We start from the raw sequence: 72089 nt of genomic DNA on the forward strand, positions 1-72089 counted from the left end.
CACCTGAATGACTCTCAGACCATGAGAAACAAGATTCTCTGGTCTGATGAAACCAAGATTGATCTCTTTGGCCTGAATGCCAAGCGTCACGTCTGGAGGAAACCTGGCACCATCCCTACGTTGAAGCATGGTGGTGTCAGCATCATGCTGTGGAGATGTTTTTCAGCGGCAGGGAATGGGAGACTAGTCAGGATCGAGGCAAAGATGAACAGAGCAAAGCACAGAGAGATCCTTGATGAAAACCTGCTCCAGAGCGCTCAGGACCTCAGACTGGGACGAAGGTTCACCTTCCAACAGTACAACAACCCTAAGCACACAGCCAAGACAACGGAGGAGTGGCTTCAGGACAAGTCTGTGAATGTCCTTGAGTGGCCCAGCCTGAGTCCGGACTTGAATCCGATCGAACATCTCTGGAGAGACCTGAAAATAGCTGTGCAGCAACGCTCCCCATCCAACCTGACAAAGCTTGAGAGGATCTGCAGAGAAGAATGGGATAAACTCCCCAGATACAGGTGAGCCAAGCTTGTAGCGTCAAACCCAAGAAGACTCGAGGCTGTAATCACTGCCAAAGGTGCTTCAACAAAGTACTGAGTAAAGGGTCTGAATACTTATGTAAATGTTTTATTTACGTTTTTATTATTTTATAAATTAGCAAAAGTATTATTATGGGGTATTGTGTGTAGATTGATGAAGGAAAAAACCAATGTAATCAATTTTAGAATAAGGCTGTAACCTAACAAAATGTGGAAAAAGTCAAGGGGTCTGAATACTTTCCGAATGCACTGTATATATTTTTTTGTATTATTATTCAAATGAAATATCTGCATAACCCATGTTCTCTGATATTATGAGTGAGATATCTCACATCTGGGATTCACCCACCGAGGTATAATAAGAACTAGAGACTGTGTCCAAGATGTCCAGCCTTTGACGTAATCTGCTCACATTCGCATACGCCGATTCATGCCCAACTTCACACAGGGACTAGCACTCAGTGCAAACAGGGAGTAGCGCGAGCAGTGATGACATCATCACTTCATCCAAAAACATGGCAGACATTGGATGAATAAGAATGTTAATATATTCGGCTGTGAATTATGGAGAACAAAATTGCCCTCAATGACAATTATTTGAATAAGCACAAAGGTGATGACTAAAGAGTCTTATTAGGCATTTTGAAATCTGACTTCTCTATGTGGCTTTCAATTATTCGTTTTGATATCTGTTGGCTGGCCCTCACTACATATTCATCGCCAAACCCACTGGCTCCAGGTCATCTATAAATCACTGCTAGGCAAATCCCCGTCTTATCTTAGCTCAATGGTCACCATAGCAACACCCACCCGTAGTCTGCGCTCCAGCAGGTATATCTCACTGGTCATCCCCAAAGCCAACACCTCCTTTGGCCGCCATTCCTTCCAGTTCTCTGCTGCCAATGACTGGAACGAACTGCAAAAATATCTGAAGCTGGAGACTCTTATCTCCCTCACTAACTTTAAGCGTCATTTGTCAGAGCAGCTTACCGATCACTGCACCTGTACACAGCCATTCTGAAATTAGTCCACCAAACTACCTCATCCCCATATTGTTATTTATTTTGCTAATTTGCACCCCAATACCTCTATTTGCACATCATCTTTTGCACATCTATCATTCCAGTGTTAATACGAAATTGTAACTATTTTGCACTATGGCCTATTTATTGCCTTACCTCCATAACTTACTACATTCGCACACACTGTATATATATTTTCTGTTGTATTTTTGACTTTATGTTTTGTTTACCCCATATGTAACTCTGTGTTGTTGTTTTTATCGTACTGCTTTGCTTTATCTTGGCCAGGTCACAGTTGTAAATGAGAACTTGTTCTCAACTGGCTTACCTGGTTAAATAAAGGTAAAATAAAATAAAATACATCTCAAATGTGCAGTGGCAATTTTAGCATGCAAATCTTGGTGGGGCAAACTCCCCAAAAATGTTTTAGATGCATGCCAGCAAAGCCACAACACAACACTAAACAATACATTAATTGCACTATAATGGTGACAAACGGTGCCCACAAACTGTTAGGGCCTACATAAAGCTGTCCCAACAGCAGAGCTTTATTTTCAGCACCATGGAGTGAATCCTTACCACTGCTACACCTGGCTATCAGCGGAGCCTTGTCTGGCAGCGAAACAGTTCATTCAGCCTCATTTACTGCCTTTAAAAAAAACATAGCTGATATGGCTGACTTGCTTAAACAAATGTGGTTTCTACTGGCGATTGAGATGTACAAATTATGGCATAAGGGGCGACGAGCGGATAAGAGGCAATCCGTAATTTTGATTAAGACATTAATGAGCGAGCTAGGACGGACGTAGTCAGTATAACTATTTGTTCAGCACTTATGAAATGTACAGCGACAGAATTCAGAACATGGCCCATTCCTACAGTATTCTCCCTTACACCAAGTCAGAACCGTAGGATAAATAAAGGGGGCATATGAGCAGACAATTAAAGCTCTTACAATGTTCGATGATTACATTTCTCTAAAACAGGCTATAGGCTACATGTGCACCACCAAGTCAGAACAGTAGGCTAAGTTATGAGGGGGAAAGGGCCAAATTATTAGCGTGAGGCACATGGGCTACTAACAGCTTACTACCCAAACTACACTTAGTATTACTTTCTTAGCTACAGTATACATATCTCCCTCACCTTGTTGTGCTGTGCTCACTTGAACAGGAAGGTGGCACGACGGTCCTTGTGGGCAAATTTTCTCATCAAACTTTGTAATCAAAGTCTGGCATTCCCTGGACTTAAGGTGCTTTCAAGACAACTGGGAACTCTGAAAAAATGAAGGTCGAATTATGACATTTTACATTTTTGTCATTTTCGCAGACGCTCTTATCCAGAGCGACTTACAGTTAGTGAGTGCATACATTTCCATACTGGCCCCCCGTGGGAATCGAACCCACAACCCTGGCATTGCAAACGCCATGCTCTACCAACTGAGCTACACAGGATTTTCAGTTTGGAGCTGAAAATGATTTTCAGTTTGGAGCTCTAGAAAGAGGCCCAAGTTCCCAACTTGGAATTCCGAGTTGGATGACCGTCCAAACATATTTTCCCAGTCGGAGCTCGTTTTTTCAGAGTTCCCAGTTGTCTTGAACTCACTGAAGTCTGAGATTTCCCAGTTCCGAGTTTCCAGTTGTTTTGAATGCGGCAGAAGTCATGCTGGATTGACAGCGTGGCCAATGTAGTCAACCTTTTCTGGCCCATGGTGTTGAATGTTTATCCTTTAAAGCTTGGAAAAGAGACCCTTAAACCCAGACTTGGACCACACACCCACTCCACTGAATAGCAGGCTAGTGATTGCTTTGCAACGCTTTCAGTTAGCCACTGACTCTTTCCAAACCACTCATTGTTAAATTTGCGATTTCCAACTTGTTGTGTAATGTTTATGTCCAATGGCCGATGAGCACCGATAAGTTTTATCTATCATTTCTCTTCATATGACAAGGTTTGAAAAGGATTTGCCAGTAGATTATCGACGTGATTCATGATGATGACTGCTTGTCTAGCTTGCTAGCTAAGATTTTGAAAGTATGATGTTGACATGATCAGTCCAATCAAAGCTATGGTAGATATAACGTTATTTGACGTACTTTTATCTGCGGCCAATGACCTTGAGCCTTCTTGGGCCAAGGGGCTTGAATTTTCGAGCTCTCCCCGTAGATTTTGTGGTGACGTAGTGTCCAGTAGACAGAACACTGAGCCAATCATGGCGCAACTGGAGAACATTGCCAACCACTACGCTCCGTATTTTCCGCTGGCTGCCCCACCACCACCACAGAAAGCACTGATCTAGGCTGAAAGACCTGCATTTTGGAGCTGCCTTACTCAAGAAAGCAAAAAAGAGACAACGTTTGTATGTGGCTTTATTAACGCAATTATTTTATTTTTTACATTGTTTGCAAACTGATATGTGACATGTATTAATGCCAAAATAACATGCAAAACAGGCAACAAAAATAAATATGTATAAAAAAATAAAAATACATGTTTTAGTTCCCTGGCTCTGCCCCACCTGCCCTGAATGACAGGTTGCCACGGCACATGTGGGATATGGAAAGGGGGATACCTAGTCAGTTGTACAACTCAATGCATTCAACTGAAATCTGTCTTCAGATTTTAGAATCAGAGAGGTGCAGAGGCCTGCCTTAATCGACATCCACAGCATCTAGGGAACAGTGGGTTAACTTCCTTGCTCAGGGGAAGAACAACAGATTTTTACCTTGTCAGCTTGTAGATTCGATCCAGCAACATTTTTTTTTTTTACATTTCAGTTACAGCCCAGCTCACCTACCCACAAGGCTACGCCAACTCCTGTGTTGCAAACATGCTCTCCGAAGCCAGGTAGTCTAAATTTTTTCACAAGTAAAAACTGCAAATGCGATTTTTACGTGATTGTTTTTCATGTGTGAAAGTTTTTCTTTCTGCATTCACATGTTATTCTCCTCACATGTGAAAACGTGGTGTTAACATGTGAACTCAAAATGTAAGACGTGAACATATAGTTTCACACGTGAACAACTGAACTCGTGTCTCTTTTGTTGTGAAAACAGCTAATTCACATGTGAAAATGCGATGTGAAACTGCACATTTCACATGTCTTTTTTTTGTAAGTGAAGTAATGGAATGGTTTGGGGGTTTAAGGATTTTAAGGTAAGTGGTACGCTGTTCAGCTAAAAAAGTGTAAACATCTTTAATCAATATGATTACATTTGACATGATCACTTAGTGGTGACTTTTCAAGATGACCCCACCTGGAATTTGCACTCACAATCTCTGGATTTGGAGTACACAGATATTTCTGCTGCGCCACAAAGTCTGTAGCATTCTCAGAAGTCCCCTCATTACCTATAATACATCTCTGCACTTAGTAAAAGAGTGCCATCTGCACTGCTATTGTAGTTATCAGTTAATCAGACTATTCTCTTATCATTGATTTAATTAACTTATTTCAGCAATTTTGGGGTTTTCTGTATAGTTGTCTAATGTTGGTGGGTCATATTATTCTGTTTTAAAGTTACTCCTGAATCACTATGATAAATATAATAGTTTTTCTTGAGTGTATTTTTAACAAAGCTGAGATTTACTTTGTATTCCAAAGTGTAGGAATACAGGTGAAATCTGTTATTGACACAGACATGGTGGCGTAGCAGGAAGATCGAAATGCCGTGAACCAAGAGGTTGTGAATTTAAATCCCAGGTGAGGACATGTTGAATAATAATTACTGTATAAATAAACATACACAATATAATCATGTATCTCAAAGTGTGTCAAGTATGTACACTGAACAAAAATATAAATGCAACAATTTCTAAGATTTTACTGAGTTACAGTTCATATAAGGAAATCAGTGAATTGAAATAAATTCATTAGGCCCTAATCATTGGATTTCACATGACTGGAGATACAGATATGCATCTGTTGGTAACAGATACCGTAAAAAAAAGGTGAGGGCGTGGATCAGAAAACCAGTCAGTATCTGGTGTGACCACCATTTGCCTCATGCAGCGTTACACATATCCTTTGCATAGAGTTGATCAGGCTGTTGATTGTGGCCCGTGAAATGTTGTCCCACTCCTCTTCAATGGCTGTGAGAAGTTTCTGGATATTAGCGGGAACTGGAAAACGCTGTCACACACGTCAATCCAGATCATCCCAAACATGCTCAATGGGTGACATGTCTGATGAGTATGCAGGCCATGGAAGAACTGGGACATTTTCAGCTTCCAGGAATTGTGTACAGTCGTGGTCAAAAGTTTTGAGAATGACACAAATACTAATTTAGACAAAGTCTGCTGCCTCAGTGTTGATGATGGCAGTTTGCATATCCTCCAGAATGTCATGAAGAGTTATCAGATGAATTGCAATTTATTGCAAAGTCCCTCTTTGCCATGAAAATTAACATAATCCCCAAAAAACTTTTCACTGCATTTCAGCCCTGCCACAAAAGGACCAGCTGCCATCATGTTAGTGAGTCTCTCGTTAATACAGCTGAGAGTGTTGAAGGCTGGAGATCACTCTGTCATGCTGATTGAGTTAGAATAACAGACTGGAAGCATTAAAAGGAGGGTGCTGCTTGAAATCATTGTTCTTCCTCTGTTAACCATGGTTACCTGCAAGGAAACACGTGCAGTCATCATTGCTTTGCACAAAAAGGCCTTCACAGGCAAGGATATTTCTGCTAGTAAGATTGCACCTAAATCAACCATTTATCGGATCATCAAGAACTTCAAGGAGAGAGGTTCAATTGTTGTGAAGAAGGCGTCAGGGCGCCCAAGGAAGTCCAGCAAGCGCCAGGACCATCTCCTAAAGTTGATTCAGCTGCGGGATCGGGGCACCACCAGTGCAGAGGTTGCTCAGGAATGGCAGCAGGCAGGTGTGAGTGCATCTGCAAGCACAGTGAGGCGAAGACTTTTGGAGGATGGCCTGGTGTCAAGAAGGGCAGCAAAGAAGCCACTTCTCTCCAGGAAAAACATCAGGGACAGACTGATATGCAAAAGGTACAGGGATTGGACTGCTGAGGACTGGGCTAAAGTCATTTTCTCTGATGAATCCCCTTTCCGATTGTTTGGGGCATCCGGAAAACACCTTGTCCGGAGAAGACAAGGTGAGCACTGATGGATTTGGATACTGCTTTAAAACATATTTCTGCAGCATTAGTAAAGATGATCAATACATGTTGATGATTGCATTCCTTTACTGTTTGTAACTACCCTGGTAGGTTGATTGATAACCTGAACCAGGTTGCAGGCACTAGTTACAGTTTGAAGCTTTCTCTTGAGTGGGCAGCCTGATGAAAGCCAGTCAATATTTAAATCACCCAGAAAGTATATCTCTCTATTGATATCACATATATTATCAAGAATTTTACACGTTATCCAGATACTGACTGTTAGCACTTGGTGGTCTATAGCAGCGTCCCACCAGAATTGGCTTTAGGTGAGGCAGGTGAACCTGTAGCCATATTATTTCAACAGTATTTAACATGAGATCCTCTCTAAGCTTTACAGGAATGTGGTTCTGAATATAGACCGCAACACCGCCCCCATTGGCATTTCTGTCTTTCTGTAAATGTTATAACCTTGTATTGCTACCACTGTATCATCAAAGGTATTATCTAACTGAGTTTCAGAGATAGTCAGAATATGAATGTCATCTGTTACTAGCAAATTATTGATTTCATGAACCTTATTTCTTAAGCTACATATGTTAACGTGGGCTATTTTTAACACTTTTCTGGGATGCTTGATTATTTTTCTTGTTTTACTGGGAAGCTTAGTAGAGGTAAACATACTCTGGTTATTTTTATTAGTGCAGGGTGAGCTGCACATAGTGGACTTCCTACTACCACCTCAGTGCTAACAGTATTACTCTGGTTCATAGGCATATGATTACTGCATACAATAGCTGTAGAATCAGCAGAGGCATTCCGGGCAGTAAGAGGGACATAAATTAGGTTATTTACATTGAGTCTTTCAACGCCCCTAGGATAATGTACATTTGCTGAATCATTATGACAACTCAGCGACACAATGGTAGGGATTAAATGAGCTGGACTTGGGTCATTGATAAGTCATTGTCTCAACGCAGCCTTGTAATGCTGTGAAAGGATCCAGGAACCCAAATAATTTGGGTGGATCCCATCCTCCTTATAATACTGTCACACCCTGATCTGTTTCACCTGTCTTTGTGATTGTCTCCACCCCCCTCCAGGTGTTGCCCATCTTCCCCATTAATACATTTACATTTTAGTCATTTAGCAGACGCTCTTATCCAGAGCGACTTACAGGAGCAATTAGGGTTAAGTGCCTTGCTCAAGGGCACATTTACGTCATTTAGCAGACGCTCTTATCCAGAGCGACTTACAAATTGGTGCATTCATCCTATAGCCAGTGGGAAAACCACTTTACACTTTTTTTTTTTTTTTTTTGGGGGGTAGAAGGATTACTTTATCCTATCCCAGGTATTCCTTAAAGAGGTGGGGTTTCAAATGTCTCCGGAAGGTGGTGAGTGACTCCGCTGTCCTGGCGTCGTGAGGGAGCTTGTTCCACCATTGGGGTGCCAGAGCAGCGAACAGTTTTGACTGGGCTGAGCGGGAACTATGCTTCCGCAGAGGAAGGGGAGCCAGCAGGCCAGAGGTGGATGAACGCAATGCCCTCGTTTGGGTGTAGGGACTGATCAGAGCCCGAAGGTACGGAGGTGCCGTTCCCCTCACTGCTCCATAGGCAAGCACCATGGTCTTGTAACGGATGCGAGCTTCAACTGGAAGCCAGTGGAGTGTGCGGAGGAGGGGGGTGACGTGAGAGAACTTGGGAAGGTTGAACACCAGACGGGCTGCGGCATTCTGGATGAGTTGTAGGGGTTTAATGGCACAGGCAGGGAGGCCAGCCAACAGCGAGTTGCAGTAATCCAGACGGGAGATGACAAGTGCCTGGATTAGGACCTGTGCCGCTTCCTGTGTAAGGCAGGGTCGTACTCTCCGAATGTTGTAGAGCATGAACCTGCAGGATCGGGTCACCGCCTTGATGTTAGCGGAGAACGACAGGGTGTTGTCCAGGGTCACGCCAAGGCTCTTCGCACTCTGGGAGGAGGACACAACGGAGTTGTCAACCGTGATGGCGAGATCATGGAACGGGCAGTCCTTCCCCGGGAGGAAGAGCAGCTCCGTCTTGCCAGGGTTCAGCTTGAGGTGGTGATCCGTCATCCATACTGATATGTCTGCCAGACATGCAGAGATGCGATTCGCCACCTGGTTATCAGAAGGGGGAAAGAAAAAGATTAGTTGTGTATCGTCAGCGTAGCAATGATAGGAGAGGCCATGTGAGGATATGACAGAGCCAAGTGACTTGGTGTATAGGGAGAATAGGAGAGGGCCTAGAACTGAGCCCTGGGGGACACCAGTGGTGAGAGCACGTGGTGCGGAGACAGCTTCTCGCCACGCCACTTGGTAGGAGCGACCGGTCAGGTAGGACGCAATCCATGAGTGAGCCGCGTTGGAGATGCCCAGCTCGGAGAGGGTGGAGAGGAGGATCTGTGTTCTCTGTTTGTCTGTTGCCAGTTCTTTTTGTTTTGTCAAGCATACCAGCGGTTTTCCCCTTGCTCCTGTCTTTCTCAAGTTCCTGTTTTCCCAGTTTTGACCATTCTGCCTGCCCTGACCCTGAGCCTGCCTGCTGTTCTGTATCTTTTGGACTGATCTGGATTACTGACCTCTGCCTGCCCTTAACCTTTCGTTTGCCTGCCCCCTGTTTTTGTAATAAACTTTTGTTACTTCGACACTGTCTGCATCTGGGTCTTCTCCTGAAACGTGATAAATACGAGCTTTGTTTCCAGAAGGTATCAAAATTGTCAATAAATGTTACACCCACAGAGCTGCAATAGTCTCGTAGCCAGTTATGGAGGGCTAAACGTCTGCTGAACCGTTCAATGCCACGATTTAGAGAGGACAGAGGGCCAGATATTATGGGGCGTTTGTTGGTGTCAAGTAGAGAACCAATGAGTTCTTTAAAATCCATCTTCAGCTGTTCTGAGCTGACACAATATGACTGACACAGCCTCGGGAAGCAACCTGGTGATATCCTGAACTTTTGCCCCAGCTAAACACAAAGTCTTTGCTCCAGGTACAGATATATGCCGCACTATCGAACTCCCTATCACAATCGCCGGAATGATCCGTCCTCTGCCGTGTCTCAAAGCAGATTGCGAGGTCAGAGCCACATAACTCACCTGAGAAGAGGGCTGCTGAGACGCCGGCTGCGTGCAGGCCACAACCACTAAAGGGACAGAGCTCTGATCCAGAGAGTACGGCCCAGCGGAGGGGGGCAGCGGTGGTCCAGGCTGTGCACAGGCAGTTGATTGACTAGGACAAGGAGAGGTAGCTGGAGGGTCATCCACAGCCATGGAGGGAACACCCAAGTCCCCAGCAGAAGACAGCTGGTACAGGGGCTCAAAAATATTTGAAAGTCTTAAGTCCGGACACGGTGGAAGAAGGCAGGTGCGCCGAGAACGATTATTCTCCTTCTTTCTGGTTCCAACACTGGCCAATAAAAAGAAAAGATTAAGATGGGCAGTCGGAGATATGGCTTTTTCTTTGCAACTCTGCCTAGAAGGTCAGCATCCTGGAGTTGCGTCTTCACTGTTGACGTTGAGACTGGTGTTTTGTGGGTACTATTTCATGAAGCTGCCAGTTGAGGACATGTGAGGCATCTGTTTCTCAAACTAGACACTCTAATGTATTTGTCCTCTTGCTCAGTTGTGCACCAGGGCCTCCCACTCCTCTTTCTATTCTGGTTAGATCCAGTTTGCGCTGTTCTGTGAAGGGAGTAGTACACAGAGTTGTACGAGATCTTCAGTTTCTTGGTAATTTCTCGCATAGAATAGCCTTCATTTCTCAGAACAAGAATAGACTGACGAGTTTCAGAAGAAAGTTATTTGTTTCTGGCCATTTTGAGCCTGTAATCAAACCCACAATTGCTGATGCTCCAAATACTCAACTAGTCTCAAGAAGGCCAGTTGTATTTATTCTTTAATCAGCACAACAGTTTTCAGCTGTGCTAATATAATTGCAAAATGGGTTTCTAATGATCAATTAGCCTTTTAAAATGATAAACTTGGATTAGCAAACACAACGTACCATTGGAACACAGGACTGATGGTTGCTGAAAATGGGCCTCTGTACGCCTATGTAGATATTCCATAAAAAATCAGCCGTTTCCAGCTACAATAGCCATTTACAACATTAACAATGTCTACACTGTATTTCTGATCAATTTGATGTTATTTTAATGGACAGAAAAATTGCTTTTCTTTCGAAAACAAGGACATTTCTAAGTGACCCCAAACTTTTGAACGGTTGTGCATATCTAAAGGTATTTAAATTGTAACAATTTTAAATACATTTAATGTAAATTTTATTTGTATTTTAATAGCATTTAAATATATTAAATACACTTACAATTATCTAAATTTTGACACTTTTTTTGTACTTCAGTATATTGTTAGTATATTATATATTATCAAATATACAATACTTTTACAAGTACACTTCTACTCATTAACCACATTAGCTATTGTAATTAGCCATGTAACAGTTACCTTGATTGACCAAGGCATCTTCTCAGCTATCGTTAACATACTATTTACAAAGCATTTAAAGCTGGAGCAGCAATTTACAAGAAATTATTCTGAGAACTGTGCACCAGTCATATTTCACACTTTAGTTGTTCACGTTATGGTGATAAATTAAAATGTAACTAAAATGTGTAATGTGTAATATGTAATGTGCCATTAAAAGTACAACATTATTCCGTTTGAAAATGAACATCAAAACATTTGAATAAGCTAAGTATGAGGAACAATATCATATTATCAATAAAAACTTAAGCTGCAGAAATGGATGCTGGGTAATGTGCTAAACATTTTGCACATGCATTTTTGAAAGTATACTTTACATATATTGTGTTAACATTTAAGCTAAATATACTTTTTTGAAAGTATACTTAAGTATATTTTCTTGAGATATGAAAAAGTATACTCTCCGGAAGCATGTTCCTCAGCTGTGCATGTTTCCTGTATTTATATATATATATTTAGATTGATAGAAATTAAATAACTAAAATATAGTCGTTGCATAAGTATTCAGCTCCCTGAGTCAATACATGCTAGAAACACCGTTGGCAGCGATTACAGCAATGAGTCTTCTTGGATAAGTCTCTAAGAGCTTTACACACCTTGATTGTGCAATATTAGCCCTTTATTCTTTTCATATTTCTTCAAGCTCTGTCAAGATGTTGGGGATCATTGCTAGATAGCAGTTTTCCAATTTTTGCTATAGATTTTCAAGCAGATTTAAGTCAAACTGTGACTTGGCCACTCAGGAACATTCACTGTATTCTTGGTAAGCAACTCCAGTGTAGATTTGGCCTTGTGTTGTTGGTTGTCCTGCTGAAAGGTGAATTCCTCTCCCAGTGTCTGTTGTAAAGCAGACTGAAGCAGGTTTTCCTCTAGGATTTTGCCTGTGCTTAGCTCCATCCCTTTTCTTTTTATCCTGAAAAACTGTGCTTGAAATGCAATACTTGACTGAGGAACCTTACAGAGGATGTACAATGGGGAAAAAGTATTTAGTCAGCCACCAATTGTGCAAGTTCTCCCACTTAAAAAGATGAGCGAGCCTGTAATTTTCATCATAGGTACACGTCAACTATGACAGACAAAATGGGAGAAAAAAAATCCAGAAAATCACATTGTATGATTTTTAATGAATTTATTTGCAAATTATGGTGGAAAATAAGTATTTGGTCAATAACAAAAGTTTCTCAATACTTTGTTATATACCCTTTGTTGGCAATGACACAGGTCAAACGTTTTCTGTAAGTCTTCACAAGGTTTTCACACACTGTTGCTGGTATTTTGGCCCATTCCTCCATGCAGATCTCCTCTAGAGCAGTGATGTTTTGGGGCTGTCGCTGGGCAACATGGACTTTCAACTCCCTCCAAAGATTTTCTATGGGGTTGAGATCTGGAGACTGGCTAGGCCACTCCAGGACCTTGAAATGCTTCTTACGAAGCCACTCCTTTGTTGCCCGGGCGGTGTGTTTGGGATCATTGTCATGCTGAAAGACACAGCCACGTTTCATCTTCAATGCCCTTGCTGATGGAAGGAGGTTTTCACTCAAAATCTCACGATACATGGCCCCATTCATTCTTTCCTTTACACGGATCAGTCGTCCTGGTCCCTTTGCAGAAAAACAGCCCCAAAGCATGATGTTTCCACCCCCATGCTTCACAGTAGGTATGGTGTTCTTTGGATGCAACTCAGCATTCTTTGTCCTCCAAACACGACGAGTTGAGTTTTTACCAAAAAGTTATATTTTGGTTTCATCTGACCATATGACCCAATCCTCTTCTGGATCATCCAAATGCACTCTAGCAAACTTCAGACGGGCCTGGACATGTACTGGCTTAAGCAGGGGGACACGTCTGGCACTGCAGGATTTGAGTCCCTGGCGGCGTAGTGTGTTACTGATGGTAGGCTTTGTTACTTTGGTCCCAGCTCTCTGCAGGTCATTCACTAGGTCCCCCCGTGTGGTTCTGGGATTTTTGCTCACCGTTCTTGTGATCATTTTGACCCCACGGGGTGAGATCTTGCGTGGAGCCCCAGATCGAGGGAGATTATCAGTGGTCTTGTATGTCTTCCATTTCCTAATAATTGCTCCCACAGTTGATTTCTTCAAACCAAGCTGCTTACCTATTGCAGATTCAGTCTTCCCAGCCTGGTGCAGGTCTAGAATTTTGTTTCTGGTGTCCTTTGACAGCTCTTTGGTCTTGGCCATAGTGGAGTTTGGAGTGTGACTGTTTGAGGTTGTGGACAGGTGTCTTTTATACTGATAACAAGTTCAAACAGGTGCCATTAATACAGGTAACGAGTGGAGGACAGAGGAGCCTCTTAAAGAAGAAGTTACAGGTCTGTGAGAGCCAGAAATCTTGCTTGTTTGTAGGTGACCAAATACTTATTTTCCACCATCATTTGCAAATAAATTCATTAAAATTCCTACAATGTGATTTTCTGGATTTTTTTTCCTCAATTTGTCTGTCATAGTTGACGTGTACCTATGATGAAAATTACAGGCCTCTCTCATCTTTTTAAGTGGGACAACTTGCACAATTGGTGGCTGACTAAATACTTTTTTTCCCCACTGTATGTATGGGGGACTGAGGAAAGGTTAGTCATTAAAAAAGCATGTTATCCCCTATTATTTCACACAGAGTCCACGTAACATATTATGTAATTTGTTAAACCAAATTTTACTCCTGAACTAATTTAGGCTTGCCTAATCAAAGGGGCTGAATACTTATACAATGACTATATTTTAGTTATCAAATTTATTTTCCACTTTGACATTACAGAGTGTTTTGAGTTCATTGTTGACAACAAATGACAATTCAAAAATTTGTAATCCCACTTTGTAACACAATAAAATTTGAAGAAATACAAGGGGTATGAATACCTTTGCAAGGCACTGTATACTTATAGTGTACTTATCTACTCACAAACAGAGTTTCAAGAAAATAAATCAATGCTTCAACCTAAAAACAACTCCAAGTGTATTTTGAATGAATATACTAAATTACAATTAAAGCGTTTGAAATTGAAGTACAGTTTTAATGAGTGTGTTTAAGTTTAATGATAGTGAACATACTTAAATACTGAAAAACTAACTTTAATAAGTGTATTGAAGGTTGATGATAGTATATTTATAGTATACTAAAAGACAAAAACACAATTAATATAAAGTACACATTTAATAAGTGTGTTGAAGTGTAATGATATTAGTACATCTCGTATTTGAAGAATATTAGATCTTTTTTATATTTAAGTATACTTGAGTATACTTGTAATATATTAAAATGTACTTTTTTTTCGCATGGGGAGGGCCTAGAGGTAAGAGCTAGCGCCTCCTCATCCTCTTCCTCCTCCGCTTCCTGGGAGAAGTCGCTCCTCCGCTCCTCAGGTAGCTATCCAAGACTGTGAGGTAGTCTCCCTGCTCAAAGGCGGTGCGGGAGACAAACCATGCTGGGCTGCTCTGCGCACTCTCTGACGGAGGGTGTTAGTAGGAAAATCCCTACAATGGACGCATTATTAGGGGTCGTCGAAAGCCGCTTGCGCGTGTTCGAGACCCAGGCAGACGACACACAGGGGGTGCGTATCCTTGCCTGAAATGGTTGCCCCACATGGACCAAGCTACCAGGCTCCATGGCTGCATTATTTACTAGTGTTTTTTTTGTGGGGGTAATACTGTAGTATTTTTCTACAGTATACTACAACATTCTATAGTAAGTACTACACATGATTGAGGGATACTACAGTTTGTAGTATAGTATTCTACAGTATACTACAGTTTACTACAGAATTATATAGTAAACTGTACAATTTTTTTTATGTGGAAAGTAGCGCACTATATAGGGAATAGGGTGCCATTTGAGACGTGGTCATAGAGCATCTGCCAAATTCTCTCACACAGAGAAGTGCATCAGACGGACACAAATATCAGTAAACCATTTACAGGACACCTTTTTTTCTGAATGCTGAAAAACAAGAGCGTAGAATATGATGTATGCACAACTGGGAGTGGCACCAATACATCACACAAATGGTGAAGGACTTATTTCTTAGACGGATCATATCGGAGCCAAAACCATTCATTTCACATCAGGCCTTGTTTCCTGTGTAGCCCGTATGCAGGACTGTCAGGCGCATTACATATTTATTCTCCAAATCCCACGGTGGAGCACTAGCGTAACATGAATCACATTTTGGACGCATGCTATAATGTGTTTGCTGCTATAGACCACCAAGTGCTAACAGTCAGTATCTGGATAACGTGTGAAATTCTTGATAATATATATCATATCAATAGAGAGGTATACTTTCTGGGTGATTTAAATATTGACTGGCTTTCATCAGGCTGCCCACTCAAGAGAAAGCTTCAAACTGTAACTAGTGCCTGCAACCTGGTTCAGGTTATCAATCAACCTACCAGGGTAGTTACAAACAGTAAAGGAATGAAATCATCAACAATCCTAGTAAAAATGCCCTGTTTTAGGTCAGTTAGGATCATCACTTTATTTTAAGAATGTGAAATGTCAGAATAATAGTAGAGAGAATGATTTATTTTAGCTTTTATTTATTTCATCACATTCCCAGTGGGTCTGAAGTTTACATACAGTCAATTAGTATTTGGTAGCATTGCCTTTAAATTGTTTAACTTGGGTCAAACGTTTCGGGTAGCCTTCCACAAGCTTCCCACAATAATTTGGGTGAATTTTGGCCCATTCCTCCTGACAGAGCTGGTGTAACTGAGTCAGGTTTGTAGGCCTCCTTGCTCGCTTTTTCAGTTCTGCCCACAAATGTTCTATAGGATTGAGGTCAGGGCTTTGTGATGGCCACTCCAATACCTTGACTTTGTTGTCCTTCAGCCATTTTGCCACAACTTTGGAAGTATGCTTGGGGTCATTGTCCATTTGGAAGACCCATTTGCGACCAAGCTTTAACTTCCTGACTGATGTCTTGAGATGTTGCTTCAATATATCCACATACATTTCCTTCCTCATGATGCCATCTATTTTGTGAAGTGCACCAGTCCCTCCTGCAGCAAAGCACCCCCACAGCCTGATGCTGCCACCCCCGTGCTTCACGGTTGGGATGGTGTTCTTCAGCTTGCAACATAACGATGGTCATTATGGCCAAACAGTTCTATTTTCATCAGACCAGAGGACATTTCTCCAAAAAGTACGATCTTTGTCCCTATGTGCAGTTGCAAACCGTAGTCTGGCTTTTTTATGGCGGTTTTGGAGCAGTGGCTTCTTCCTTGCTGAGCAGCCTTTCAGGTTATGTAAATATAGGACTCGTTTTACTGTGGATATAGATACTTTTGTACCTGTTTCCTCCAGCATCTTCACATGGTCCTTTGCTGTTGTTCTGGGATTGATTTGCACTTTTCGCAACAAAGTACGTTTATCTCTAGGAGACAGAACGCGTCTCCTTCCTGAGCGGTATGACGGCTGCGTGGTCCCATGGTGTTTATACTTGCGTACTATTGTTTGTACAGATGAACGTGGTACCTTCAGGCATTTGGAAATTGCTCCCAAGGATGTACCAGAATTTTTTTTCTGAGGTCTTGGCTGATTTATTTTCATTTTCCCATGATGTCAAGCAAAGAGGCACTGAATTTGAAGGTAGGCCTTGAAATACATCCACAGGTACACCTCCAATTGACTCAAATGATGTCAATTATCCTATCAGAAGCTTCTAAAGCCATGACATCACTTTCTGGAATTTTCCAAGCTGTTTAAAGGCACAGTCAACTTAGTGTATGTAAACTTCTGACCCACTGGAATTGTGATACAGTGAATTATATGTGAAATAATCTGTCTGTTAACAATTGTTGGAAAAATGACTTGTGTCATGCACAAAGTAGATGTCCTAACCGACTTGCCAAAACTATAGTTTGTTAACAAGAAATTTGTGGAGTGGTTGAAAAACAAGTTTTAATGACTCCAACCTAAGTGTAAACTTCCGACTTCAACTGTATATGTGTATGACATGTGGGGCAGAGGAAGGATGCATGTGTATGTATCTACTTCTTTTAAGTGTGTACTGAATTTTGAGTGCATGTAAGTCCCCCTCTTCGTGGGTTCCAATCCTCCTATCTCTTCTGGCTTCATTTCTCCAGGCCTGCCCTTATAGAAAAAACACATTAATTTCACATGTGATCACATGATCTAATGCAAAGTTAATGTGATAAAAGCAACATGTGAAAACATGATTACATGTGAAATAAATGTGGCAACATGTGGGTGCAAAATTTCAACAAAGTATTTCACATTTGAAAATGCAAATTTTTTTTACATTAAAGTTTTTCATACATGAAAATGCGAATCTGCAATTCGGTGAAAACATGTTATTCTCCTCATGTAAAAAGGTGTTGTTAACATGTGAACTCTAAATGTAATACATGTGAACATAAGGTTTCACATAATTTCACCTCAACATGTAAAAACAGCTATTTCAACTTGGGAAAACGCGATTTCACATGTAGTAATGAAATTGTATGGGGTTTTAGGGTAAGTGGTACGCTGTTCAGCTAAAATAGTGTAAACATCTTTAATCAATATGATTACATTTGACATGATCCCTTAGTACTGATTTTTCAAAATGACCGCACCTGGGATTTGAATTCACAACCTCTGGATATGGGGTAAACTGATCTTTCTGCTGTGCCACAAAGTCTGTAGCATTCTCAGAAGTCCACTACAGATTCATTACCTATAATACATCTCTCCACTTAGCAAAATAGTGCCATCTGCACTGCTATTTTAGTTATCTGTTAATCTAACTATTTTCTCATCATTGATTTCATTAACTTATTTCAGCAATTTTAGGGTTTTCTGTATAGTTGTCTAATGTTTGTGGGACATATTATCAGTTTTCATGTTACTCCTAAATCACTATGAAAATATAATAGTTTTTCTTGAGTGTATTTTTAACAAAGCTGGGATTTACTTTGAAGCCCAAAATGTAGGAATACAGGTGAAATCAGTTATTGACACAGACATGGTGGCGTAGCAGGAAGATCAGAATGTTGTGAACCAAGAGGTTGTGAGTTCAAATCCCAGGTGAGGACATGTTTAATAATAATTACTGTATAAATAAACATACACAATGTAATCATGTATCTTAAATATGTAAGTTGAAAATACTGTGTAACGTTCCGGGTACATCCTGACGACTGATTTTTGTTTGCAGGGCATCACCTATGAAATCTCGTGAAAAATATCCACATGAAATATCATCACATGTGAAGTGTTCCAAAACCAAATGGTTTCACATAATAAAATAATAATTATACTTGTGAATAATGTGTGTACATTTCACATGTGAAATCATGTGGTTTTTCCGTAAGGGTGGGGGTTGATCTTTCAATGCCTTCATGGGCTATGCTACCGCATGATAATAGATATTGATGACCGTTATTATGGGTGAAATCAATAGTTCTCTTACACTGTGAGGTGCAGCCCCCTATGACAAGCAGTAGTGTTTGCGCGCACAGTGTTGCTTAAAGGCTTGGTGAGTGTTTGGTGTGGAATGCTAATGGACCTCACAGCCTCTTGTCCTGAGGCAGAACAGGAACATGGGGTGCACATCTAAACCAGGCTGCTGTGATCTGGCCCAATGCATCCCTACTCTGACTTGGGCACAGGTCAACTCTCTGAAAGCCTCGTCTCAGAAAGCAACAACTGCAGTTTTGAAATCTGTCTTAGCATCAGAGTCGGTCCCTAGTTCGACAACTGACTGAGCTCTGGGGATTCTTAGGAAAGAGAACACAGTATGTCACAAACTACATGATACAGAAACGCCACAGGCAAAGAGAATCACACTAGTCTCACTACGTTTATAGTGTCCAGACACTATTTCAAAAGTTGTATGAATATGGATGCTTATTTTTTCTGGGTCTCAGTTGTGTTTTATTAATTGTAATTTGTCAGCATTCATAAGCAATTACCTAAACAGCATGTTAATCCCAGAATAGTTGTTCTACTGTTTAATGCATTGGGTTCTGGCTTGATGATGGCAGCTGAATATAGCTTATCCAAAATATTTAATATATATACTGAGCACACTACATAAAGTTTATGCATAATAGAGGACTATTTATCTCCCATATCTTACAGGCAAGGCCATACAGGATAATTGGCATTCATCTGGATGATCTATGTATACCCATTAATTCTTGAAGAATATAACTTATAAATGCCTCATGAGCTTACTGTCACACCCCTTTAGAACCCAAAATATATTATAAATATATACACATTTTACGCCAATGTTTGTAAACATTGTAAATGTAAACATACACTGTATAGCCCCAAAACATTCTTAAAACGATCATTTTAATATCATGGATGGTCAGTCCTTTCATCCATTGCTATGTCTATGAATTTGAGAGTGGATACATTCCTCAAGGCCCATACCTCAGCTATGTTATTGTTTCAACTTCGGATTGGCCCTTTAATCAAGTATACATGTACTGTATGTACAGTAGTGATACAACTACTGATACAACTATCTCTCTCTGTCAAGGACTGATCTACAATAACAGAATGTATGGAAACCTATGTAGAAATAGAAAATGGAAAACAAAGGGCGAGCAAACATTACAAAACAAGCCGTTTACATTAACTTGAGTTCAAGTTCAAGCAGAAGCCTGGGCAAGCCTATATTGAGTATTAGTCTCAGGGATGGAGGCTTTATTTTTGGATTTAGATATGTGACACCGGCACTCAAACAGGCCCAAATGGTTATTAATGGAACCTACCAGCCAGGGATCAGGCAGGATGAGTCATACAGACCCTGGCTGACTGCAGGGCTTCACTGAGACAAGGCTTGCCTCTGGTTTAATAGCCTCAGCTACTCTGGCCCACCTTCTCTTACTGTTGCCACTTGTGTTATAACTGATAGCTATTTGAGAATCACCTCATGAACAGCATGTCATGGAAGACACAGGGATGAATAAACATGTCATGGTCGATGGAGGGCTTCTAGGAAAGAGGATGGGAGAGTGTCATTGGGTCAAATGACAGAATACAAAGCAGAGAGGTCTGTGAGAGATGAAAATGTGCCTGAAATACACTTTTAGCAGTTAGACTTTGAGTACACAGATGAGAGGAATTGTCCAGGCGCAGGAAAAATAACTGAGTACACAACGTACTTTACTCTGAAAAAACAAACACAAATTTTCACGCCAGCTCACAAAAGCGTATGACACAACACAACGAACAAACACGCACAAAACCATGTGGGAACCAGAGGGTTAAATAGGGAATTAATCATCATACAATGGGAACCAGGTGTGTACAAACAAGACAAAACAAATGGAAAACAGAAATGTAGATCGGTGGCAGCTAGAAAGCCAGTGACGACGACCGCCGATAGCCGGCCGCACAAGGAGAGGCAACCAACTTCGGCAGAAGTCGTGACAGTACCCCCCGGTCACCCGGTGCATACACCGGGGCCTCACTGCGGTGGGGGTCGGCGCTTGCCTTCTGTCGCCTGATGGCCCGTTGCAGGCGCACATGGGCAGCGTCCCAGGTCTCCTCTGAGCGCCTAAACCATTCATCCACCGCAGGTGCCTCGATCTGGCTCTGATGCCACGGTGCCAGGACCGGCTGATAACCTAGTACACACTGAAACGGAGACATGTTAGTGGAGGACCGCAGAAACCTACCCACATCCTGGTTAACTCTCTCCACCTGCCCATTACTCTTGGGGTGAAAACCTGAGGTCAGGCTGACCGAGACCCCAGATGTTCCATGAACGCACTCCAGACCCTCGACGTGAACTGGGGACCCCGATCAGACACTATATCCTCAGGCACCCCGTAGTGCCAGAAGACGTGGGTAAAAAGAGCCTCCGCAGTCTGTAGGGCCGTAGGGAGACCGGGCAAAGGAAGGAGACGGCAGGACTTAGAAAACCGATCCACAACGACCAGGATCGTGGTGTTACCTTGTGACGGAGGAAGATCCATCACGAAGTCCACCGATAGGTGTGACCACGGCTGTTGTGGAACGGGTAGGGGTTTTAATTTCCCTCTGGGCAGGTGTCTAGGTGCCTTACACTGGGCGCACACTGAGCAGAAGGAAACATAAACCCTCACGTCCTTAGCTAAAGTGGGCCACCAGTACTTCCCACTAAGACAGCGCACTGTCCGACCGATGCCAGGATAACCAGAGGAGGGTGACGTGTGGGCCCAACAGATCAATCGATCACGGACATCAACTGGAATGTACAGACGCCCAACTGGACACTGGGTGGGAGTGGGCTCCGTACGTAACGCCCGCTCGATGTCCGCGTCAACCTCCCATACCACCGGTGCCACCAGGCAAGAAGCCGGAAGTATGGGAGTGGGATCCGTGGACCGCTCCTCAGTGTCATACAACCAGGACAGTGCGTCTGCCTTGGTCTGTAGGATAGGGTGAAAACAAAACGGGTGAAAAACATGGCCCACCTTGGCTGGCGAGGGTTCAGTCTCCACACCGCCCGGATGTACTCCAGATTGCGGTGGTCAGTCCAAATGAGGAAAGGGTGTTTAGCCCCCTCAAGCCAATGCCTCCACGCCTTCAGAGCCATGACAACAGCTAACAGCTCCCGGTCCCCCACATCATAGTTTTGCTCCGCCGGGCTGAGCTTCTTCGAAAAGAAAGCACAGGGGCGGAGCTTTGTTGGCGTACCCGAGCGCTGAGACAGCACAGCTCCTATCCCAGCCTCGAACGCGTCCACCTCTACTATGAATGCCAAGGAGGGATCAGGATGAGCCAGCACAGGAGCCGAGGTAAACAGAGCCTTCAGGTGACCAAAAGCCCTGTCCGCCCCAGCTGACCACTGCAGTCGCACCGGGTCCCCCCTTCAGCAAGGAGGTAATGGGAGCCGTTACCTGACCAAAGCCCCGGATAAACCTCCGGTAGTAGTTGGCAAACCCTAAGAACCGCTGCACCTCCTTTACCGTGGTTGGAGTCGGCCAATTACGCACGGCTGAAATGCGGTCATTCTCCATCTCCACCCCTGATGCGGACAGGCGGTACCCTAGGAAGGAGACGGACTGTTGGAAGAACAGACATTTCTCAGCCTTGAGGTACAGGTCATGCTCCAACAGTCGACCAAGCACCTTGCGCACAAGGGACACCTGCTCGGCGTGTGTAGCGGAGTATATTAGAATGTCATCTACACTGCTCAAAAAAATAAAGGGAACACTAAAATAACACATCCTAGATCTGAATGAATGAAATAATCTTATTAAATACTTTTTTCTTTACATAGTTGAATGTGCTGACAACAAAATCACACAAAATGGAAGTCAAATTTATCAACCCATGGAGGTCTGGATTTGGAGTCACCCTCAAAATTAAAGTGGAAAACCACACTACAGGCTGATCCAACTTTGATGTAATGTCCTTAAAACAAGTCAAAATGAGGCTCAGTAGTGTGTGTGGCCTCCACGTGCCTGTATGACCTCGCAACAACGCCTGGGCATGCTCCTGATGAGGTGGCAGATGGTCTCCTGAGGGATCTCCTCCCAGATGCCAGCATCCGCCAACTCCTGGACAGTCTGTGGTGCAATGTGGCATTTGTGGATGGAGCGAGACATAATGTCCCAGATGTGCTCAATTGGATTCAGGTCTGGGGAACGGGCGGGCCAGCCCATAGCATCAATGCCTTCCTCTTGCAGGAACTGCTGTGACACACTCCAGCCACATGAGGTCTAGCATTGTCTTGCATTAGGAGGAACCCAGGGCCAACCGCACCAGCATATGGTCTCACAAGGGGTCTGAGGATCTCATCTCGGTACATAATGGCAGTCAGGCTACCTCTGGCGAGCACATGGAGGGCTGTGCGGCCCCCCAAAGAAATTCCACCCCACACCATGACTGACCCACTGCCAAACCGGTCATGCTGGAGGATGTTGCAGGCAGCAGAACGTTCTCCACGGTGTCTCCAGACTCTGTCACGTCTGTCACATGTGCTCAGTGTGAGCCTGCTTTAATCTGTGAAGAGCACAGGGCACCAGTGGCGAATTTGCCAATATTGGTGTTCTCTGGCAAATGCCAAACGTCCTGCACGGTGTTGGGCTGTAAGCACAACCCCCACCTGTGGACGTCGGGCCCTCATACCACCCTCATGGAGTCTGTTTCTGACCGTTTGAGCAGACACATGCACATTTGTGGCCTGCTGGAGGTCATTTTGCAGGGCTCTGGCAGTGCTCCTCCTGCTCCTCCTTGCACAAAGGCGGAGGTAGCAGTCCTGCTGCTGGGTTGTTGCCCTCCTACGGCCTCCTCCACATCTCCTGATGTCCTTGCCTGTCTCCTGGTAGCGCCTCCATGCTCTGGACACTACGCTGACAGACACAGCAAACCTTCTTGCCACAGTTCGCATTGATGTGCCATCCGGGATGAGCTGCACTACCTGAGCCACTTGTGTGGGTTGTAGACTCCGTCTCATGCTACCACTAGAGTGAAAGCACCGCCAGCCTTCAAAGTGACCAAAACATCAGCCAGGAAGCATAGGAACTGAGAAGTGGTCTGTGGTCACCACCAGCAAAACCGGTCCTTTATTGGGGGTGTCTTGCTAATTGCCTATAATTTCCACCTGTTGTCTATTCCATTTGCACAACAGCATGTGAAATGTATTGTCAATCAGTGTTGCTTCCTAAGGGGACAGTTTGATTTCACAGAAGTGTGATTGACTTGGAGTTACATTGTGTTGTTTAAGTGTTCCCTTTATTTTTTTGAGCAGTGTATATACACCACTACACCCTGCCCTTGCCGGTCCCTGAAAATCTCGTCTACAAAGGATTGGAAGACTGATGGAGCATTCATCAACCCGTATGGTATGACGAGGTACTCATAGTGCCCAGAGGTGGTACTAAATGCAGTCTTCCACTCATCCCCCTCCCGGATAGGCACCAGGTTGTAAGCGCTCCTGAGATCCAATTTGGTGAAGAAGCGCGCCCCGTGCAATGACTCTGTCACACTGGCTATGAGATGCAGTGGGTAACTGTACTTCACAGTGATCTGATTTAGCCCACGATAGTCAATGCATGGGCGTAAACCTCCATCCTTCTTCTTCACAAAAAAGAAACTTGAGGAGGCAGGTGAAGTGGAAGGCCGAATGTATCCCTGTCCCAGAGATTCGGAGACATATGTTTCCATAGCCGCCGTCTCCTCCTGAGATAGAGGATACACCTGACTCCTGGGAAGTGCTGCGCCTACCTGTAGAATTATCACACAATCCCCCTGTCGATGGGGTGGTAGTTGAGTCGCCTTCTTTTTACAGAAGGCGAGAGCCAAATCGGCATATTCGGGGGGAATGTGCATAGTGGAGACCTGGTTTGGACTCTCCACCGTAGTTGCACCTATGGAAACACCTACACACCTCCCTGAGCACTGACATGACCATCCCTTGAGAGCCCTCTGTTGCCACGAAATAGTGGGGTCATGACAGGCCAACCAGGGAAGCCACAACACCACAGGAAATGCAGGAGAATCGATCAGGAAGAGACTAATTCTCTCCTCATGATCCTCCTGCGTTTTCAACCATAGTGGAGCTGTAACCTCCCTAATCAGGCCCGACCCTAAAGGACAACTATCTAAGGCATGTACAAGGAAGGGCACATCAACAGGAACAATAGGGATCCCTAATCTACGTGCAAATGAACTGTCAATAAAGTTCCCAGCTGTGCCTGAATCGACTAGCGCCTTATGCTGGGAATGCGTGGAAAACTCAGGAAATTCTATACAAACATACATGTGCGCAACAGGGAGCTCTGGGTAAGTCAGGTGCCTACTCACCTGGGATGATCCATCAGTGCCCTGCCTGCTGCCTCGACTCCCTGGGGAACCTCCCCAGCACCGACCAGCAGTGTGCGCTCTGCGGCCACACTTGGTGCAGGAACCGGCCCCCCCTCCGGTCACCCTAGGAACAGCACCTCCGAATTCCATAGGGGTAGGGTCGGAGGTGCTGGGGGATTGAAGGGAAGGACCCTGATCCGGATGTCCACGGGTGGCCAACAGGTTATCCAGCCGTATAGATAGATCCACCAGCTGGTCGAGGGTAAGGGTGGTGTCCCTGCATGCCAGCTCCCGACGAACGTCCTCACGTAGACTACACCGGTAATGGTCGATCAGGGCCCTCTCATTCCATCCCGCGCTGGCCACCAAGGTCCGGAAGTCCAGTGCGAAGTCCTCTTCCCGTCTAAGGTGGAACAAGCGTTCCCCCGCCGCTCTCCCCTCCAGTGGATGATCAAAAACCGCCCGAAAGCAGCAGGTGAAATCCTGATAGTGAACCAACGCTGCGTCTATTCCTCCCTATTCGGCATTGGCCCACTCGAGCGCTCTCCCAGACAGACAGGAGATGAGGGCGGACACGCTCTCGTATCCCGAGGGAGCTGGGTGGATGGTCGCCAGGTAGAGCTCCACCTGGAGCAGGAACCCCTGGCACTTGGCAGCCGTCCCATCATATGCCCTCGGGATCGAGAGCCGAATCCCTACAGGTGATGGAGGGGTGGATATCGGTGTGGGTTGACCTGAAGTTGCTGGGGTTGTGGGAAAATCCCCTCTCTCCCATCGCTCCATGGTCTGCAACACGCAATCCATCGCAGTGCCCAGATTCTGGAGCATCGTTGCGTGCTGCTGGACGCACTCCTCCACGGGTACCGAAGGACTGGCTGCACCTGCTGACTGCTGGAGTCAGGCGCAGGACACAGAACTGAGTACACGACATACTTTACTCAGAAAAAACAAACACTAATTTCCACGCAGGGAAAACACACCAGCTCCCAAAAGCGTATGACACAACACAACGAACAAACACGCACAAAACCATGTGGGAACCAGAGCGTTAAATAGGGAGTTAATCATCATACAATGGGAACCAGGTGTGTACAAACAAGACAAAACAAATGGAAAACAGAAACGTAGATCGGTGGCAGCTAGAAAGCCGGTGACGACGACCGCCGATAGCCGCCCGCACATGGAGAGGCACCAACTTCGGCGGAAGTCGTGACAGGAATAGAACTTCTGAACTCTGAGCATCTTCCTGAGAATTGTTTACTGTTTCTAGGAGTTGGTTGCTGCTAATCCGTTAATACCATATATTCAATCTTCCACATAGGATTTTTGTGACAAGACGGTCATATTCAGTTGAAGTCGAAAGTTTACATACACTTACGTTGGAGTCATTAAAACTTGTTTTTCACCCATTCCACACATTTCTTGTTAACAAACTATAGTTTTGGCAAGTCGGTTAGGACATCTACTTTGTGCATGACACAAGTCATTTTTCCAACAATTGTTTACAGACAGATTATTTCACTTATAATTCACTGTATCACATTTCCAGTGGGTCAGAAGTTTACATACACTAAGTTGACTGTGCCTTTAAACAGCTTGGAAAATTACAGAAAATTATGTCATGGCTTTAGAAGCTTCTGATAGGCTAATTGACATAATTTATTATTATTATTATTATTATTATATTATTATTATAATTTGAGTCAATTGGAGGTGTACCTGTGGATGTATTTCAAGGCCTACCTTCAAATTCAGTGCCTCTTTGCTTGACATCATGGGGAAATGAAAATAAATCAGCCAAGACCTCAAAAAAGAAATTGTAGACCTCCATAAGTCTGGTTCATCCTTGGGAGCAATTTACAAACGCCTGAAGGTACCACATTCATCTGTACAAACAATAGTATGCAAGTATAAACACCATGGGACCACGCAGCCGTCATACCGCTCAGGAAGGAGACGCGTTCTGTCTCGTAGAGATGAACGTACTTTGGTGCGAAAACTGCAAATTAATCCCAGAACAATATAGATGATTTTCAAGTACATATGTTGTAGAATTAAACACCTATATGCCTTAAAATGTTTATGGATTGAGAACCAGTTGAAGGGTTAATACAGAGCAGAGACATTTATGTGTTTATCATAAACTCCCTGCAGATGGTCTGGGCATGTCAATGACATGTGATGGAGATACAACTCCTCGTGGTGGCTGTGTGGAGATTGGAGTAACAATGGAACTAGTGTTATCATTTCTTTGTGCTTATGACCTTATGACCTGACACATGGCCACATGCACATAATCTCAAGGGCCAGGGAGGATGGTAAATGATAAATGTTTAAATCATGTTTAAGTATTAATGGATATGTTTTATAATGTGTTATGAAATGATAATGGTGAAACAGAATGAACATGATTGATACTTTGTACTCCAGATGCATGCCTGGATAGTGAATATAGTCAATACAGAGTGTGATTGTTCTTTAACGTACGTATGTACATACTTTTTTGAGTCATGCCACTAATAAGATACAGTGGCCCCACTTAGAGAAGCGCAAGTAGCCCTCGTGAGCAGCCAACATGTGATACTGAAAGATGCTATTGATTCACATAGGGAGGAGTAACCATCAGTTGTATCAATGTGTCTGTATAAAAAGAAGCACTCCGGTTCAGGACAAGCAGTTGTTGCTCCATGGAGCAAACTCGGCTTTGTTTTGCAATAAAGTCTAATTCTTGAATTCACAAGCTCCGGTGTCTTGAGAGATATTTTTGAGTTGATTATCTATTAGTCAAATATTTCTACGACAACAACAGCAAAGGACCCTGTGAAGATGCTGGAGGAAACAGGTACAGTGGGGAAAAAAAGTATTTAGTCAGCCACTAATTGTGCAAGTTCTCCCACTTAAAAAGATGAGAGAGGCCTGTAATTTTCATCATAGGTGCATGTCAACTATGACAGACAAATTTAGAAAAAAATATCCAGAAAATCACATTGTAGGAATTTTAATGAATTTATTTGCAAATTATGGTGGAAAATAAGTATTTGGTCACCTACAAACAAGCAAGATTTCTGGCTCTCACAGACCTGTAACTTCTTCTTTAAGAGGCTCTTCTGTCCTCCACTCGTTACCTGTATTAATGGCACCTGTTTGAACTTGTTATCAGTATAAAATACAACTGTCCACAACCTCAAACAGTCACACTCCAAACTCCACTATGGCCAAGACCAAAGAGCTGTCAAAGGACACCAGAAACAAAATTCTAGACCTGCACCAGGCTGGGAAGACTGAATCTGCAATAGGTAAGCAGCTTGGTTTGAAGAAATCAACTGTGGGAGCAATTATTAGGAAATGGAAGACATACAAGACCACTGATAATCTCCCTCGATCTGGGGCTCCACGCAAGATCTCACCCCGTGGGGTCAAAATGATCACAAGAACGGTGATCAAAAATCCCAGAACCACACGGGGGGACCTAGTGAATGACCTGCAGAGAGCTGCGACCAAAGTAACAAAGCCTACCATCAGTAACACACTACGCCGCCAGGGACTCAAATCCTGCAGTGCCAGGCCCGTCTGAAGTTTGCTAGAGTGCATTTGGATGATCCAGAAGAGGATTGGGAGAATGTCATATGGTCAGATGAAACCAAAATAGAACGTTTTGGTAAAAACTCAACTCGTTGTGTTTGGAGGACAAAGAATGCTGAGTTGCATCCAAAGATCACCATACCTACTGTGAAGCATGGGGGTGGAAACATCATGCTTTGGGGCTGTCTTTCTGCAAAGGGACCAGGACGACTGATCCGTGTAAAGGAAAGAATGAATGGGGCCATGTATCGTGAGATTTTGAGTGAAAACCTCCTTCCATCAGCAAGGGCATTGAAGATGAAACGTGGCTGGGTCTTTCAGCATGTCAATGATCCCAAACACACCGCCCGGGCAACGAAGGAGTGGCTTCGTATGAAGCATTTCAAGGTCCTGGAGTGGCCTAGCCAGTCTCCAGATCTCAACCCCATAGAAAATCTTTGGAGGGAGTTGAAAGTCCGTGTTGCCCAGCGACAGCCCCAAAACATCACTGCTCTAGAGGAGATCTGTATGGAGGAATGGGCCAAAATACCAGCAACAGTGTGTGAAAACCTTGTGAAGACTTACAGAAAACGTTTGACCTGTGTCATTGTCAACAAAGGGTATATAACAAAGTATTGAGAAACTTTTGTTATTGACCAAATACTTATTTTCCACCATAATTTGCAAATAAATTCATTAAAAATCCTACAATGTGATTTTCTGGATTTTCTTTTCTCATTTTGTCTGTCATAGTTGATGTGTACCTATGATGAAAATTACCGGCCTCTCTCATCTTTTTAAGTGGGAGAAGTTGCACAATTGGTGGCTGACTAAATACTTTTTTTCCCCCACTGTACATATTGTGACGTCACGAGAGGCTACACAGCTTTCAGCGGGGTTGCTCAAGTAGTGCAAGGAGACAAGGTTCAAACAAAACAAGGATTTTATTATAGGTCTTGGGAAATTAACGAAAATATAACAAAATTCTGTTCTCTTGTGGCTCTTTAAGGGTTAACAGTTCAGGGATGTCTCTTCCACATCCAAAGTCATAATTCTCACTCGCTCAGATAACTTTTCCCCAGCCTTACTGTAGTCCACGTGGCAGCTAGTGTCCAACCCAGCAAAAAGTCCTTCCAAATGTCTCTCACGTATTTCCACAGGTGCATATATCCAAAGGTGAGTATTTCCCAAAGGTAAGTATCTCCAAATCCTTATATTCCTCATGGAAGTGGACGTGCAGCACTCTTGTCCTCCAGAGAGCCCAGGTTGGAGACTGTGTTTCTTCACCCCCACACACTCCCCTCAGTGTGTCTCTTCCCCTTCCCAAACCTTCAGCTCATCAGCTCCTCATTTGTTTCAGCTGCGTGGGAAGATTGGCCATAGAGGGGTGGAGTTCCCGACCATACCAGCAGATGGAGCCATAGCTGTCTGGGTTTGCAGCCACCTCAGGGGGATGTAACGTCCCTCCAGGACACAGCCTCTCGTGACATCACAATATCCACAGAAAAATGTGTCATATATCGACATAACCTGAAAGGCCGCTCAGCAAGTAAGAAGCCACTGCTCCAAAACCGCCATAAAAAAGCCAGACTACGTTTTGCAACTGCACATCGGGACAAAGATCGTACTTTTTGGTGAAATGTCCTCTGGTCTGATGAAACAAAAATAGAACTGTTTGGCCATAATGACCATCGTTATGTTGCAAGCTGAAGAACACCATCCCAACCGTGAATCACGGGGTGGCAGCATCATGCTGTGGGGGTGCTTTGCTGCAGGAGGGGCTGCTGCACTTCACAAAATAAATGGCATCATGAGGAAGGAAAATTATGTGGATATATTGAAGCAACATCTCAAGACATCAGTCAGAAAGTTAAAGCCAAGATGGCGTAGTAGTGCAGTTCTGTTTTTGTCGTGTGTCTGTAAATAGCCTGTAAATACCCTGTTTTTTTGTATTTTTCGTACATATTTTCCCTATCAGACTTTTCATCCTTCTACAAAATATACTTTCCTGCAACCCGCCTCACTCAATGTGGAACGGATTCTATTATTGACTTACCTTTTATCTAGAATCTCCAGTTGAAACTAGCTAGCCAGCGAACTAGCTACTTGCTATTAGCCACAGTTAGCGTTATTTCACCCAGAACATTGGATTTTTTTTTCTGCGGGATTAATTTAATCACTGGACATTAATCACCGGATCGCAACTAGCTAGCCGCAACCGAATGGATGTTGCTGTCTGGCTAATCACCACTGCCCCCGATGCAAGCACCAGTTAGCCTCGAGCTAGCCTAGAGCCAGGCTCATATCTACCTCTAGGTCTACCGGACGGGAGTAGCCAGCTAACTAGCTACTTGCTATCAGCTACCGTTAGCGGTTTTTCACCATTGTCCGTGGCCTGCACCACTCACCAGCCAGCTCTAGTCTGGACTATTATTCGGCCAGTCTGCACAGCGCGTTATCGACCCAGAACATATCAGTTTTTCTGCCGGAATCACTGAATCACTGGACCTTTAACTCGGATTCATCGCTACCAGCTAGCTGCAACAAAATGGACGTTGTGGTCTGGCTAATCATCCTGAGCTAGGCCCATCTCCCGGCTATCTACCTCTCTGTCAACCGGACGGGACCACCTAGTGTTGACACGGAGCCCCGCCGATCCTACACGACTGGTCTGCCGACGAAATCGTCTGATGTGGTTACGACGTCGACCACGAAGATTCCATCTGCTAGCCCCGGCCCGCTAGCACACGCTAGCCGTGGCCTCTTACTCGCTAGTGCTTTAGCAGCCTCCGAACTATCCTATTGCTGTTCACCGGACCTTATGATAACTCAGCTATACAGCTGATGTCTGCTGGACTGTTCCGTTTTACGGTACTGCATCCTGTTTATGTTTAGCCTCAGCCCAAACTGTGTCGTCATTACCAGCTGTTGTCTTAGCTCTCTCAAATTACACCTGTGATTGCTTTATGCCTCTCTCCCTTGTCAACATGGTTAGCTTATTGTTGTTTCGGTTATTTCTAATTGTACTATTTCACTGTAGATCCCCCAGCCCAGCTAAACCTGCCTTAGATAGCTCCTTTGTCCCACCCCCCATACACGCGGAAACCGACTCAATTGGTGCCTCCAGTGATGCTATCTCTTTCATTGTTACCCAACGCTTAGGTTTACCTCCACTTTACTCATATCCTTCCATATCCTTGTCTGTACATAATGCCCTGAATCTTTTCTACAACGCCCGGAAATCTGCCCCCTTTATTCTATGTACCCAACGCACTAGAAGACCAGTTCTTAAAGCCTTTAGCCGTATCCTTATTCTAGTCCTCCTCTGTTCCTCTGGTGATGTAGAGGCTAACCCAGGCCCTGCAGCCCTCAGTATCACTCCTACTCCCCAGGCGCTATCATTTGCTGACTTCTGTAATCGCAAAGTCTTGGTTTCTTGCACGTAAATATCAGAAGTCTACTTCCTAAGTTTGAGTTATTCACTGCGTTAGCACACTCCGCCAACCCTGATGTTCTAGCAGTGTCTGAATCCTGGCTTAGGAAGGCCACCAAAATTCAGAAATTTCCATCCCCAACTATAACATTTTCCGTCTAGATAGAACTGCCAAAGGGGGGTGGAGTTGCAATCTACTGTAGAGATAGCCTGCAGAGCTCTATCATACTATCCAGGTCTGTGCCCAAACAGTTTGAGCTTCTACTTCTAAAAATCCACCTTTCCAGAAATAAGTCTCTCACTGTTGCCGCTTGCTACAGACCCCCTCAGCCCCCAGCTGTGCCCTGGACACCATATGTGAATTGATTGCCCCCATTTATCCTCAGAGTTCGTACTGCTTGGTGACCTAAATTGGGATATGCTTAATACCCCGGCCATCCTACAATCCAAACTAGATGCCCTCAATCTCACGCAAATTATCAACGAACCTACCAGGTACAACCCTAAATCCGTAAACATGGGTACCCTCATAGATATCATCCTGACTAACTTACCCTCTAAATACACCTCAGCTGTCTTCAACCAGGATCTCAGCGATCACTGCCTTATTGCCTGCGTCCGTAACGGGTCCGCGGTCAAACGACCACCCCTCATCACTGTCAAACGCTCCCTAAAACACTTTAGCGAGCAGGCCTTCCTAATTGACCTGGCCCAGGTATCCTGGATGGATATAGATCTCATTCCGTCAGTAGAGGATGCCTGGTTGTTCCTTAAAAGTAATTTCCTCTCAATCTTAAATAAACATGCCCCATTCAAAAATACAGAACTAAGAACAGATATAGCCCCTGGTTCTCCTCAGACTTGACTGCCCTTGACCAGCACAAAAACATCCTGTGGCGTACTGCATTAGCATCAAATAGCCCCCGCGATATGCAACTTTTCAGGGAAGTTAGGAACCAATATACACAAGCAGTCAGGAAAGCAAAGGCTAACTTTTTCAAACAGAAATTTGCATCCTGTAGCACTAACTCCAAAAAGTTTTGGGACACTGTAAAGTCCATGGAGAATAAGAGCACTTCCTCCCAGCTGGCCACTGCACTGAGGCTAGGAAACACTATCACCACCGATAAATCTACAATAATCGAGAATTTCAACAAGCATTTTGCTACGGCTGGCCATGCTTTCCACCTGGCTACCACTACCCCGGCCACCAACTCTGCACCCTCCGCTGCAACTTGCCCATGCCCCCCCCGCTTCTCCTTCACACAAATTCAGACAGCTGATGTTCTGAAAGAGCTGCAAAATCTGGACCCCTACAAATCAGCTGGGCTAGACAATCTGGACCCTTTCTTTCTAAAACTAGCCGCCGAAATTGTCGCAACCCCTATTACTAGTCTGTTCAACCTCTCTTTCGTAACGTCTGAGATCCCCAGAGATTGGAAAGCTGCCGCGGTCATCCCCTCTCTTCAAAGGGGGTGACACTCTACATCCAAACTGCTACAGACCTATATCCATCCTGCCCTGCCTTTCGAAAGTATTTGAAAGCCAAGTTAACAAACAGATCACCGACCATTTCGAATACCACCGTACCTTCTCCGCTATGCAATCCGGTTTTCGAGCTGGTCATGGGTGCACTTCAGCCACGCTCAAGGTCCTAAACGATATTATAACCGAGCGATTGATAATAGACAGTACTGTGCAGCCGTCTTCATCGACCTGGCCAAGACTTTCGACTCTGTCAACCACCGCATTCTTATTGGCAGACTAAATAGCCTTGGTTTCTCAAATGACTGCCTCGCCTGGTTCACCAACTACTTCTCAGATAGAGTTCAGTGTGTCAAATCGGAGGGCCTGTTGTCTGGACCTATGGCAGTCTCTATGGGGGTGCCACAGGGTTCAATTCTTGGGCCGACACTTTTCTCCGTGTATATCAATGATGTCGCTCTTGCTGCTGGTGACTCTCAGATCCACCTCTACGCAGACGACACCATTTTGTATACATCTGGCCCTTTATTGGACACTATGTTAACAAACCTCCAAACAAGCTTCAATGCCATACAGCACTCCTTCTGTAGCCTCCAACTGCTCTTAAACACTAGTAAAACTAAATGCATGCTTTTCAATCGAACGCTGCTGGCACCCGCCCACCCGACTAGAATCACCACTCTCGACGGGTCTGACCTAGAGTATGTGGACAACTACAAATACCTAGGTGTCTGGTTAGACTGTAAACTCTCCTTCCAGACTCACATTAAGAATCTCCAATCCAAAGTTAAATCTAGAATCGGCTTCCTATTTCGCAACAAAGCCTCCTTCACTCATGCTGCCAAACATGCCCTCGTAAAACTGACTATCCTACCGATCCTTGACTTCGGCGATGTCATTTACAAAATAGCCTCCAACACTCTACTCAGCAAATTGAATGTAGTCTATCACAGTGCCATCCGTTTTGTCTCCAAAGCCCCATACACTACCCACCACTGTGACCTGTATGCTCTTGTTGGCTGGTCCTCACTACATGTTCGTCGTCAAACCCACTGGCTCCAGGCCATCTATAAATCACTGCTAGGCAAATCCCCGCCTTATCTTAGCTCATTGGTCACCATAGCAGAACCCACCCGTAGTCTGCGCTCCAGCAGGTATATCTCACTGGTCATTCCCAAAGCCAACACCTCCTTTGGCCGCCATTCCTTCCAGTTCTCTGCTGCCAATGACTGGAACGAATTGCAAAAATCTCTGAAGCTGGAGACTCTTATCTCCCTCACTAACTTTAAGCATCAGTTGTCAGAGCACCTTACCGATCACTGCACCTGTACACAGCCCATCTGAAATTAGCCCACCCAACTACCTCATCCCTATATTGTTATTTATTTTGCTCTTTTGCACCCCAGTATCTCTATTTGCACATAATCTCTTGCACATCTAGCATTCCAGTGTTAATACTAATTGTAATTATTTTGCACTATAGCCTATTTATTGCCTTACCTCCATAACTTGTTACATTTGCACACACTGTATATATATATTTTCTGTTGTATTTTTGACTTTATGTTTTTTTTACCCCATATGTAACTCTGTGTTGTTGTTTTTATCGCACTGCTTTGCTTTATCTTGGCCAGGTCGCAGTTGTAAATGAGAACTTGTTCTCAACTGGCTTACCTGGTTAAATAAAGGTGAAATAAAAAATTAATTGAAAAAGCTTGGTCGCAAATGGGTCTTCCAAATGGACAATGACCCCAAGCATACTTCCAAAGTTGTGGCAAAATGGCTTAAGGACAACAAAATCAAGGTATTGGAGTGGCCATCACAAAGCCCTGACCTCAATCTTATAGAACATTTGTGGGCAGAACTGAAAAGCATGTGCGAGCAAGGAGGCCTACAAACCTGACTCAGTTCCACCAGCTCTGTCAGGAGGAATGGGCCAAAATTCACCCAACTTATTGTGGGAAGCTTGTGGAAGGCTACCCGAAACGTTTGACACAAGTTAAACAATTTAAAGGCAATGCTACCAAATACTAATTGAGTGTATGTAAACTTCTGACCCACTGGGAATGTGATGAAATAAATAAAAGCTGAAATAAATAATTCTCTCTACTATTATTCTGACATTTCAAATTTGTTTAATAAAGTGGTGATCCTAACTACTAGGATTATATGTCAGGAATTGTGAAAATTGAGTTAAAATGTGTAAACTTCCGATTTCAACTGTATGTACAATAACTAATTTCTGACCTAGGACAAACGTGACAGGTTGCGAGCTGAAATATTAAGTTGCACAGAGAGAATAACTCCTGTAAACCACTAAGTCATCCAAACCCTTTGATCGCTTTACTGTCATCAAACATTTATTGATTTCCCTCACATTTTGTTCGACAAAGGGGTCGACATGAAAACCTTCCACAGGAAACACTGTAGTCTCAAATCTGCACAGCATGCTCTATGTTTTGTGTAAGTGCTTACTGCTTACAGTAAGCACTTAAACAGTGAGTGAAACACTTGCAGCGAATCGATTCTGAAATCTGAATTGGTCTCCTTTTTCACATAACATTGTTCTCAAAATGAAGTTGGATCTTTGAAATGGCTACACTGATATTGGACAAGAAAGGGAGAATGACCAATACAATAAAAAATGATGGTGAAGGCAACGCAAGATTCAACATGGTTTCCCAGGTTGTGCTTGCTGTATTATTGTTCCCCCATTTTGTGCTTTGTGTGTTTGTGTTCCCTCAGATTGGGCTTTCGGTATCATTGTTCCTCCCCTAGCCAGGCGGTCGTTACCCTGGTGAGCCAGACACAGGGTCAATTACTCACCATAAACCTAAGTAGCACTAGCTAGAGTAAATTACTGAGAGAGCCTCAACCAATTAATTCTCCTAACTGTGAAACAAATCTCATTTGACACTATAACACCCATGAAATAAATCAGAGAATAATGAGAAAGTACTCATTTCCTCAAAATGGAGGATTTATAAATTAAACACTGTCGGATGATGCATTAGGCCTCACGAAAGAGCCTCACATCTCAACTTCAGCCCAATGTGGAACGCAGAAAGGCTTTAGCCGATGAGACTGCCTTCGTCACTGGAGTGTTTTGTTGCACTCTGGATCTTACTTCTCTTGTTTTGTTTGAGGAGAAATAGAGAGGGAGAGAAAGAGAAAGATAGAGAAATGGAGAGAGAGAAAAAGGTAACTAAAGAAAGAGGGGGTGTAGAGAAAGCATATATCAAATCAGATCCCCCTCTAACTGTACTCTCTGCCTGGTGATAAATTATTTGTATGGTCCAATGGACCTTCTGTGATCTAAATGGCTGGTGGATAGGATCAACTGTTGTTGAATAATGGCAATTTGTCTGCAGAGTGTGTAAATCATCATTAGAGGCCAGTTATGCTGCTAACACAAAACAATCATAAATGCATCATTAGTGTCTGTAGTGTACAAGTCATAATGGATGATGCTTCATCCATTCAGTAGAATTAGCAGGAGATAAAGTTTGTTACATCGTCAGGGTCTTTCTAACTGGACTCTGATGTAAAATGGGGAATGGAGGTTGAGAATCAACCTTAGTCCAAGAGTGAGTTTCACATGTCTGTGAAGTTGCTTCATAGTCCCAGTGAATCTAACCCCATGTTGTCCTTGAGGGCCATCAGCTGGTGAAATTCGGGGTTGGGGTGAGAGCCCTCTGGCTTAGGTGTCATTACCAGAATATCACCATAATGCTCAAATGAATGTCTCCCCTGGCAAATATATGGCAAATACAGTATGTGCAATAACAGGGCCACATTATTTAAATGACCAGCACTAGGGTCATTGAATACTACCTCTGGGTCACATAGTGGAATTATACAAGCCATTACTCTGTGATAATTAATTGTTGAAACTCTGAAATTACAGGACAGTGTCGTATTGGAAGGAGACAAATCTGTTTTAATTGGATTGAGGTTTGCTGTCAGCTAACCCTGGCTCCTGAACTCTGGGAGATGGAGTTTACTAATGAGGTAGTATGAGTCCGAAATGGCGCCATATTCTATTTATAGCGCACTACTTTTGACCAGAGCCCTAAGGGTCCTGGTAAAAAGTAGTGCACTATATAGAGAATAGGCTGCCATATGGGACGCAGGGTAGAATAAGGGCTGCTGGTATTGCAGCAGAGTGAGAGGAGATACAGTATCATTCGATGTAAATAATAATACCAGCAGTGCTTATTCTACGTCAGCGTCTCAAATGGCACCCTATTCCCTATATAGTGCACAACTTTTTACCAGGGCACATAGGGCTATGGTCAAAAGTAGTGCACTATAAAGGGAATATGGTGCGTATTCACAAACACATACTGTAAATAGCAATATAACCAAGAAAAGACTAAAAGTTTTCAGCCCAACAAATAAACTAGATGCAGTTATTTAATGTTTATTTATTCCAGAAACAATCTTCTCCTGGCAATATTATTCAGCATATTATTATTCATCATTATTCAAACTGTCAGGTCTAAAGATAAAAAAGTTGGGCTTTTAAAGTCAAGTTGGATTCACCCTCTGACAGTTTCCATTCTGATTTGACTAAAGTGGTTATGGATATGGATATGGAAGAATCATTCATGTATAGGTTGAATCCTTTTCACATTTTATCGCCATTCAAAAACAAATGGCCTTTAGATAGTGACGTTTCCAAATCCCAGGCTGACTCCAACAGTCACATCTCTTCCAGAAGGAAGAATCAAAGGAATTTGTTTATTGCATCTGATTAATTTGTATGTGCTTTGCTGCAGAGGGATAGTGCCAATGGGGATGTGAATCATGGATGGTGTAGAATATATAATGGTATTTAGACAAGACACCACTTTACATATATATTTGTAGTCAAGTCCAATATCTGGAAGTCCTGCTGAGATTGATACTGTCATAATATGAACACTGTAATCTGGTAATCAAGTATGATCCTAATGACTCACGCTTTGTTAGTTCAGCCTTACAAACACAAAAGCAACTGTACACTATAATTGCAAAGTTTACCAAACTGTACAAAAACTATGGGATTCCAACCCTACAGTGTTCTCAAAGTAAAAGGAGGACCCACAGATACTGTACTTTAGGTTTCAATAGACATTGTACAGTTAGTCCGGCGGAATTGAAGCTTTTGTGATGAAGGCACCAAATTTCACACACAGGTATGACAAGTCCTGAGAAGTGTTTTTAGCTATAGTGCCATCACAGATTTTTGTATTACCCTCCTGGCGACCATTTCCAAATGTCTGCCAACAAGCTCCATGGAAGTTATAGAGGGACTTTGTTTGCAGCAACAGTATAACTGAATGTAGCTCATAGTGAGGCGAGTCGTGCTACAGTGTGTATGTAGGAATTTTATGCATTTAAAAGATGGCATTGTTATGAGCCACTGGAGCACTTGACAAGGGGGTGGGGCAGAAATATGACATTATTAGAGTGGGTCCCACAGAGCAACAGGTGATTAGGGGGGAGAGGAAAGGAGGGGAGATTATCCTACTGGGTGATCTTCCAGAACACATCCACAAACACTTAGAAAAAACTTTCTTGGATGATTTAGTGTTGTCTACACAGGTTGAAGTGTTGAATCATTTTAATAGGGCAACGATTTCCGCCTTAGCGTTCTATCAATGGTACATTAGGGTTCCTCAGCAGACAGGGATAGCATTGAGTCAGACATTCCAAGTTGTTTGTAGCTCAGTAGTTATTTGTTAATGTGTAGGGGGGGATAAATTAATAATGTGCAGGGGGGATAAATTAATAATGATCATGTATTTTTCAAAGCCTGTATGTGTTGCTCGAGGGACAGCATGTTTTCGGAGGAGAACCTACGTTGACAATGCTGGTTTGAATGAGCTACTTGTGTGCTTTGTCTCTGCTGTTAGTCTATTGCTGAATCATCAAAAATCTAAAGGAATATTGGGGAATGTTTGTTTGTGTGTGTGTATGTGTGTGTGTGTGTGTGTGTGTGTGTGTGTGTGTGTGTGTGTGTGTGTGTGTGTGTGGGGGGTGTGCGCATGTGCCTGCCCGCCTGATTGCCTGCCTGCCTGCTGTGTGTAAGAAAGAGAATTATACACAAACTGAATGGTTCACAGATCTCATTATAAAGGAAGTGATTGGACAAAAGACGTTCTTACCCAATAAACAGATACAGTATTTCCCTGGCTGATCACCCAGCATATAATCTCCCACCCCAGAACCTGCTGTGCCTATAGGAGCATTAACCCCCAGAGTGATTCCTTATAGCACTAGTGCACCTGTAAAGACAAGTCTATCTATGCTCCAAATGGCACCCTATTCCCTCCATAGTGCACTAATTCTGATCAGGGCCCATAGGGGCACTATAGAGGTAATAGGGTTCCATTTGGGACACACTAAGAAATCTCACACTGATGAAGGGAGCCATTATTTCAGGAGCAGTCACTGAGCTGCCTGAAAAGATGAGCTGTGAAAGTATGTCTAAAGATAGAGGTGCTATTTTAGAAATCAAAGGTATATTAAACAGGCAGAGCTGAGGATGTGCGATGTCGTAGTTCAAAAAATGAAAACTTGCATACATTTACCCTGAAATGCGCCTCAATGTGTAATTTGAGATGTAAGTCAACCTAGTTGCTCCACTACGAGTATGTAAATACTTAAATCCTGTTTATATGTAAATTATATTACCTATCTTCATTAAGGATTGTAAATTATGATGGTGGTAGGCTCAGTAGATGATTGCCAGCAATAGTCCACCCACCTGGTCAGAGGCAGTGCTCCCAAGGATATTGTTGTTACTGATTCTGGCTCTGGTTTAGCCTCACACATGAATACATTCGACCTGATAGTGTATGGGGAATAGTACTCAACAAGGCTCAAACTGTGAGTTAGTTAGGCTCCTCCTCTATTTGATCCATTTTCTCACTGTAGGGCTACGTCCCAAGTGGCACCCTATGAGTCTTGGTCAAAAGTAGTGCACTATATAGGGAATACGCTGCCATTTGGGACACAGAGTATGATTCATTTGATTAGTAACAGAAAGCTAAACCCAACTGACGGGAGTGACCAATGTACTAACCGCACCAACTAGTTAGTGCCACACCAGTGAAACTGTAACAGGCAGTGAAATTCACAATTGAGCTGCTTTGGTCTGACACATTAATGTGTAACATCAGAGGAGGCTGTGGCTGACTGACTCTAATTGGACGGTGACTGTATGGGCCAATGACTGCAGCCGTTATAAATTGGATGATGGCACTCAAGCAACAGTTCAGCCACCATGGTCTGTAAGGAATGTAATAAGATAAAAAACTCTAAAAGAGGTGCGATAATATTAAGCTGGGTCACAAAGAAAAATCTATATGCCACTGTCTAATCGGCTATGACAGGAGAGTTAATTTGTTCCATCGACAAGATGAAATTATAATGTATTTATTGGCAAAATATGTTTCCTGTTAAGTCATATCCAATTATTTTTACAATTTATCACAAGCTGATTATGTCTCATTTTAGAGTAATTGGTAACCAATCGCCACTAAGAAGGACCGATCCATAGAATTCTATTAGTATGCTGCTGAGGTTCTTAGCTTTGCAGCCATGACAACTTGCCTGAGTGTTTAAATGGGAAAGGCATAGAGGCTGCATTCCAAAGTAGATAACGTACCGTTATGAATGTAACTACTGTTACCTGAAAGAGGGAACAAGGTATAACATACTATGGGGAGTCAACGACCAATCATATTCACCTGAAGAAAACTAAAATCATGCCCAACGGGCCAATGGATGCCGAACCCGCCCTCAGAAGCCTCATCTTCCTTGCTATAATACCGGGTCTCGCATTCATTTCCTCAATTCAGTACCGCTCTTCAGCGAGCCCAAACCCCCTGTCGGCATGGGGCCAAAATATGTGATCTTTAATTTAAAGACCCTTGCTCCCTTCGGTCTCAACGTAGACTTTGATTTGAAGCCATTCTTGTGATTTTGCTATTCATTGTAAATGTTGTGGGCCTATGTAGCTAAGTATCTATGATCATATGCTATCCATGTTTTTTGTATGTTGTTTTTATCTGTGAATTGGCCAATGCTATTAGGCCACACCCGGCCATGATTACAGACACCTGCGTGTGTCCTTTCACACTATATAAACCAGTGACCCGCAGTGTTTGTCATTATACCCTGATGAAGACAGCTTGTCTGTCGAAACGTTGGTTATTAAGATATTAAATTATTGCATCTGAGCTCCTAGAGTGTGCGGCTTTCCTTTTCTTTTTGCCAAAATATGTTATACCTCGCACCCTCCTTCAGGGAACAGTAGTTATATTCATACCTGTACGTTCCCTTTAAGTCAGTCTCTCGGTATAACATACTATGGGGACATACAATCACGCTCCAAGCCAGCTCAGAGGTACCAAACTAGGAGGCCCAGGGCAGCCCAAGCATAAACAGGTTAAACCATCTCCAAAAAGGGGTTACAGAAGCCACCTTTTTTCCTAATACTTACCCGAGGACCCTGAACTGTCAGAGCCTCATGAAAGCTGAACTGTCAGAGCCCCATATAGGGAACCAGAACCTGTTGCAACTAAGCTATGCGCACTGACACGATGCCACTGCAGCCCAAATCCATAGACCCCACACTTCCAAGAACAATGCTTACCTTGCGAGCCTGACATGTCAGAACTTGTATAAGGAACCGCAAGTCCAAAACAACAGAACACCTGTCGTGACTTGGGAAAGTGCACACGTGTGCTGCATAGCATCGACCAGAGTCAATGAACCACGGAGACCTGCAGTAACCTGGAAACTGTGTACTCACGCGCTGCCACGGCAGCCCAAGGCTCAAACCCACAGGAAATTGTGGTAACCCTGATAATGCACACTTTACAACCTGCCGCACCCCAAGGCAGCCCAAGGCTCAAACCCACAGGGAACTGTGGTAACCCAGATAAATGTGCAACCTGCACGCTGCCTAACACCCACCCCCGGACTCAGCCATAAGAACACTATGAGCCACACTGAGAGCAGTTATATCCAAGCAATTAAATCTCACAAAGATATGTGGGGAAACCCAAATCGCTGTAGCACAGATATCACCAATTGTCATGGCCCTGAACAATGCCCAAAAAGCCACCACACCCCTAGTGGAGTGAGCACGCACACTGCTACGAAACCCTTGTCATTTGCTGTCATATGCCAGGGAGATCCACGATTGATTTCAGCTATTATTTCTTTCATCACATTCCCAGTGGGTCAGAAGTTTACATACACTCAATTAGTATTTCGTAGCATTGCCTTTAAATTGTTTAACTTGGGTCAAACGTTTCGGGTAGCCTTCCACAAGCTTCCCTCAATAATTTTGGCCCATTCCACCTGACAGAGCTGGTGTAACTGAGTCAGGTTTGTAGGCCTCCTTGCTCGCACACGCTTTTTCAGTTCTGCCCACAAATGTTCTATAGGATTGAGGTCAGGGCTTTGTGTTGACCACTTGACTTTGTTGTCCTTAAGCCATTTTGCCACAACTTTGGAAGTATGCTTGGGGTTATTGTCCATTTGGAAGACCCATTTGCGACCAAGCTTTAACTTCCTGACTGATGTCTTGAGATGTTGCTTCAATATATCCACATAATTTTCCTTCTTCATGATGCCATCTATTTTGTGAAGTGCACCAGTTCCTCCTGCAGCAAAGCACCCCCCACAGCATGATGCTTGCAAGCAACTCACTTTTTCCTCCAAACATAATGATGGTCATTATGGCCAAACAGTTCTATTTTTGTTTCATCAGACCAGTGGACATTTCTCCAAAAAGTAAGATCTTTGTCCACATGTGCAGTTGCAAACCGTAGTCTGGCTTTTCTATGGCGGTTTTGGAGCAGTTGCTTCTTCCTTGCTGAGCGGCCTTTCAGGTTATGTCGATATATGACTCGTTTTACTGTGGATATAGATACTTTTGTACCTGTTTCCTCCAGCTTCTTCACAAGGTCCTTTGCTGTTGTTCTGGGATAGATTTGCACTTTTCGCACCAAAGTACGTTCATCTCTAGGAGACAGAATGCGTCTCCTTCCTGAGCGGTATGACGGCTGCGTGGTCCCATGGGGTTTATACTTGCGTACTATTGTTTGTACAGATGAACGTGGTACCTTCAGCCATTTGGAAATTGCTCCCAAGGATGAACCAGAGGTGCTACAATTTTTTCTCTGAGGTCTTGGCTGATTTCTTTTGATTTTCCCATGATGTCAAACAAAGAGCCATTGAGTTTGAAGGTAGGCCTTGAAATACATCCACAGGTACACCTCCAATTGACTCAAATGATGTCAATTAGCCTATCAGAAGCTTCTAAAGCCATGACATCATTTTCTGGAATTTTCCAAGCTGTTTAAAGGCACAGTCAACCTTGTGTATGTAAACTTCTGACCCACTGGCATTGTGATTCAGTGAATTATAAGTGAAATTATATGTCTGTAAACAATTGTTGGAAAAATTACTTGTGTCATGCACAAAGTAGATGTCCTAACCAACTTGCCAAAACTATAGTTTGTTAACAAGAAATTTGTGGAGTGGTTGAAAAACAAGTTTTAATGACTCCAACCTAAGTGAATGTAAACTTCCGACTTCAAATGTACATGCGTAAAGCACCGGACACAGGCCATGCAACCTCCGTTGGAAGCAGACGGAGAAGGTAAGAAAGGGAACAGCTTGAAGTCAGGGACCTGTAAGACATATGGACCTGTAAGACATATGGACCTGTAAGACATAGGGACCTGTAAGACATAGGGACCTGTAAGACATAGGGACCTGTAAGACATAGGGACCTGTAAGACATAGGGACCTGTAAGACATAGCGACCTGTAAGACATAGGGACCTGTAAGACATAGCGACCTGTAAGACATAGGGACCTGTAAGACATAGGGACCTGTAAGACATAGACCTGTAAGACATAGGGACCTGTAAGACACAGGGACCTGTAAGACATAGCGACCTGTAAGACATAGGGACCTGTAAGACATAGGGACCTGTAAGACATATGGACCTGTAAGACATAGGGACCTGTAAGACATAGGGACCTGTAAGACATAGAGAGAGACCTGTAAGACATAGGGACCTGTAAGACATAGGGATCTGTAAGACATAGGGATCTGTAAGACATAGGGACCTGTAAGACATAGGGACCTGTAAGACATAGACCTGTAAGACATAGGGACCTGTAAGACATAGACCTGTAAGACATAGGGACCTGTAAGACATAGGGACCTGTAAGACACAGGGACCTGTAAGACATAGGGACCTGTAAGACATAGGGACCTGTAAGACATAGCGACCTGTAAGACATAGGGACCTGTAAGACATAGAGACCTGTAAGACATAGGGACCTGTAAGACATAGGGACCTGTAAGACATAGCGACCTGTAAGACATAGGGACCTGTAAGACATAGGGACCTGTAAGACATAGAGACCTGTAAGACACATGGACCTGTAAGACATAGGGACCTGTAAGACATAGAGACCTGTAAGACATAGGGACCTGTAAGACACATGGACCTGTAAGACATAGGGACCTGTAAGACATAGAGACCTGTAAGACATAGGGACCTGTAAGACATAGAGACCTGTAAGACATAGGGACCTGTAAGACATAGAGACCTGTAAGACATAGGGACCTGTAAGACATAGCGACCTGTAAGACATAGGGACATGTAAGACATAGGGACCTGTAAGACACATGGACCTGTAAGACATAGGGACCTGTAAGACATAGAGACCTGTAAGACATAGGGACCTGTAAGACATAGAGACCTGTAAGACATAGGGACCTGTAAGACATAGGCATAACCTTGGGAGCAAAAGTTGCATTAGGACGTAACATCACTTTGGAGTCGCCAGGCGCTAACTCCAAACAGGAAGGGTGTACTGATAGAACGTGGAGATCCCCAACAGTCTTGGCCGATGCCAAGGCCATGAGCAGGGCAGTGTTGTGGGAAAGGACCTTCAGGTCCACAGACTCCAGTGGTTCAAACGGAGGCAGAGAATCCAGGACCAAAGCCAGGTCCCAGGTCGGTGCCATAGACTTAGACACTGATCTGAGCCAACACATGCCTTTCAGGTACCGCACCACCAGAGGGTAAGACCAATGTTCCCTCTAAGCTGCGCACGTGTTCGGGCGCGCAGCTCCCTGGGACTGTCATGCAGAACAAATATCAGCCTGCACAGAGAAGCACGAGATTGAACTTCACTCAACTTTCTAGTTTTCCCCTTTAGTTAACACTATCAACTTTTCCTTCTACTGTGCGAATTGTGATCAAATCAACACAATATTAGCCACTTTCAATGCAACATACTGAAACAAAACCAACTATGCAAGAGATTTTCTTGTAGGCAGAGTGCATTGGAGTAGGATTCTATTGCATTGACAGGCACGACTCAGGCCCATACTCTACACAGACCGGTGCACATAACCAATCAGAGCTGCAGTATCCCTATATGCAAATAGACCATTGCCATATATGGATCTGTGACATTCACTTTGAACTGGCCTGTGTTTACAGCATGAGTGGTTGCGAGTAGATGCGCTTGTTTTGAGATCAAAGCAAGAGCTGCATGTAGCCAGGTGTGTACATTTGTTCAAATTTTTAGTAAGTGAGTTATTACCCCAGTTATAGCTAATTTATAGTCAGCAATTTGGGAGTGGTTGCTTCCTACAACAGCACAACACATATGCATTTCTAGCTATCTTTGAAAAGCAAGTCAGGTTTTTTCTGTCTTAAAGGGGCAGTGTTGTATTTTGATACAGGCCTGAATAAGCTAAGTAGCCAATAGACAGAGGGGTAGCATTATTTGTCTGATTCTCTGTAATAGTGGTATGGGAATAATAATGCATTTTATTTTGTAATGTGGTTTCTTGCATCAAACAACACAACATCTTCAGTCACCTCCTTGTCTGAAGGACAAGTGGATAAACAGGCGCCAATACCTACATGTTTTTTTCAAAATTCTTGTGACATTTTACTTTGTGAAGAAACAGTCTTGAAAATGTTAATCTTGTCTTTGGTGTTATAAACAATCCTTGGTTCCTGCCTGTGCCTGGTAAAGATATGAGGGGGGGCTGTCATGACCTCCTCCATAGGACCATCTGGCAGAATGCCCAGAATATGTTCTTTAAGTTAAGATAGGAGATGGTGCCAGACACATGCCGGAACCAACCCTATGAATTAAGCCTCTGTAACGTGTCTGTAACCAGTATATAAGGGACCTTAGGCACCTCCTCACTCACAGTCTGGACTAATTATTATCCTATTGGTGTCACCTGTGTCTACCTGTTCACCTGTGTATTTATGCCCTCACTTCCCTGTGTTCCCTTGCTCTGTTTTCTCTGCTAGTTTCTCGATGCCAAACAGTACTAATCAGTGTCTGAAGGATTACTTTTATACTATTCCAGGTATTCCTTAAAGAGGTAGGGTTTCAAGTGTCTCCGGAAGGTGGTCAGTGACTCCGCTGTCCTGGCGTCGTGGGGGAGCTTGTTCAACCATTGGGGTGTCAGAGCAGCGAATCTTTTTGACTGGGCTGAGCGGGAACTGTGCTTCCGTAGAGGTAGGGGGGCTAGCAGGCAAAGGTGGATGATCGTAGTGCCCTCGGTCTGATCAGAGCCTGAAGGTAAGGAGGTGCCGTTCCCTCACAGCTACGTAGGCAAGCACCATGGTTTTGTAGTAGATGCGAGCTTCAACTGGAAGCCAGTGGAGTGTGCGGAGGAGCGGGGTGACATGAGAGAACTTGGGAAGGTTGAACACCAGACGGGCTGCAGCGTTCTGGATAAGTTGTAGGGGTTTAATGGCACAGGCAGGGAGCCCAGCAAACAGCGAGTTGCAGTAATCCAGACGGGAGATGACAAGTGCCTGGATTAGGACCTGTGTCGCTTTCTGTGTAAGGTAGGGTCGTATGCTGCGAATGTTGTAGAGCATGATGTTGTAGAGCATGAACCTGCAGGATAGGGTCACCACTTTGATGTTAGCGGAGAACAACAGGGTGTTGTCCAGGGTCACGCCAAGGTTCTTTGCACTCTGGGAGGAGGACACAATGGAGTTGTCAACCGTGATGGCGAGATCATGGAGCAGGCAGTCCTTCCCCGGGAGGAAGAGCAGCTCCATCTTGCCGAGGTTCAGCTTGAGGTGGTGATCCGACATCCACACTGATATGTCTGCCAGACATGCAGAGATGCGATTCTCCACCTGGTTATCAGAAGGGGGAAAGGAGAATATTAATTGTGTGTAGTCTGCGTAGCAATGATAGGAGAGACCATGTGAGGATATGACAGAGCCAAGTGACTTGGTGTATAGAGAGAATAGGAGAGGGCCTAGAACTGAGCCCTGGGGGACACCAGTGGTGAGAGCGTGTGGTGCAGAGAGACAGATTCTCGCCATGCCACCTGGTAGGAGCGACCTGTCAGGTAGGACGCAATCCAAGAGTGAGCAGCGCCGGAGATGCCCAACTCGGAGAGGGTGGAGAGGAGGATCTGATGGTTCACAGTATCAAAGGCAGCAGATAGGTCTAGAAGGATAAGAGCAGAGGAGAGAGAGTTAGCTTTAGCAGTAAGGAGAGCCTCCGTGACACATAGAAGAGCAGTCTCAGTTGAATGACCAGTCTTGAAACCTGACTGGTTTGGATCAAGAAGGTCATTCTGAGAGAGATAGCAGGAGAGTTGGCTAGAGACAGCACGCTCAAGAGTTTTGGAGAGAAAAGAAAGAAGGGATACTGGTCTGTAGTTGTTGACATCGGAGGGATTGAGTGTAGGTTTTTTGAGGAGGGTGCAACACTTGCTCTCTTGAAGATGGAAGGGACATAGCCAGCGGTCAAGGATGAGTTGATGAGCGAGGTGAGGTAAGGGAGAAGGTCTACGGAAATGGTCTGGAGAACAAAGGAGGGGATAGGGGCAAGCGGGCAGGTTGTTGGGCGGCCGGTGGTCACAAGTCGCAAGATTTCATCTGGAGAGAGATGGGAGAAAGAAGTCAAAGCATAGGGTAGGGCAGTGTGAGCAGGACCAGTGGTGTCATTTGACTTCTTTCGGATGTCGTCAACCTTCTTTTCAAAATGGTTGACGAAGTCATCCACAGAGAGGGAGGAGGGAGGGGGAGGAGGAGGAGGATTCAGCAGGGAGGAGAAGGTGGCAAAGAGCTTCCTAGGGTTAGAGGCAGAGGCTTGACATTTAGAGTGATAGAAAGTGGCTTTAGCAGCAGAAACAGAGGAAGAAAATGTAGAGTGTAGGGAGTGAAAAGATGACAGGTCCGCAGGGAGTCTAGTTTTCCTCCATTTCCGCTCGGCTGCCCGGAGCCCTGTTCTGTGAGCTCGCAATGAGTCGTCAAGCCACAGAGCAGGATGGGAGGACCGAGCCAGCCGGGAGGATAGGGGACATAGAGAGTCAAAAGATGCAGAAAGGGAGGAAAGGAGGGTTGAGGAGGCAGAATCAGAAGATCGGAGGGAGACGGATTTAGCAGAGGGAAGAGATGATAGGATGGAAGAGGAGAGAGTAGCAGGAGAGAGAGAGCGAAGGTTGCGACGCACATTACCATCTGAGTAGGGGCAGAGTGAGTAGCGTTGGAGGAGAGCGAGAGAGAAATGGATACAAAGTAGTGGTCGGAGACTTGGAGGGGAGTTGTAGTGAGATTAGTAGAACAGCATCTAGTAAAAATGAGGTCAAGCGTATTGCCTGCCTTGTGAGTAGGGGGGGCGGTGAGAGGGTGAGGTCAAAAGAGGAAAGGAGTGGAAACAAGGAGGCAGAGAGAAATGAGTCAAAGGCAGACGTAGGGAGGTTAAAGTCACCCAGAACTGTGAGGGGTGAGCCATCCTCAGGAAAGGAACTTATGAAGGCGTCAAGCTCATTGATGAACTCTCCAAGGGAACCTGGAGGACGATAAATGATAAGGATGGTAAGCTTGAATGGGCTATTGACTGTGACAGCATGGAATTCAAATGAGGAGATAGACAGATGGGTCAGGGGGAAAAGTCTGTTATTTTGTATCCTGGTTTTGGGACCACTAGTAAAAATCCTTGTTTCACTATCTCTGCCTACTGCCTACTGTCTATCCTGCACCGCACCTGGGTCACACCTCACACCAACCCTTATAGTAGCACCAGTGATTTAAATAAGTAATGTCATCTAAAACAATAATCTGTTTCCATTACATGGAACTGTGTCCAGAATTGAAGTAGATCCAAGTAAATGTTTTTAGTACCGAATATTGAGCTGAGCAGCCACCACCAACTTTGTGAAGGTCCTAGCAGATTTGTTAAACAACAGGTTTCATATTTTGGCTAGTTGATGTCACAGGAACATATGTCAATGTAACAGGTCAAAAAGATTAAGATGTTTATTTTATTTCTTCCAGGACCTATGGAATGTCCGCTACCAGGCTACTTTTTTTGTACATGTTTATCAATGATTCTGTATCTCTCCCTTTGAAAGGCTTCCTAAGGCAAGTGCCTTGGGAGAGCAGTTAAAGGTACCCGGATCCAGCTGTTAAGGGAGCTCCCAAATTAAGTAAGGCCTGGCCATTTTGTTTGTTTTTACTCTACGATTTTTACTACACACACACCAGCACCCACACACAACCCACCTGTTAATGAATATTTGTTTTTGTATTTGTATTTTTTGTATGGGGTCTTTTTATATTTGTTTTAGTGGGTTTTTCACGGGTTAGAAAGGATGCAACCTAAAGGGTACAACAATTTAATTTTCTGAAGCATCTATTGTCAGAGTTTTGGTTGCCCACATGTACATTCTCTTGATAAGAAATGTAGAGAAAAACCCAATGTAAACCTGATACACAAAATGTTTGAAATGTTTGAAATATCTTTAAATAATGTCTGAGGTACAGGGAAAGAAACACTCACTTAATGGGGTTGACTGACCTCTGACCTCTGTTCTGACTTCCTGTTGAGTCCTGATCACACTCACTAGAAAGACTGGAGACATTGGGTGACATTTAAATGTAATATGGAAACAATAATAATTAAGAAGAAGTTTATAATTGATCAATAGTCCTATGTGTGATTCGGACCACGAGAAGGACAGAGAGTGCGCTGCCTCTGAATGAGGGACACCTGTCACTAGTCTATTTTACCATTACCTTATGGGATACAATTATTTCCTTATGGAGTTATCAAGTGTTGTAATTCTAATTTGATTTGTTATTCTAATTTGTTTATTTTTTATTTAACAGGCAGTGTTGTTTTTTTGGACGCATGAATCACGGTCTGATGGATGGTCAGGATTTCTCCATAAGGATTAGCCCTCTAACTCCCTGACCCTGTAACTCTGCAGTGAGATCGTGTGTTGGTATTTTTTTTGACATTTGTTTTAGAAATCTATATTAAGAGTATTGGTAGTAGTAATAATTTGTCATACAGTAAATAATTTGTCTGGATTTCCTGAATCAGAAATGCCCAAAACTAAACTGTTGTTCTGGTCTGTCCTCTCTTGAGGTTATGGCGAAGGTGACCACAGATGCTATCTAGATGCATGGAAGGGATAATTTGACCAAGAACAGGGTGAACCCCCCCCGATGGTGGCCTCTAATATAATATCAGTCCCAATGCTCAATCCCTCTGTTCGTCATGTGACCTTGTATTGAACCTCAACCACCCCCCCTAACCAGCTGAAGTAATGGTGACAATGGCATTCAATATGGTCCTTCACCACTTCTACCGTGAGACCTGAGTCCGAGCCAGCAACCTGTACACAGCATCCAGTCGAAGCTATCAACTGCCTTTTCTCTCATGCCTTTTCTCTCAGGAGTGCGACATGAGTCCACGTGGAGTGAGCATGGAGAGAGATCCCATCCAAACTTCTCTCATGCTGCTGGTGTACTGGTAGGAAAATGGCAGGTGAGAGACATTATCAAGGGCCATCCACTTTGAACATGTGCCATTGGGAGGACGAACTGAAAAACACTATCTGAAGAAGAACATGAAGAAATGCCAGAAGGATGAGTGCCGGGAGGGAGGGGGGTGGTCAACTGTGCCCGTAATTGATGTAGGCTTATCCAAAATTGTTTATTTGGGGTATCAGGTTGATTGTGGAGGTCTGCACACTGAAATGTATAGTAATTTAGACTAAGAATGCATTGAGATACAAATCTGTCATTACCACAAATGGGGGCCGTGATGAGAAAAGTTAATGCTAGAAATATAAGATGAATATACTGTATGTCAATGTAAATGTACATTCTGCCAGTATCGGTGTGTGCTAAGTTGAGGTTCTTAAATTAAAGTGATAGAACCAACGTGAAGCACTAAGGACTGTCATTCTACATTTTAGATGGATAATTTATCAATAGTTCTAATTATGATTTGGAAAGGTGAGGATTCTAGAGACAGAGCTATGCCCCTAAAATGTGAGGCAAGCCACTAGATTGTAGCTTGGGCTAACCTTGCCCCAATCTCATTCTTATCAAAGTTGGTGTGAAACTGTTACAACATGTGTTCTCTCTCTTCCCTGTGAAAGTCAATATGCATGTGCAGTAGACCAAATTCGAAAGATCTCTAGAGACATGGAGAAAATTGGCAATGCTAAAAGAATTGTGTAAATTGGCTCTGCAAAACAGAGAGGCTCTTGACTATCTTTTGGCAGGTCAAGGGGGCAATTGTGCAATCATTGGCGATGAATGTTGTACTTTTGTCCCAGATCACTCTTCTAATATAACTGATCTCGCCGTATACATTGCCACTGTTGCTAAGAATAATTATCCACAACCAGAGTGGACACCTGTAACTTGGTTGGAATCCCTGTTTGGAAGTTGGGGATCCGTTTTTTTTTCTTAGTTTGTCTAAATTGTGTTATTTAACATGCTGTGTATGTGTGTGTATTTTTGATAAATTCACTCCCATTAATAGAAGTATAACCTTTATTATTACCATACTAATTAGATTGTATAACCCAGAATGAAGGGTTTGAAATAATGAAGTGTCTGTTTTATGTGTTGATTTCCCTTACTTTATTAGAAATATGATATGTTAAAATCTAATGCTTACCTTAAAATTGTATGATTATTATCACACAAGTGATAAAGGGGTGAAATATGAAGCAAATTTTACTGTGTGAAGAAATGTTAATCTTGTTTTTGGTGTCATAAAAAATCCTTGGTTCCTGTGCCTGGTAAAGATATGAGGGGGTGCCGTCATGACCTCCTCCTTAGGACCATCTGGCAGAACGCCCAGAATATGTTCTTTAAGTTAAGCTAGGAGATGGTGCCAGACACATGCCGGAACCAACCCTATGAACCATGCCTATGTAACGTGTCTGTAACCAGTATATAAGGGAACTAACGTGACTGCCCCCTTGGAGCTCCTGATCAACATTGATTTACATTGGGTTCCCAGGTGCCTGTAGTTAAAAACGGCTTAAAATGACCAGTAGGGCCTCCCAATGGCCAAACGCGCGCCACTTATATGTATACAACCCTCTCGTAGGGGGCGCACGCGCCGATTGTATAGTCATAAACAAATTCAACCTTTCAGGGGCCAAACACACAGATCCCATACCTTCGGTCATGGGTGCTAATCTCTCCTGTGCGCCTGGTACAATAGATCCTGATGACATGGAACCCTCCAAGGGTCCCCACCTAACAGGCGGATGATCTCCAGGAACCAGGGTTGTCTGGACCAACGGGGAGCCACCAGAATCAACAACAGACCTTCCTGACAGACCCTCTCCATGGTGGCCTGAACAAGGTCCACCGGAGGAAATGCATAGAGCAGGGTACGAGGCCAGTGATACGCCAAAGCATCCGTTCCCATTGGAGCACCCATATCCCTCATTGAGAAGAACAGACGACAATGCTTGTTTTCCCGCTTTGTGTTAAAGACCTACGTCTGCCCTGCCGAACCGGTCCCATATCTTGTCAACCACCGAGGAGTGCAATCTCCACACTGTAGAGATAGGAGTCCCCCACCCCCCCGGAAATTAGATCCTCACCCATGTTGAGAGATCTGTCTGGGAAGACCATTGCCCTGAGCAACAGGAAATGAGCACTGCTCCACATTAGCTAAGAATGGGCCAGGTTTAGGAGAGAGAGAGACTGCGTCCCACCCCCCCCCGTTGATGTACGCCACTGCCGTCCTGTTATCGGACCTTACCAACACATGCTGGCCCTCCAACATCGGAAGGAACCGCCTCAGCGCTGGTAAAACAGTCAGTTGCTATAGTCAGTAGGTAATTGATATGCAGCACCCTTTGCGCTGTTGACCAAATACCACTTCCTGAGTAGCCCACACACAGCCCTCCCCATCCCAGTAAGGATGCGTCTGTCCTGATCACCCTGTGGGACACTACCCAGCTCATGAGAACCCCCTGCAATAGCAGTCACAGGTCCCTCCAAGGAGTCAACACCCTTAGGCACAACGGGGATACCTTGAGCAACCGATGGTAGTGGCGAGATGCGTCCAGACGCGTAGTAATCACCCAGCGCTGAAACAAGCGCATCAACAGAAGTCCCAGAGGCATCACAGCTATCATAGAGGCCATCAGACCCAATAACTGAAGGTACAAGTGAAAAGTCACAGAGTGCGCCAGCTGAAACCGTGCCAGACAGAGCAGGAATGCAAACCTTCAGAACGAGACCCAGAAACTGAATGTGCTGAGCCAGAGTCAAAAACTTTTCTTGTAATTCACCATGAATCCCAGAGACTGAATAAGGTAAACTAGCATGGCAGTGTAAAGATGGCTCCGTATTGGATGGCCACCGTTTTGCAAGCTCCAACTTTGCTATTTTGTGATTGTTTTGTTGTTAATTTTTACTCTATTTTCACGAAATGTATCCGCTATTATTTCTTACAACCGACAATAACTTTTGAACATCAGATCAGCAGTTACTTACCCCAATTCCGGATTCAAATTCATCTTCCCTGGGCTCTCTCTATAATTCTGACCCAATTTTTGGCCTATCCAAGAGGAAACGCCGGCGTTACAGAGGCGGAGGGGGGATCCTGGTGAGATTAAGGCGAAGGGAAAACCGGCCACCTCTTCCCTCCATTCTACTGGCCAATCGATAATAAGATGGATGACCTCCGATTGCGTATTTGCTACCAACGGGACTCTCGAAACTGTAATATTCTTTGCTTTTCTGAAATATGGCTCTCAGACAAGATATCACCCGTGGCTATCCAACTAGACGGATTCTCCATTCACCGGGCGGACAGGACAGTGGATTCGGGGAAATCGAGGGGGGGAGGGTTTTCTGTCTCTACATCAACTCCAACTGGTGTGCTAACTCCAGCGCGGTGGAAGTGTCGACCCACTGTTCACCCGTCTTGGAATACCTGATGGTCAAATGTTGACCCTTCTACTTCCCGAGGGAGTTTTTAGCTGTTATCGTGACTGTTGTATACATTCCACCTCAGGATAAGAAAAATGTGACCGACCGCCTCGATTAGGTCTTATGTAGCAACATTTGAAATTGTGTTTTTTACATTGGATAAAAGTAGAGACTCAGAGCTAGAAAATGGTATATCATACACTGCAGTTGAGGAACAATGGGAAAGTAATTCTGCTTTGAAAGTTGATAAACTTGTAAACCCACTTTTGTGAAAATTGCCTGTGAATGTTTTGGTGCACCTACTGGAGAGTTCTTCTTTGTCTACACCCATTCAGCATCATTCACACCTTCTTAAGCCTTAGTGCCACCCATCTCTTTAAGGATTCACATGTGAGGCCATGTGGTAAACACACGCTATAACAAATAAAATCAAAGTTGATTTGTCACATGCACAGTATACAGAAGGTGTAAACACTATACTGAAATGGTTACTTGCATAGTAGCAACATCAAAAACAGAAAATGTCCAGATAAAAAATATTTTATACATATTTTATAATTATTAGATGATGCTTTTCCGACACACTTGTCTAAATTGATGGGTCATGTGAAGGAAATGCTATAACCACCCCCAGACACATCTAGCTAAGTGGATGGGTCACTATTGTCTATACATATACACATGTTCATGAAATAAAATAGATGGCCGTAATCACCCACAGACACACCTGGCTAATTTGATGGGTCATGTAATAATCCGGCCAAAGTGGAGTCTTTTGTTTAGACATGTAGCTACCTAGGTAGCTAGCTAGCTAGCTAAACAATGAACCGGCATAATCCCAACTCATACTACTACCACCAATACAAACATTGTCATAGCTGTAGTATGAATCTGCAGGTAGCTAAAGCTAACAAACTAGGTTCAATGTTAGCTAGCTAACATTAGGCTATAACTAGCAATGCAAATGGATTTCTGATTTGAATAATATTACTACACAGATCTTACACGTAACATTAGCTAACGAGCCAGCAAGCTAATGTTAGCTAGCTAACTAACAGTATGCTTTAACTTGCAATTAAAAAGACTTTCTGACAAAATTATAAACTTATATCTGAAAATGTAGCTAGACTCTTACCCGAATACATGGATGAATGCTTCATGGCAGACTGGAACCATTTAACTCTGTTTTGTTTGTAGTTACATCTTGTTAGGCCAGCGTTGTTTCAAGTCACTCCGGTTCACACTGACCGTGGTGTGTGCAGAAAGTAGCCCATCACTTTTTCCAACTGATCTATCGATAGCGCCTGCTAAATTCAGGGTATCAATGTTGTTGAAAAAAGTATCAAAACTTTTGTAGTTCTCGATGGCTAACATTATATCTTTCAAAAACTGAGTGTTAGAAAGGACTATCAACACATACTGAACAGCTAACGTTACAGACAGAAGCATGCTACATGGCAGACCAATCCAGACTCATCTCCCGGCATGTCCAGCCCATCCATTATCTCAGCCAATCATGGCTAGTGGGAAGGTTCCTGCTTCCCCAATCAAAAGCCCTGGATTAACACAGAAGATTGGGTGATCTCGCTCTTCGAGGTCGACGTGAAAAAGGTCTTTAATCAGGTCAACACTTGCAAGGCCGTGGGGCCCGACGGTATTCCAGAGCGTGTACTCAGAGCATGTGCAGAACAGCTGGCAGGCATATTCACATACATTTTCAACCTCTCCTTGTCCCAGTCTGTTTTAAGATGACCACCATCATTCCGGTCCCCAAGAACTCTAAGGCTTCATGCCACAATCACTGCCGCCCTGTAATCATGAAGTGCTTTGAGAGGCTGGTTAAGGCACACATTAACTCCACCACCCTAGACCCACTCCAATATGCATACCGCCCCAACAGATCCATAGATGACGCAATCTCAATTGCTCTCCACACTGCCCTCACCCACCTAGATACAAAGCAATACCTATGTGAGAATGCTGTTCATTGACACCATTGTCCCCTCCAAGCTTGTCACCAAGCTTAGGACTCAAGGTCTGAACAACTCCCTCTGCAACTGGATCCTGGACTTTCTGACGAACAGACCCCAGGTGGTAAGGTTAGGCAACATCACCTCCGCTACGCTAACCCTCAACACAGGGGCCCCACAGGGGTGTGTGCTTAGTCCCTTCCTATACTCCCTGTTCACCCACAACTGCATGGCCATGCACGACAGCCTACAGGAAGGAGGTCAGTGACCTGGCAGTGTGGTGCCAGAACAACAACCTCTCCCTCAACGTCAGTAAGACCAAGGAGCTGATCGTGGACTACAAGAAACAGGGGGGCGAGAACGCCCTCATCCACATCGACGGGGCCGCAGTGGAGCAGGTCGAGAGCTTGACGTTCCTCGGTGTCCAAATCACTAAAGACTTAAAATGGTCCAACCACATGTGCACAGTCATGAAAAAGGTGCAACAGCTCCTATTCCGCTTCAGGAGGTTGAAAAAGTTTGGCATTGGCCCTCAAATCTTCAAAAAGTTCTACAGCTATACCATTGAGAGCATTTTGACTGGCTGAATCACTGTCTGGTGTGGAAATAGCACCACCCTCGATCGCATGGCGCTACAGAGGGTGGTGCGGTACATCACTGGAGCTGAGCTCCCTGCCATCCAGGACACCTATATCAGGCGTTGTGGTAGGAAGGCCCGTAAAATCGTTAAACGACTCCAACCACCCAAGCCATAGACTATTCTCTCTGCTTCCGCTCGGCAAGCGGTACCGGTACATTAAGTCTGGCACCAACAGGCTCTTGAACAGCTTCTATCCCCAAACATTACGATTGAAAAAAAGCTAACAAAATAGCTACACGGACTATCTGAGCTAACCTTGTATCCTCAATGGCTTTTTTATTTTTGCACTGTCTCTATGCATACTCACAGGGCCCTATCACACACACACACACACTCACTCCATCATCTGCTCACTCACACATAATATGCACATACATTTATACTGACTACACACACGCACACCCACTCACATACAAGCTTCTGCTACTCTGTTTATCATATATCCTGTTGCCTAGTCACCTTACCCCTATACATATCTACCTCCATCACTCCAGTATCCCTGCAAATATGTAAATATGGTAATGACACTGACCCTGTATATAGTATGCTTACTTACTTACTGTGTTCTTCATATTTCTTCTTGTTTCTCATGTTTTTTTTTCTAGTACTGCATTGTTATTGATTATTGCACTGTTGGGATTTTAGTTTGGAAGAAAGGCATTTCACTGTACTTGTGCATGTGTCATTAAAACTTGAAACTTGAAGCGCAACCTTTTCCCTCGACTACACTACAACCAGCCAATCGGCAAGATAGGCCAATACTCTGATCCCCTGGCACCGCACCAGTGCCAAAGCTGCCTCTACCACCTTAGAAATTATGCGGGGCGATAGAGAGAGCCCGAAATGCAGGACCAGAAACTCGTAGGCCTCACCCTCGAAATGAAACCTCCAAAGTTTTCTGTAGCCACATGAAAATACACATCCTTCAGATTTATGGACGTGAACCAATCGCTGAGACCACCGACTGCAATAGCCGGCGAAGCGTGAGCATTTTGAACTTGCAAACCTTGAGGTGCTTAAAGCACGTAATTCCAGGATGGAACGCAACGTTCCATCGCTCTTGGGAACTAAAAATAACCGGCTGTACTAACTGCTCTTTACTTCTGACAGAGGGACCACCCGAATAGCATACTTTTTAAGGAGAGAGGAAATCTCTCAAGACAGGCGCTAGGAACTTTGGGACCATTGTTGTAATGGCACCACGAAAAGGAGGAGGACGCACAGCGAACTGCAGACCGCACCCCGTCATCACCCATGGTGAAACTGTGCATGCCTGCCACTGGACAGAGTACGGTGCCAGTCTCCCATACATTATCTCCTGAAGGGGCAGAGCACCACCCAGAGGACTGAGATAATTTTTAGTTTTTTAGTTTTCACATTCACCACTCTTGAAGACCGTATGTCTGAATGTGGGAAAATAACTGTGTTTATTATGCCCATATCTGGACGATACCGCACTCTTGATACCCCTGAACACAGAGGAGGAACCTTGGGTAGAAACAATGTGCTTTTGTGGTACCGCAGTTCTGATACCCAGCCCACACTGGGATTGGGGACTTCGGCAACCAGTAACTTTTTCTCCCATTGAACGAGCCACTTCGGATCATTGTTGCCAGGGTAAATGCTTAGGGAGGAGGAACCCAAGAACACGCCCCTTCCCCCGGCCTCCAGCTAGGAAGGAAGGATGAAAGCATGGAAGAATCAGCTTTCACCCGCTCTCCTTAGACCCAGCACGGCATCTGTGCCAAGACATCTGCCCCTGCCCATAATCACCATGATGGTCAAAAACGGACCTTGAAGTCGCTCCCTAGCCTGGGGAAACCCGTCCTGGTCTGGACCCTTTCCTTCACGCCTCGGGAACTGCTGAGCCGCCCCCGCGAAGGATTTTCCGTTGGAAAAGGTTTTGTTTTTCCATAGCCGAGCCAAACAACCTTCTCTGCGAAACTGCCTCATCGAAATACATCCGCCTGTCCCTCTCTGGAATCCAAGACAACGTCAACCAGAGGTTGGCGCTGAGCCATCACTGTCACCCCAATACTTTTCCCCACAGCCAGGATAGAACAGCGGGACAGCTCTGAAACCGACTTCCCAACCTCCACTGTCTTCTTCAGCTCCTGCAGCAAATCGATATGATACATCTGCAGCATTGTGACCACACTCAATGACCAGGCTGCCACTACCTCAGGCTCAAACACTTTGTCAAGCTATTCCGCCAAGAACCAGCACTGTTTATTCGGAAGCACCGTGCTAGGATTAGACCCCTTGTTCGCCTCCGGCGCTAAGTAACTCACCAGCTTTCCATCCATGGTCGGTGTGCAAACGAGCCCAGCCTACTCTACACCTTTTTACATTTTAGTCATTTAACAGACACTCTTAACCAGAGCGACTTACAGTTAGTGAGTGCATACATTTTTCATACTGGCCCCCCGTGGGAATCGAACCCACAACCCTGGCGTTGCAAGCACCATGCTCTACCAACTGAGCTACAGGAGGCCTTTCTATATTCATTAACTCGCCATAACCTGGTAACACCAACCTGGCTGAATGAGGGGAATCCCAGGTCACCTTTAGCACATTGGCTAAATCTTTTAACGGTGGTAAGCGACGCATCACCGCTGCAGGGACAGGAGGTAACCAGGGATAGTATATCATTCCTGGAATCCACAATCTGAACACTGCCAGAGAAACCAGAATATGCCTCACTCGGCTGGGATGACACTCCTATCCACTCCGACCACCGATGGTGCTCTCCCTTACGGAAAAAATATGTTTTAGAACATTTCACATGTGAACTAATGTACTTTTTTCGTCATTATGATACACACAGTGCTTTTAACAGTTTTCATCTTACGTACATGATTACATTGTGTATGTTTATTTATACAGTTATTATTAAATGTGTCCTCACGTGGGATGTGAACTCACAACCTCTTGGTTCATGGCATTCCGATAGTTCTGCTACGCCACCAAGTCTGTGTTGGTGGTTGATTTCAGCTGTATGCCTATGCTTTGGACTTCAAAGTCAATATCAGCTTCGTTAAAATTACACTCAAGAAAAAATATAAAATGTATCATAGTGATTCTGGGCTTATTTCTGTTACTGTCATTCACTTTCCATTCACCCAGTTCAATGTAACAGCGATAGGTTTAGGCTACTACATGATACTCACATTTTCCCTATACCCATCATGAGGTTGCTACAACCTTGTAACGATCCCGGCAGTCTGAGTCGGGTCCTGTCTGTGGACTAGTTTTTCTGCTCGTGATCTCCAGTTTCCCGAGGGTTCTGGAACGCTCCGGGGAGCTCTCTTGATTTCCGCACCTGCATCCCATCAGCAATCTGCACACCTGGTCCTGATCATCACCCTTCTTAGGCTCTGGCCTAACATCCATTCCCTGCCGGATCGTTAGCCATGAACATCACTCGTCCGGAACCTTCATCCAACCTCTGCCTGGTGGTCGGCGGCTGCCGAGCCATGATTGGATCAACCACTGCACCCCCAACAACTAATCAACGCCGCCCGCTCTGTTCCCTGGATTATTCAGCATCACTCTTGACTTTGTAAATAAACACTCACCTTCGTTTCAACTTACCTTGTCCTGGTCTGCTTCTGGGTTCTGGCTTTGTAACTCGTGACAGAACGATCCGGCCAGTAATGAACCCAGCGGACCTGGACTCTGTTCGCCATGCCATTACCCATCAGGAGAAGATGTTGGGCCATCATAGCACGGAGCTACAGGAGATCGCGTTGGCAGTTCGGAACCTTTCTACCGGTCTGACGGAGGTCCAGAACCAGCGCAAGTTTCCGGTGGAGGATCCACTACCGGTTTCACCCATCTCGCCTGCCGCGTCTGGAGCGGTGTCCTTCCGTGAGCCCAAGGTTCCGGCGCCGGATAAATATGAGGGGGAGCTGGGAAGATGCCGTTCTTTCCTTATGCAGTGTGGGTTAGTGTTCGATCTACAGCCCTACTCTTATGCCACAGACAAGGCTAGGATAGCCTTTGTGATTGAGTTGCTGCGTGGTCGAGCGCTGGAGTGGGCTTCAGCCGTTTGGGAACGACAAGACCCCTGCATGGCTTCATACCAGGGGTTCACGGCCGAGCTGAGGAAGCTTTTCGACCATTCCGTCCGAGGGAGGGACGCAGCTAGGCGCCTGTTTTCGCTTCACCAAGGAACTCGCAGCGTGGCCGACTTCGTGATCGAGTTCAAGACGTTGGCTGTGGAGAGTGGGTGGAATGAGGAGTCTCTGCAAGCGGCCTTTTACCAGGGTCTGTCGGAGCAGCTCAAGGATGAGTTGATCTCCTATCCGGAGCCTAGTGACCTGGACAGCTTGGTAGCCTTGTCTATTCGGGTGGATAATCGAGTCCGAGAGCGAAGGAGGGAGAAGCAATGGGGTCCGTCCAATCGATCAGCTTCTCAGGTTCCAGTCGGGTCGGGGATTGGACCAGAATACGTCGATCATCGTCCACCACACAGGATTAGTGGAGAGGTCCTGTCTCCCGATTCGGAACCAATGCAAGTAGGGCGGCACGGGTTAACCAAGGAGGAACGCCAACTCAGACGTAGGACTAACTGTTGCCTCTACTGTGGTGGTTCGGGACATTACCTCGCCACCTGTTCCCGGCGGTCGTCAAACTGCGCGGCTCGCTAAAGTTGGGAGGACTTTTAGCGAGCCAGTTTCGACCTCTCAATACCTCTGTCAGACCCCGTTTCCCGGCTACCCTTGTGAACAGGAATCAGAGCTTAGCGATTAACGCTTTTATCGATTCAGGTGCCGATGGAAGCTTTCTTGATGCCGAGTTGGTGGAACAGCTGGGGCTTTCCAAGGAGCAATTGCCGGAAGCCATTGAAGCGACCACTCTGAACGGCAGTAGTCTGGCACGTATCACGATGAGGACTGAACCGGTTAAGATGCTGTTGTCGGGGAATCATTCGGAGATGATTTCATTCTTCATTCTGCCGTCTTCCCATGTTCCTCTGGTCCTTGGATACCCCTGGCTGAAGGAACACAATCCCACGTTCGATTGGGTGACGGGCAAGGTAACGAGTTGGAGCCTTGATTGTCATGCTAACTGTCTCAAGACTGCCTGTCCCCATTCGGTTCCCAGTCAGGTGATTGAGGCTAAACCCCCAGATTTGTCCCTGGTTCCCGAGACATATCACGATTTGGGGGAAGTGTTCAGTAAGCAGAAGGCTCTGTCACTCCCTCCCCACCGACCATATGATTGTGCCATCAACCTGTTCCCTGGAGCTGTCTACCCCAAGGGAAGGTTATACAGTATCTCCCGCCCTGAACGTGAGGCTTTGGAGACCTACATCAAGGAGTCCCTAGCTGCTGGTCTCGTTCGTCCCTCGTCATCACCCCTGGGGGCAGGATTCTTCTTTGTGGGTAAGAAGGATGGCTCTCTTCGACCGTGTATTGATTATCGGGGGTTGAATGACATCACGGTCAAGAACAAGTATCCCCTGCCCTTGATGAGTTCTGCCTTCGACTCCTTACAGGGTGCTACGGTGTTCACCAAGCTAGACCTACGCAATGCGTATCACATGGTCCCGGATCAGAGAGGGAGACGAGTGGTTGACGGGTTTCAATACACCGATGGGTCGCCGAGTATCAGGTGATGCCGTTTGGACTGACCAATGCTCCAGCGGTATTCCAGAGTATGGTGAACGACGTCCTGAGAGATATGATCGGTCTCTTTGTGTTTGTTTATCTGGATGACATTCTGATCTTCTCGAAGGAACCTTCCGACCACGTCCAGCATGTCCGGCAGGTTCTGCAGCGATTGTTGGAGAATCGCCTGTTCGTGAAGGCCGAGAAGTGCGAGTTTCACGCCCACACGACATCCTTTCTCGGGTACATCATCTCCAGGGGAGAGATTAGGATGGACCAGGAGAAGGTTAGAGCGGTTCTGGAATGGGCCCAGCCCGGTACGAGATTGCAGCTCCAGAGATTTTTGGGGTTTGCGAATTTCTACCGCAGATTCATCCGGGATTACAGCCGTGTGGCCGCCCCGTTAACTGCCTTGACTTCCAGTATCAGGAGCTTCAAGTGGAATCCGGAGGCGGATCGAGCGTTTCTGGATTTGAAGAGGCGATTCACCAACGCACCGATTCTCTCTCAACCGGACACGGCCCGTCAGTTCGTCGTTGAAGTGGACGCGTCTGATGTGGGAGTTGGCGCCATCCTGTCGCAGCGATGCTCCACGGACAGTAAACTCCATCCCTGCGCCTACTACTCTCGTCGCCTTTCGCCTGCGGAGAGGAATTACGATGTGGGTAACCGGGAGCTTCTCGCGGTGAAACTTGCCTTGGAGGAGTGGCGCCACTGGTTGGAGGGGGCGGAGCAACCGTTTATTGTCTGGACTGACCACAAGAATCTTGCTTACGTGCAATCGGCTAGACGTCTCAACTCCCGTCAGGCCAGGTGGTCGTTGTTTTTCGGACGATTCAATTTTTCCCTGACGTTCCGACCTGGATCTAAGAACGGCAAGGCGGGACGCCTTGTCTCGGATGTTCTCCAAGACGGAGGAGAGTGGGTCCAAGACCGAGACAATTCTCCCCGGAACTGCGTCGTGGGAGCTGTTAGGTGGAAGATTGAGGAGGAGGTGATGGCGGCCCTTCGGACGCAGCCCGGTCCCGGTAACGGTCCACCCGGTCGGTTGTTTGTGCCTGAGTCGGTTCGTCCTGCGGTCCTCAAATGGTCCCACGCCAGCAAGATGGCTTGTCACCCTGGCGTGGCTCGGACGATGGCGTTTCTTCGCAGACGTTTTTGGTGGCCTGCCATGGCCGAGGATACTCGGGGTTATGTTGCTGCCTGTCCAGTGTGTGCGCAGAATAAGAGTACCAATCGGCCCAGCTCTGGACTACTTCACCCCCTTCCTATTCCCCGGCGACCATGGTCGCATCTGGCCCTGGACTTTGTCACTGGGTTGCCCGCTTCTGAGGGGAACACGGTCGTTCTGACTATCGTGGACAGATTCAGCAAGTTCGCCCACTTTGTGCCAATTGCCAAGCTTCCCTCTGCCTCGGAGACGTCCGAGATCCTGGTTAGGGAGGTTTTCAGGGTCCACGGTTTGCCCAGTGATATCGTTTCCGACCGTGGCCCTCAGTTTACCTCTGCTGTCTGGAAGTCCTTCTGTTTGGCCATTGGAGCTACAGTCAGTCTCACATCTGGTTTTCACCCCCAATCTAATGGTCAGGCGGAGAGAGCCAACCAGAAGATGGAATCCACGCTACGCTGCCTGGCCTCTTCCAACCCCACCTCCTGGGTCTCTCAGTTGCCTTGGGTTGAGTATGCCCACAATACTCTCCCTACATCTGCCACTGGGATGTCTCCCTTCCAGTGCCTGTATGGCTACCAACCTCCCCTTGTTCCCTTCTCAGGAGAAGGAGCTCTCAGTGCCTTCTGTTCAGGCCCATATTCGTCGTTGCCACCGGACCTGGCATCGGGCCAGAAAGGCACTCCTTAGAGTTTCGGACCGGTATCAGCTCCAGGCGAATCGTCGCCGGATCCCCGCTCCCACCTATACCATCGGAGATAGGGTCTGGTTGGCCACACGGGATCTTCCTTTACGGACTGAGTCTAGGAAGTTGTTACCGAAGTTCATTGGTCCGTTTGTGGTGGAGAAGGTGATCAATCCGGTGGCAGTTCGACTCAAACTCCCGAGGACGCTCAGAGTCCATCCCACCTTTCATGTCTCCTGCCTCAAGCCTGTTTTCCTCAGTCCTCTGTTGCCTCCTCCGCCTCCTCCTCCTCCTCCTCGGATGATCGGAGGTGGTCCTGCCTACACGGTGCGACGCATCATGGATTCCAGACGGCGGGGCCGGGGTTTCCAGTATCTCGTGGACTGGGAGGGGTATGGTCCTGAAGAGAGGAGTTGGATTCCGCGGCGACAGATCCTAGATGCTGACCTCATCCGTGACTTCTACCGCCTCCATCCTGGCGCTCCGGGAGTCCGCCCGGTGGCGTTCGTCGGAGGGGGGTACTGTAACGATCCCGGCAGTCTGAGTCGGGTCCTGTCTGTGGACTAGTTTTTCTGCTCGTGATCTCCAGTTTCCCGAGGGTTCTGGAACGCTCCGGGGAGCTCTCTTGATTGCCGCACCTGCATCCCATCAGCAATCTGCACACCTGGTCCTGATCATCACCCTTCTTAGGCTCTGGCCTAACATCCATTCCCTGCCGGATCGTTAGCCATGAACATCACTCGTCCGGAACCTTCATCCAACCTCTGCCTGGTGGTCGGCGGCTGCCGAGCCATGATTGGATCAACCACTGCACCCCCAACAACTAATCAACGCCGCCCGCTCTGTTCCCTGGATTATTCAGCATCACTCTTGACTTTGTAAATAAACACTCACCTTCGTTTCAACTTACCTTGTCCTGGTCTGCTTCTGGGTTCTGGCTTTGTAACTCGTGACAAACCTAGCCTTAGAATGAAAGTTTACAACGTACACTACCATTCAAAGGTTTGGGGTCACTTAGAAATGTCCTTGTTTTCGAAAGAAAAGCAATTTTTCTGTCCATTAAAATAACATCAAATTGATCAGAAATACAGTGTAGACATTGTTAATGTTGTAAATGGCTATTGTAGCTGGAAACCGCTGATTTTTAATGTAATATCTACATAGGCGTACAGAGGCCCATTATCAGCAACCATCAGTCCTGTGTTCCAATGGCACGTTGTGTTTGCTAATCTAAGTTTATCATTTGAAAAGGCTAATTGATAATTAGAAAACCCTTTTGCAATTACGTTCGCACAGCTGAAAACTGTTGTGCTGATTAAAGAAGCAATAAAACTGGCCTTCTTGAGACTAGTTGAGTATCTGGAGCATCAGCAATTGTGGGTTAGATTATAGGCTCAAAATGGCCAGAAACAAATAACTTTCTTCTGAAACTCGTCAGTCTTTTCTTGTTCTGAGAAATGAAGGCTATTCCATGCGAGAAATTGCCAAGAAACAGAAGATCTTGTACAACACTGTGTACTACTCCCTTCACAGAACAGCGCAAACTGGCTCTAACCAGAATAGAAAGAGGAGTGGGAGGCCCCGGTGCACAACTGAGCAAGAGGACAAATACATTAGAGTGTCTAGTTTGAGAAACAGGCACATCACAGGTCCTCAACTGGCAGCTTCATTAAATAGTACCCACAAAACACCAGTCTCAACGTCAACAGTGAAGAGGCGACTCGGGGATGATGACTTTCTAGGCAGAGTTGCAAAGAAAAAGCCATATCTCAGACTGGCCAATAAAAATAAAAGATTAATATTGGCAGACTGAGATATGGCTGAAATTTTGACATTTTGCATCCCCATGTTGTCACATTTATTTAACATGAGATCATGTTGTCATGTGTAGTTTCATGTTATCACATGTTGCTTCACAAGTTGTCACATGTTATCACATGAACTTCACATAAATTCATGTGTTCTTTCCCGCAAGGTCTCTCATTCCAGAGGTCCCTTCACCGGATGGCTGTCATTCATATTCCATTCACCCAACCCTTTGCCAGCATACCCTTTGCCGGCAGTCTCTGTCTTTTTCATAAAGTCAGCCCGATGCCCAATGGAAGTTGAACCTAGCCGGAGACAATGGTCACACTGACTGGTCCGAGCCAAAGCCTCCTGAGCGTGTTTCCACATGCTATCTGTTTTTTAAATATAATCTTACTGCTTGCATCAGTTACTTGATGTGGAATAGAGTTCCATGTAGTCTTGGCTCTATGTAGTACTGTGCGCCTCCCATAGTCTGTTCTTGACTTGAGGACTGTGAAGAGACCTCTGGTGGCATGTTTTGTGGGGTATGCATGGGTGTCCGAGCTGTGCCCCAGTAGTTCAAACAGACAGCTCGGTGCATTCAACATGTCAATACCTCTCACAACTACAAGTAGTGATGAAGTCAATCTCTCCTCCACTGAGCCAGGAGAGATTGACATGCATATTATTAATATTAGCTCTCCGTGTAGCTCTCTGTTCTGAGCCAGTTGCAATTTTCCTATGTCCCTTTTTGTGGCACCTGACCACACGACTGAACAGTAGTCCAGGTGCGACAAAACTAGGGCCTGTAGGACCTGCCTTGTTGATATTGCTGGGGCGGCAGGTAGCCTAGTGGTTAAGAGACGTTGTGCCAGTAATTGAAAGGTCACTGGTTCTAATCCCCGAGCCGACTAGGTGAAAAATCTGTCGATGTGCCCTTGAGCAAGGCACTTAACCCTAATTGCTCCTGTAAGTCGTTCTGGATAAGAGTGTCTGCTAAATGACGTAAATGTAAAAAAATTATGGACAGACTTCTCCCCATCTTAGCTACAGTTGTATCAATATGTTTTGACCATGACAGTTTACAATACAGGGTTACTCCAAGCAGTTTAGCCACCTCAACTTGCTCAATTTCCACATTATTTATTACAAGATTCAGTTGAGGTTTAGGGAATGATTTGTCCCAAATATAATGCTTTTAATTTGTTTTATATTTAGGACTAACTTATTCCTTGCCAACCACTCTGAAACTACCTGTAGCTCTTTGTTAAGTGTTGCAGTCATTTCAGTTGCTGTAGTGGCTGACATGTATAGTGTTGAGTCATCCGCATACATAGACACACTGGCTTTACTCAAAGCCAGTGGCATGTTATTAGTAAAGATAGAAAAAAGCAAGGGGCCTAGACAGCTTCTACAGTAGCAGACTATGATCGATAATGTCAAAAGCCGCACTGAAGTCTAACAAAACAGCCCCCACAATCATTTTATCATCAATTTCTCTCAGCCAATCATCAGTAATTTGTGTAAGTGCTTGTTGAATGTCCTTCCCTATAAGCATGCTGAAACATTTTTTTCCAAACGTTTACTAAGGGTTGGTAACAGGCTGATTGGTGGGCTATTTGAGCCAGTAAAGGGGGCTATACTATTCTTAGGTAGCGGAATGACTTTTGCTTCCCTCCAAGCCTGGGGGCACACACTTTCTAGTAGGCTTAAATTGAAAATATGGCAAATAGGAGTGGCAATATCGTCTGCTGTTATCCTCAGTAATTTTCCATTCAAGTTGTCAGACCCCGGTGGCTTGTCATGGTTGATAGACAACCATTTTTTCACCTCTTCCACACCTACTTTATGGAATTCAAAATGACAATGCTTGTCTTTCATAATTTGGTCAGATATACTTGGATGTGTAGTGTCAGCGTTTGTTGCTGGCATATCATGCCTAAGTTTGCTAATCATTAAAGTAGTTGGCCATATCAGTTGGTTTTGTGATGAATGAGCCATCTGATTCAATGAATGATGGAGCTGAGTTAGCCTTTTTTCCCAAAATGTCATTTAAGGTGCTCCAAAGCTTTTTTACTATCATTCTTTATGTCATTTATCTTTGTTTCATAGTGTAGTTTCTTCTTCTTTTTATTCAGTTTAATCACGATTTCTCAATTTGCAATACGTTTGCCAATCGGTTGTGCAGCCAGACTTATTTGCCATTCCTTTTGCCTCATCCCTCTCAACCATACAATTTTTCAATTCCTCATCAATCCACAGAGATTAAGTTTTCTTCAGGTGAAAATTATTGTTTGTATAGTATGTTATACCGAGTGAACGACTGAAAGGGAACCACTGTTTCTAACCGTTTCTCATATTGTTTCTCATAAAAATGAAGGTTCTTAAATGGTTCTTCCTCAGCTCTTAAGGTTAGTTGGAGATCTCTTGCCCTATAAATAATATTTGAGTTAAGTGGGGGTTAAATTAACACTCAGTGGTGTAAAAGAACCCCAGTGTTGGTGTTAATAACCAGAGTTGAAGCAAAACCACACCCATCATAATCATATTTACCAGCATGCTCTATTGCAGATAGATTTTTAGAATTGTATGTTTTTGTCCTTTGTTTTTAGTTTCTTTGGAGATCGAGGTGAGGAAGGGGATTATTTAAGATACCCATAGCCTGAAGGTAGGGAGGGGCAGTTCCTCTTGCTGTTCCGTAGGCAAGTACCATGGCCTTGTAGTGGATGTGAGCTTCGACTGGAAGCCAGTGGAGTGTCCGGAGGAGCTGGGTGTCATGGGAGAACTTGGGAAGGTTGAAAACCAGGCGGGCTGCAGTGTTCTGGATAAGTTGCAGGGGTTTGATGGCACAAGCGCGGAGCCCAGCCAACAGCGAGTTGCAGTAGTCCAGACAGGAGATTACAAGTGCCTGGATTAGGACCTGCACCGCTTCCTGTGTGAGGTAGGGTCTTACTCTACAGTTGTTGTAGAGCATGAACCTGCAGGAGCGAGTCACTGCTTTGATGTTTGCAGAGAATGACAGGGTATTGTCCAGGGTCACACCAAGGTTCTTTGCACTATGAGAGGGCAACACTGTGGAGTTGTCAACCGTGATGGAGAGGTCTTTCAACAGGCAGGCCTTCCCTGGGAGGAAGAGCAGTTCCGTCTTGTCGAGGTTGAGCTTGAGGTGGTGGGCCGACATCCAAGCTGAGATATCTGCCAGGCATGCAGAGATGCATGTCGCAACCTGGGTGTCAGAATGGGGGAAGGAGAAAAGTAGTTGAGTGTCATCCACATAGCAGTGATATGAGAGACCATGTGAGGATATGATGGAGCCGAGTGACTTGGTGTATAAAGAGAAAAGGAGAGGCCCTAGAACCAAGCCACTTGCTACTTGCTAGCCACAAGATCGTAACATTTTACATATTGTCTAAAATGTCACTTGTTTTAGTGTAGAAGGGTTGTTTTAACATTTAGAAAATATGTGTGATGATTTATGCGCCCTATTCATGATGTTAGCGGCAAACAATGTCAGCAGCAAACAATGTCAGCGGCAAACAATGTCCGAAGTGTTATGCTAGCTAGCTACTGTATTTCTTAATCCAGAAAGGCTGGCTGCCTGGCTGGAAGTAGCGGAAAGGCTGGGGCAGTCTTATGTAAAACAATAGATGATGATTCGTTCAATTCGAAATGGGGATATCCAACCAGCGTAGGTGCTGTCTTGAAGACTAAGGGCACAGCCCCTTCATTATCGACGCTTTGTGCCGGCACATCAAAGCAGCCTTTGCAGACTCTCAAGTCAGTAGGACTTCGTGAGCTGGTTTCAGCCAGACTAGATTTTTGCATGGTTCTTCAAAGAACTATCTCATTTAAGGTTCTTCAGAGAACCTAAAATGATTCCCCTACGGAAGGGTTTCCCAATCCTCTCCTCGGGACCCCCCAGATGTTTTTAAAAAATGAACTGGCACACCTGATTCAATTAGTCAACTAATCATCAAGCATTTGACTAATTGAATCAGTTGCATCGCTCCAAATAACCTTATTTGGTTCCAACTTGAAGCTTTATTTTTAAGAGTGGACTGAACTACTTTGACATAAAAGGAAAAAATCGGGTCCCAATGCAGACACCACCGAAGATTAAAGACAATCATGTCTAAATCATGTATTTATTAAATACATTATTAAATAGATTTTTCAAGATTAAAGAATCTGTGCGTGAGAGTGATCTGCTCATCTTTATCAGATAACAAAAGTCAGATGTTTCATATCAAGTATAGACTAACCGTGGATTATTTTTTGTCCTGCCTCTTCTCCACTGGACCATTCAAAGGTGTGTGCGTGTGTGCGTTTGTGCGCATGCGCGTGTTTGCGCACGTGTGATGCTGGCCAGGGCGCAGTAAGAGATCAAACTGCTCTAATTGCTGCCAGTTCCCTCCTCAGACATCCTGGTTCTTGTTAGCGCTTGCAATTACTGGCTCCAGTCCACCTTGTACTGAGCAGAGCAGAGCTCACCCCCAAATTCTCTAAGAAACTGACACCACTGCCAAGGTGCTAGGTGAACAACCATCCACCCACTGTTTGGGGAAAGATACGTCAATCTCCAACCTCTTCTTCAAACAGATACTGTCTTACAGTGGCTAAACTGTCTGCATTAATGAATAAACTCACAGGTTATGCATGAATAATATGCATTTATTTTACCGCTGTTACTTCTACTAAGTACTCCTCTAGCTCATAGGTTTGTAAGCATGTATGAACATGAATAGCTTTATTTCCCATTTTCCACTGTTATCTTTTATCACCAACAAAGCAACCAGCCCTATTGTCTTTCTTTGGAGAGTCCTCCCAGCCTGTTCTGAGCCATCTCTCAAAATTCAATTAATTTGTCATGAGGTTATTGGCCTGTCAGCACCTCAGCGTTTTAATAAAGTTGGATCCTTTGATAAAGCCCTGCTTTAATTGACACGGAGCAAGTGATAAGTCAGCTTTATTGAATTCCTTCGTTCTTCAGTGTGTCTCCCTGCCTTTCAGGCCTGCTGCTACTGGCACATCCTCTGATCAATGGACTGAGACAGCCGAGACTGAACCATCCTCCAAACTCCTCTCCATTGAGCGTGAACCAAGCACTTCCCTTTCAATAAGTGGTTTGAGCTCTTGTCTAATCTGTTATTTGAGTTCCCGCCTCATATTTTAGATGGGCCAGGGGCGTCCCCTTGTCCCTTCCTGCATTTACCTGGTGGAGGCTGTTTATCTGTCACACCTGGTTGAGTCCCAAATGGCACCCTATTCCCTTCATATTGCACTACTTTTGACCAGAGCCCTGGTCAAAATGAGTGCACTAAATAGGGAATAGGGTGCTATTTGGGACTCAGCCCTGCAGTCAAAGCTGATGGCCCCCTGCTCCATCAAAGCAGCACATCTGGGCCGCCTGGAGCGACTGAAATGTCACCCATTACTACCCATGGAGCCTTGTCAACCCTGTGTAATGCTGTGCCACAAGACTCTAACCGCACTGCTGCA

The sequence above is a fragment of the Coregonus clupeaformis genome, chromosome 34, assembly GCF_020615455.1.
Source record: "Coregonus clupeaformis isolate EN_2021a chromosome 34, ASM2061545v1, whole genome shotgun sequence".
NCBI lineage: Eukaryota > Metazoa > Chordata > Actinopteri > Salmoniformes > Salmonidae > Coregonus > Coregonus clupeaformis.